The sequence below is a fragment of the Myxine glutinosa genome, chromosome 2 (assembly GCF_964187855.1).
Source record: "Myxine glutinosa chromosome 2, kmMyxGlut1.1, whole genome shotgun sequence".
NCBI classification, from domain to species: domain Eukaryota; kingdom Metazoa; phylum Chordata; class Myxini; order Myxiniformes; family Myxinidae; genus Myxine; species Myxine glutinosa.
In genome coordinates, this window is record NC_136262.1 from 122,468,024 (window position 1) to 122,540,112 (window position 72,089).

A 72,089-nucleotide genomic window follows, 5' to 3' on the forward strand; every position below is an offset into this window, starting at 1 on the left:
ATGTCACCTGTTGTGCTGGTCAAAAAGAAGGATGGGACCACGCGGTTCTGCGTGGACTATCGCCAGCTAAACAACGTGACACTCAAGGACTCATATCCCCTGCCAAGGATTGACGACACCCTCGATGCCGTTGCGGGCTCAAATTGGTTCTCAACTTTGGACCTCAAGAGTGGGTATTGGCAGGTGGAGATGGATAGGGCAGGGAAGGAGAAAACGGCATTTTCCACAGGTAAGGGACTGTATCAGTTTACTGTGATGCCGTTTGGTTTGTGTAACGCCCCCGCCACCTTTGAAAGATTGATGGAACATGTACTAGGCGGCATGCCATGGCAATCATGCCTGGTGTACCTGGATGACGTCCTAGTACATGCCAAAACGTTCCCCCAGGCCGTAGCTAATTTGGACCAGGTGTTTGGGTGCCTCAGACAGGCAGGGTTGAAGCTGAACCCGAGTAAGTGCACTTTGTTTGCAAGAGAGGTGGCCTATCTAGGTCACGTGATCGGCCGCGAGGGGGTAAAAACGGACCCAGACAAAATTAAAGCGGTAGAGGAGTGGCCCGCACCACGTACCATCAAGGAGGTGCGGGGATTTTTGGGACTCTGCTCCTACTACCGGCGCTTTGTGGCGAAATTTGCGGAGTTGGCCCGTCCCCTCCACCGGCTTACGGAGAAGAGGACGCGATTTAATTGGACACGGGAGTGCCACGAGGCCTTCCAAAAATTGAAGGGGTGTCTAACATCCGCACCCCTTCTAGCTTACCCCACTAGCAACGGGGCATTTACCCTGGACACGGATGCGAGCCAGGAAGGATTGGGCGCAGTTTTGTCTCAGACACAGGAGGGCGTGGAGAGAGTGATTGGTTACTATAGTCGGGCCTTAAGTAGGCCCGAGCGAACTTATTGCGTCACTCGCAAAGAGTTATTGGCTATGCTGGCTGCCATGAACCATTTCCACCCATACCTGTACGGGCGGAAATTTTTGGTTAGAACTGACCATTCCTCCTTGCAATGGCTCCTTCGGTTCAAGGAACCGGAGGGCCAAATTGCAAGGTGGTTGGAAAAGTTGCAGCAGTACGATTTTGATGTGGCCCATAGGGCCGGGAAGGCCCATGGTAATGCGGACGCACTCTCTCGGCGTCCTTGTCTGGGGGAAAACTGCAAATTTTGTGCGAGACACGAGGAGAGGGAGCAATTGGGCGATTCTGCCCCGATTCTCGTCGTCCGGGCAACCCGGGTGAGAGGGCCAATTTTGCCACTAACCGCGGACGAGGAATTTGGAGATTTGGCATGGAGCACGGCCCAGCAGGAGGATCCTGTCCTGGGGCCGGTGTTCAATTGGGTCAAATTGGGGCAAAGACCAAAGGGGGAAGAGGTCACCCCCCTCGGGGCGCAAACAAAGGCGTATTGGGCTCAGTGGCAGACCCTGGAGTTGAAAGGCAACATCTTATATCGCAAGTGGGTGGAGGTTCCCTCTGATAGAACTTCCTGGCTGGTGATAGTCCCAGACAAATTCAAGAACGTCATCTTACAACAGGTGCATGGTACCCGCTCCGGCGGCCATTTGGGCAGGACAAAGACAATATCTCGGGTCCGCCGGAGGTTCTATTGGGTGAATATGGGGCGCGACATACAGGACTGGTGTCGGAGATGCGACGCCTGTTCTGCCAAAAAGGGACCAGCACGGAGGATGAGGGCCCCCCTCCAATTACATCAGGTGGGGGCCCCCCTTGAGCGGGTGGCTATGGATATTCTAGGACCGCTGCCCCGCACCCGCCAAGGTAATAAGTATATCCTCGTTGTAATGGACTATTTCACCAAGTGGCCGGAGGCCTATGCCCTCCCCAACCAAGAAGCAGGGGTGGTAGCACAGGCCTTCGTAGAAGGATTTGTATGTCGGCACGGGATTCCACAGGAGCTGCACACCGATCAGGGTCGAAATTTTGAAAGTCAATTGCTAAAAGATGTGTGCAGACTCCTGTCAATTCGGAAAACCAGGACCACGCCCTTGCGGCCACAATCTGACGGGATGGTGGAAAGGTTAAATCGAACATTGATCCAACAACTGGCATTGTTCACCACCACCCGTCAGGATGACTGGGACGAACATCTCCCGTACCTGTTGATGGCCTACCGAACTAGCCAGCACGGGGCCACCGCATGCAGTCCAGCGTTGCTTATGTATGGGCGGGAGTTACGGGCTCCCGCCGACTTGCTATGCGGTCCCGTGCCAGACACCACGGATACACCGCCGAGGGAGGGTTACGCACGTCACCTGGAGGAAGGCATGGAGCGGGTCCATGCCTTCGCCCGCCGCCAGCTCCATCTGGCGGGGGCCAAGATGAAGCGTAGGTACGACGACCGGAGCCAGGGGAGTCAATACGCTCCGGGGATGAAGATTTGGTTCTTTAATCCCCGGAGGCGGAAGGGCAGGTGCCCAAAACTCAACTCCCCCTGGCAAGGCCCGGGAGTCGTCCTGTCGCACATCTGTGACGTGGTCATTAAAATCAAAATGGGGCCACGGGCCCCCCCTCGGATCGTCCATGCCGACCGGATAAGACCTTATGCCGGCGAGCAGGCGCCCTCATGGATCGCCTCGGCTCTAGATGCCGAGGCAGGACCCAGTACCTCTTGCGACGGGGGCTCGTAGCGTCAGAGGACTGGGGGGGGATGATAGGGGGGCAAAGGAGCACTAGATTATGGGGTGTATGGCAGTGAAAACTAGCCCGGGTGGGTTAGGATATCGTGTGTAGGGACCTAGAAGATGACATTAGGTAACGTTAAGATTAGTTAGTGACAAGGATACCTGTAGTGGGGACGCAGGTAGATTAGCGTGGATGATAATGACGTGGGAGCGCACTAGTTTAAAGGGACGACTGGGAAGCGCAAGTTTCAGAGGGGAGTAGTTAGCTTAGATGATGCCGTGTGAGGATTGAAAGTGTATTGTGAACAGGTGTGATTGAACAGGTGTGATTGCACAGATGTGCAACTGAACAGGTGGATGGAGCAGTGTATGAGTGAGTGAAGGTGATTGTGCATTGTGCTGACCCAATGGTCCAGGAAGAGGAGGAGGGTGCAGGTGGCACCAGGTGTGAGTGCACAGGTGTGCACCAACAGGTGTATGGAGAATGGTTGTGTGGAATAAATGGTATGGGATATATGGCGTATTGGGATGGATGGTCGTGGAGTGAGTATGGTGGAAACTATGGAGTGGAGTGGATGGTGCGAAGGTGTGAATGGGGGAAGGATGGACCCCCATCACGAATACCCGGGGCGGGTAGTGTAAGCGTTAGGTAGAGGGTATAGGTAAATTGTGGTTGGATATTGGCATCTGTGGTGCGAGTGGAAGAATGATGTTTGGATGGGTGCATTAGTGTTGTGGAAATGGCTGGGCGTGTAGCCTGTTAGTGTGTGTAGTTGGTTTGGGCACTCCACCACTGTGAGGATGTCGGCCAGGTGAGGCCGCAGGTGGGCTCTGGGAGCCGGTAGTAGTTGTTGTGGATGGGGCCCGAGGATCCGGAGGACGGACCCGGGTAGCCCAGTGCCAGAGGGCACCAGTGGGGTGACAGAGCCAGGAGGGGTCTTCCCCAGTTAGTTAGGTTAGGGTGAGGAGCTAGGTAAGCTCGGGTGGCAACTGCAGTGGTGGAGGTGTGCAGGTGGGTAGACCTGCTGGGAGAGCTACACGTCGCAGCCCAGAAATTGTGCGAGGGCACCGGGAGATGAATCGGGGGAGTGAGACCCCAAATTGAGAAGCACCACAGTTTGGTCAATGGGAATTGGTTTTTAGAACCCATAGTATAAGTTGGCCAATGGATTGGCGGGGAAAGACCCCGGGTAGTGTAAAGTGTGTTAATGTCATTTAGAAAGTAGTTAGGATGAAGTCTCCTCGCACCATCTGCATCGACTCACCTGAGGTGACAGGTACTCCACACCATGCCATGTTTTGATTATTTTTTATGATGCAAATGTTTGGATTGTGAGACGCATCATGACGTGGGTGTGACATTGTGCTTTGATGATTCCATCTCTTCCTCCTTATGAGGATTGATGACGAATTTGGTGATGGCAAATTTTGAAGTAGAGGGATTGTGGAGACGAATTTGGTATAGGAGAAATATGGGGAAGACGTGACAGTAGTGACGAATTTGTAAATGGGTAGATTTTGTAAATATGGGGTAAGGGCAAGGGTAGTGTAGGTGACAGGGGGGTGACGTACGGTAGGGACGAGCTTTCTCACTTCGCCCTCCGTACGCATTTCGCCTTGCATTGCCTTATTGATGTGTACCCTTGTGACCTTACCCCTCGCTCAATTGTCTCTTTTGTCTCCCACATGACCTGTGCGCCATTGGGTGCCGAGGGGAGCGTGCGTGAGTCCTCCATTGTGCGCCCGGAATTCGCAGAACCAGCTGTCTGCATCGATGCACCACATTATGGACCACATGTCTGTGGCCGAGCACCACTTATGGACCCCATGGGTTGGGACATGGCCCCTCTGCTGGAACCGGCCATGAGGGCCCGAAATCTTGCTGGCGGACCTTGGCCACAGGGCACCGATGCCACACAGGTGAAGCACACGTAGTCGGCCCTGTGGGCCATAAATAAAAGAAAATAAAAAGGACACATTGGGCACACTTTATTGCAAATAGGCCGCCAGTAAGAAAATGAAAGAATGACAACATCTGGAAGAACAAATAATAATAACCAGCAGAGGGAGCCGAAGAGCAAGAGATCACCTGCAGGGTTAGGGGTTGTTGATTTTATTTTTATTGAACATGCATTGAACACTGATGAACTATGGTGACTGCACCGATTGGTGCTTGAGGGTGCTTGTATTGGTGCGTTTTTGGGTGCTTTAATGGTGCGTCGATGCAGAGCAGACTGTCTCCCCCCCCAGAAAGAACAATCACAGGTCCTGGGTTAGTTTTGTAAATAAAAATAGCGTCAGTGTAAATAATGCTTCCCACCGTCAGTGTGTAGTTTGAAGACCATTCCGCAATTCGGTTAACTGTGGGCGTAAGTCTGTTAGGCAGGGTGCAATGGAGCAGCGGGACACATTTATTTATGTTTTAAAACTGTCGCACTCAGGGTCAGGTTAAAAGTAGAGGGAACTACACCTACGTGTCACACTAAATAAAAGTTGTAGGCCCGAGTCGTGCCTAAGAGGAGGAGGGTGCAGTGTTGCGGATATGAGGACTGTATTTTTTTGATTGTGTGCTTTATTCTTATTATTATTGTTTATTCTGCGCCCCCTGCCTCCGGAGCTGTGTAAAGGTAAAAGGGCATCCCATAATTAGTCCACAAGCATACACGTCAGCCAATAATAGAATACCCCTGTTCGATAGTTATATCTTATTCTGTGTTTTAGAGTAAGGCTGTGTCTCCCATTAATTGAAGTACTCCATTGCACCAGTGAAAGAGAATAGATCCCCTTTCATTCCCATCCCCAAAATCTCCATTTCCTTTCACATCCCCTTTCGTCATTGCCGAGCCTCGATTGCCAATTACCTCCCCTCCAAAACCACCATTGAACAAGTGCTCGGGTTGGGGAAGAGGGGCGTGCCCGCCTGTCGTCATCAAGGGCGGAGCCAGAGGGTCGCATGACCAACCAGGGCCGAGGTGAGCACACCGATGGGCGTGTCCTGAAGGCCGGCGGCTTGATCGCCGGAGGCGCTATAAAGGCGCGCGCGCAAGTGGCGTGAGAGAGTCAGTCAGTGGAGTCGGTGGTCAGTTGGTTGCGTTGGTTGCGGTGAGGAGTCGGTGGTGGTGGTCAGTTGGTTGTGTTGGTTGCGGTGAGGAGTCGGTGGTGGTGGTCAGTGGTTGCGTTGGTTGCGGTGAGGAGTCGGTGGTGAGGAGTGAGTGGACCAAGAAAGAGTTGAGGGTTTGGACCAGACGAGTCAGACAAGTCCTGGGAAAGCAGCGGAGGCCACAGCAGCAACAACACCCAACAGCCACTTGGGGACTGGACGGCGGTTTTGAGCAAGGCCGTGAAGGAACGGCGGCTGCTAAACGCGCCGATCGTGCTGCAGGACCCCCTTGGACCTTCCTCTCCCTCCAGCCATCCACCTCCTGCCTTTCCACCCTTCTTGTGTACATGAGTTTGTTTTGTTTGTTCTGTCCCTGGGTTAATTAAGTCTGTATAAGCTAGTATTTGCACTGTGTCACCTGCGTCTTATGTGTTGTAAATAAACGTGACTGCTTTCTTTTTGCTTGTGTGTACAATAAATCCAATTACTCTTCTGTCCGTCTTCTCGTCTTATTCCTTTTCCTCTTTGCATTTCGTCGTTTTAGTCTTTTCCCAGATTGGGCAGCTGCGGTGCGATACGGCCAAAGTTCTGGGTGAATCGGGTGAGTCGGGGATCCTGTACGGTCGCGGTTGGACCATCCGCTCGGCCCATCATAACATCTAAACCGCGATCAGTAACAATATATATATATATATATGTATATATATATATATATATATATATATATATATAGATATATATATATATATATATATATATATATATATATATATATATATATAAATATATACATACATATACAGTATATATTGTTACGGACACGACTTAGATGTTATGATGGGCCGAGCGGAATGGCCGCCGTGTTCGCACAAGTTACCCGATTATACTCGAACGTTGGCCGAGTCGCGCTACGCTAGATCAATGAAGGAAAGGACACAACGGCTAGGTTAAATGACACGACACCAGGGGTACAGTTCTCAAGGCCTCCGGAGGAGGTTATATTAGTTCGGAACGTTTAGATTACAGGGATGAGAGAGACAGCATAGAAAGATAGGCACTTAGACACACTTATTTTATTCCCGACAGACCACAGATAAACGGGACAAAACTGACTCACACGGGGATTGATGGCAAGGAGGGGCAGGTATTCGATGGCTCAAGGTGCACCTTGGCTCAGGGGCAAAATCGACCCGGTCCGGTCCAAAGATGCGGGGAGGTCGCTCAGCGCTCGGAGGTCGCGACTTGTCTTTCCAAGCTGGGGGCGCATCTGACGTCACGTCCGGTAAGTGGCTGCGTATATCCGGCGGGGAGTGACACGCCCTCGGCTCGTTAGCTCCGCCCCAGATGGAATCGGCCCGTTGCTTCTTATTGGGTGCGGGGGTTACCAGGCTCCGCCCTTGACGAGGAGCTGACAGCCAGCCCCTTCGTGGTAACCCCGTGGGCGCACATGGCAATGGCGGCTAACCAAGCCGGTGTGAGGACGCACACTCCCCGCACCGCGGCCGTGCCGCCCCCGCTGTGGTTGTAGTTGTTGTTGTTGTTATTGTTTCATGGGGAAGATGGGAGGAGGTATGGGCAGGTCCTAAACTCACTACTGGTGCCATACAATCACATTCTGGTGCAACGAAGAGTCAGAATTAATGGAAACGAGTCCTTAACTGACATAGACTAAGAATAACTAGCAAGATGTCCGAAAGTTGTCTACGTGAGATGCGGTGGACCTGGGCACGACATTTAATGGGGGAAGAAGGGGAAGGTCGGTTCTACAGAGTGTTGTTTACAGACAATGGGACTAGGGAATGGGGGATTGGGGATAGTTGGGGAGTATTGGGGAAATAGGGGAATATTTACAAGCGGATATGGATAGAGGCCAAATCCCATATCCGCAACATTGCACCCTTCTCTACCCTCGGGGCGTCCCGACCCGATAAATTTTTACCTACTTTAGTGTGGCACTCAGATGTAGTTCCCTCTACTATTAACTCTACCCTGAGTGCGACAGTTTTACAGATGTTCACAAATGAGTAAATATGTCCCGCTGCGACGTTGCACCCTTCTCCTCACAGAAACACACCCACAGGATAACCGAATCGCGGAAAGAATTCGCAAACTAAACATACAGCCGGTAGGGAGCATTATTTACACAAGACTACGCTGATATTTACACGACGATCCAGGACCTGTTTTTGGAGGAACACATGCAGATGTTATGCATAGAGAGAGCACGCATGCCAGCATCGATACACCAACCCACGAGTGCTCTGTGGCCTTACGGCCTTTAATAATGTGCAGAGCACCCCTTCCAAGCACCAAAAGCACCACCCCATCACACAGTCAGCACCATCCGGTGCACCAATAAAATGTTTAATGATCATGGTGTGGTGTCGCAGCCGGCCGATGTTCTGCCGCTGGTCTTGCCTTCGTGTGGTGCACTTGGCCTTCGTACTTCTTTCAAAAATAAAGAAAGGCGCCAACCGCGTCCATTTCTTTATTGTGGCCGTCAGGGGGCCAACTATAAGTGGTTCACCTGTATGGCATAGGTGCCACGTTGACCCATAGGTCCATCCACGGGTGGTGCTTGGCCGCAAAAGAACTGTGGTCCATTGTGGGTGGCCACCAAAATTGCGGTCCATATGGTGTATCGATCCAGGCAGCAAGCAGCGAAAGTGCAGGCCCACAACTGCGGAGCCAGCACCTCTCTCTCCTCTCTCTCTGCCCCAAAGCCAGATCCTCGGAGGTGGGAGACAAAAGAAGAAAACAAGTGAGTAAGGTGGCAAGGGCGCAAAAGTGCACGCAATACAAGGTGATGCACACTGGGGGCACATGGGAACCAGGTGAGACAGGTACGTTCCTACCGTACGCCCCCCCCCCCCCCACCAGGTAACCTACATGGCCCCTCCCTTACCCCTTACTGTATCCACAAAACACAACACTACCCATAAACATCTACTTTACAAATCAACAAACATCCCTACTGTCTTCCCCGTTCCTCCCATATACCAAATTCGTCTTCTCTCCCTCCTAACCAATCAAATTTGCCATTTTCAACTCTCATCAAAATTTGCCATCTCCAACTGAACATCAAAATTTGCCATTACCAATTCATCATCAGTCCCTCCTAAGGAGGGAGAGATGGAATCACCCCAATGTCTCATCCACGTCGTGATGCGTCTCACCAATCCACAGCAATCCTTACTTCCTGCAACACAAAACAAAGAAAACACAGGTGTGGAGTCATCATCATCACCACAGGTAAGTGGCTGCGTATGGTGCGACAGGTTCATCAATCCTAACTATTTCCTAAATGACTTTAACAACTTTACATTACCCGGGGTCTTTCTCCTGCCAAACCATTGGCCCTCTTACACTATGGGTTCTAAAAACCAATTCCCATTGACCAAACTGTGCTGCTTTTCAATTTGGGGTCTCACTCCCCCGATTCATCTCCCGGTGCCCTCGCACAATTTCTGGGCTGTGGCGTGTACCTCTCCCAGCGGGTCTACCCACCTGCACACCTCCACCACTGCAGTTGCCTCCGAGCTTACCTGCTCCTTACCCTAACCTAACTACCTGTAGAAGGCCCTCTGGTGCTCTCCCCACTCGGTGCCCTCTCTGGCACTGGGCTGCCCGATCCACACCCGGGATCCTCAGGCACCCACTGACACTAACGGCTCCCAGAGCCCACCTGCGGCCTCACCTGGCCGACATCCTCACAGTGGTGGAGTGCCCAACCAACTACACACACTAACAGGCTACACGCCCAGCCATTTCCACAACACTAATGCACCCATCCACAATACCATTCTGCAACCGCACCACAAATGCCAATATCCAACCACAATTTACCTATACCCTCTACCTAACACTTACACTACCCGCCCCGGGTATCCGTGATGGGGGTCCACTCTTCCCCCATTCACACCTTCGCACCATGCACACCACTCCGTACCACTTACTCCAACTCTCTCCACACACCTGTACTTGCACACCTGTGCTCTCATTCTTGGTGCCGCCTGCACCCTTCTCTCCCCAAGCGCATTCGCGCTGATCCACACACTCACTACTCATACACTGCTCCACACACCTGTCCAGTTCTCACACAGCATCATCTCATCTAACTACTCCCCTCTGAAACTTGCGCTTCCCAGTCGTCCCTTTAAACTATTGCGCTCCGACGTCATTATCATCCACACTAATCTACCTGCGTCCCCACTACAGGTATCAGTCACTATCTAAACCTTAACGTTACCTAATGTCATCTTCGCTAGATCCCTATCAATATCCTAACCCACCCGGGCTAGTTTTCACTGCCATACACCCCATAAGCTATTGCTCCTTTGCCCCCATTTGGCCCTCCAATCGCTCACCCTGAGCATCCATCCGGTTCCCCATTACCCCCATTTGGTTTCCCATTACCCCCATTTGGCCCTCCAATCGCTCACTATCAGCCCTCATTCCCACAATTTGGTTTCCCAACCGCTCACCCAATCGCTCAATTTGGCTCCCCATACTCATCTGTACAGCTGCCTGTAGCTGCGCAATGAGGGCCTGCATGTCAATCGGCTGCATGTTAAAGCCCGTTGATACAGCGGGCTCGGCTACCGCGCGCTCTTGCGAGGCGCCATTTTGCGCGCCCGCAACGTCGGGCGCAACGACGCTATTTTGTGCGTCTGCCACCCTCACTGCTTCGCTCTCCTCATGTCCCTCAACTTGGTCCTGGATCGACCCTGCCTCACTCTCCTCTACCGGACCCCAGCCGACTTGGTCTGCCATAGCGCGACTTTCAAAATTCGGGTTTTTATATTTTGTAAAACACAATCAAATTTCGCCGTTATAATTTCGAGCGCGTAAAACGCGCTCCGGATCGAATCTCACTCCTCGACACCAATTGTTACCCTAATGGTACAATTGTTGTTCCAAAATTTGGGCTAAATGAATTTAGTCCCAGGTCCGAATCCGACACTCCTGACACCAGTTGTTACGGACACGACTTAGATGTTATGATGGGCCGAGCGGAATGGCCGCCGTGTTCGCACAAGTTACCCGATTATACTCGAACGTTGGCCGAGTCGCGCTACGCTAGATCAATGAAGGAAAGGACACAACGGCTAGGTTAAATGACACGACACCAGGGGTACAGTTCTCAAGGCCTCCGGAGGAGGTTATATTAGTTCGGAACGTTTAGATTACAGGGATGAGAGAGACAGCATAGAAAGATAGGCACTTAGACACACTTATTTTATTCCCGACAGACCACAGATAAACGGGACAAAACTGACTCACATGGGGATTGATGGCAAGGAGGGGCAGGTATTCGATGGCTCAAGGTGCACCTTGGCTCAGGGGCAAAATCGACCCGGTCCGGTCCAAAGATGCGGGGAGGTCGCTCAGCGCTCGGAGATCGCGACTTGTCTTTCCAAGCTGGGGGCGCATCTGACGTCACGTCCGGTAAGTGGCTGCGTATATCCGGTGGGGAGTGACACGCCCTCGGCTCGTTAGCTCCGCCCCAGATGGAATCGGCCCGTTGCTTCTTATTGGGTGCGGGGGTTACCAGGCTCCGCCCTTGACGAGGAGCTGACAGCCAGCCCCTTCGTGGTAACCCCGTGGGCGCACATGGCAATGGCGGCTAACCAAGCCGGTGTGAGGACGCACACTCCCCGCACCGCGGCCGCGCCGCCCCCGCTGTGGTTGTAGTTGTTGTTGTTGTTATTGTTTCATGGGGAAGATGGGAGGAGGTATGGGGAGGTCCTAAACTCACTACTGGTGCCATACAATCACATTCTGGTGCAACGAAGAGTCAGAATTAATGGAAACGAGTCCTTAACTGACATAGACTAAGAATAACTAGCAAGATGTCCGAAAGTTGTCTACGTGAGATGCGGTGGACCTGGGCACGACATTTAATGGGGGAAGAAGGGGAAGGTCGGTTCTACAGAGTGTTGTTCACAGACAATGGGACTAGGGAATGGGGGATTGGGGATAGTTGGGGAGTATTGGGGAAATAGGGGAATATTTACAAGCGGATATGGATAGAGGCCAAATCCCATATCCGCAACATTGCACCCTTCTCTACCCTCGGGGCGTCCCGACCCGATAAATTTTTACCTACTTTAGTGTGGCACTCAGATGTAGTTCCCTCTACTATTAACTCTACCCTGAGTGCGACAGTTTTACAGATGTTCACAAATGAGTAAATATGTCCCGCTGCGACGTTGCACCCTTCTCCTCACAGAAACACACCCACAGGATAACCGAATCGCGGAAAGAATTCGCAAACTAAACATACAGCCGGTAGGGAGCATTATTTACACAAGACTACGCTGATATTTACACGACGATCCAGGACCTGTTTTTGGAGGAACACATGCAGATGTTATGCATAGAGAGAGCACGCATGCCAGCATCGATACACCAACCCACGAGTGCTCTGTGGCCTTACGGCCTTTAATAATGTGCAGAGCACCCCTTCCAAGCACCAAAAGCACCACCCCATCACACAGTCAGCACCATCCGGTGCACCAATAAAATGTTTAATGATCATGGTGTGGTGTCGCAGCCGGCCGATGTTCTGCCGCTGGTCTTGCCTTCGTGTGGTGCACTTGGCCTTCGTACTTCTTTCAAAAATAAAGAAAGGCGCCAACCGCGTCCATTTCTTTATTGTGGCCGTCAGGGGGCCAACTATAAGTGGTTCACCTGTATGGCATAGGTGCCACGTTGACCCATAGGTCCATCCACGGGTGGTGCTTGGCCGCAAAAGAACTGTGGTCCATTGTGGGTGGCCACCAAAATTGCGGTCCATATGGTGTATCGATCCAGGCAGCAAGCAGCGAAAGTGCAGGCCCACAACTGCGGAGCCAGCACCTCTCTCTCCTCTCTCTCTGCCCCAAAGCCAGATCCTCGGAGGTGGGAGACAAAAGAAGAAAACAAGTGAGTAAGGTGGCAAGGGCGCAAAAGTGCACGCAATACAAGGTGATGCACACTGGGGGCACATGGGAACCAGGTGAGACAGGTACGTTCCTACCGTACGCCCCCCCCCCCCACCAGGTAACCTACATGGCCCCTCCCTTACCCCTTACTGTATCCACAAAACACAACACTACCCATAAACATCTACTTTACAAATCAACAAACATCCCTACTGTCTTCCCCGTTCCTCCCATATACCAAATTCGTCTTCTCTCCCTCCTAACCAATCAAATTTGCCATTTTCAACTCTCATCAAAATTTGCCATCTCCAACTGAACATCAAAATTTGCCATTACCAATTCATCATCAGTCCCTCCTAAGGAGGGAGAGATGGAATCACCCCAATGTCTCATCCACGTCGTGATGCGTCTCACCAATCCACAGCAATCCTTACTTCCTGCAACACAAAACAAAGAAAACACAGGTGTGGAGTCATCATCATCACCACAGGTAAGTGGCTGCGTATGGTGCGACAGGTTCATCAATCCTAACTATTTCCTAAATGACTTTAACAACTTTACATTACCCGGGGTCTTTCTCCTGCCAAACCATTGGCCCTCTTACACTATGGGTTCTAAAAACCAATTCCCATTGACCAAACTGTGCTGCTTTTCAATTTGGGGTCTCACTCCCCCGATTCATCTCCCGGTGCCCTCGCACAATTTCTGGGCTGTGGCGTGTACCTCTCCCAGCGGGTCTACCCACCTGCACACCTCCACCACTGCAGTTGCCTCCGAGCTTACCTGCTCCTTACCCTAACCTAACTACCTGTAGAAGGCCCTCTGGTGCTCTCCCCACTCGGTGCCCTCTCTGGCACTGGGCTGCCCGATCCACACCCGGGATCCTCAGGCACCCACTGACACTAACGGCTCCCAGAGCCCACCTGCGGCCTCACCTGGCCGACATCCTCACAGTGGTGGAGTGCCCAACCAACTACACACACTAACAGGCTACACGCCCAGCCATTTCCACAACACTAATGCACCCATCCACAATACCATTCTGCAACCGCACCACAAATGCCAATATCCAACCACAATTTACCTATACCCTCTACCTAACACTTACACTACCCGCCCCGGGTATCCGTGATGGGGGTCCACTCTTCCCCCATTCACACCTTCGCACCATGCACACCACTCCGTACCACTTACTCCAACTCTCTCCACACACCTGTACTTGCACACCTGTGCTCTCATTCTTGGTGCCGCCTGCACCCTTCTCTCCCCAAGCGCATTCGCGCTGATCCACACACTCACTACTCATACACTGCTCCACACACCTGTCCAGTTCTCACACAGCATCATCTCATCTAACTACTCCCCTCTGAAACTTGCGCTTCCCAGTCGTCCCTTTAAACTATTGCGCTCCGACGTCATTATCATCCACACTAATCTACCTGCGTCCCCACTACAGGTATCAGTCACTATCTAAACCTTAACGTTACCTAATGTCATCTTCGCTAGATCCCTATCAATATCCTAACCCACCCGGGCTAGTTTTCACTGCCATACACCCCATAAGCTATTGCTCCTTTGCCCCCATTTGGCCCTCCAATCGCTCACCCTGAGCATCCATCCGGTTCCCCATTACCCCCATTTGGTTTCCCATTACCCCCATTTGGCCCTCCAATCGCTCACTATCAGCCCTCATTCCCACAATTTGGTTTCCCAACCGCTCACCCAATCGCTCAATTTGGCTCCCCATACTCATCTGTACAGCTGCCTGTAGCTGCGCAATGAGGGCCTGCATGTCAATCGGCTGCATGTTAAAGCCCGTTGATACAGCGGGCTCGGCTACCGCGCGCTCTTGCGAGGCGCCATTTTGCGCGCCCGCAACGTCGGGCGCAACGACGCTATTTTGTGCGTCTGCCACCCTCACTGCTTCGCTCTCCTCATGTCCCTCAACTTGGTCCTGGATCGACCCTGCCTCACTCTCCTCTACCGGACCCCAGCCGACTTGGTCTGCCATAGCGCGACTTTCAAAATTCGGGTTTTTATATTTTGTAAAACACAATCAAATTTCGCCGTTATAATTTCGAGCGCGTAAAACGCGCTCCGGATCGAATCTCACTCCTCGACACCAATTGTTACCCTAATGGTACAATTGTTGTTCCAAAATTTGGGCTAAATGAATTTAGTCCCAGGTCCGAATCCGACACTCCTGACACCAGTTGTTACGGACACGACTTAGATGTTATGATGGGCCGAGCGGAATGGCCGCCGTGTTCGCACAAGTTACCCGATTATACTCGAACGTTGGCCGAGTCGCGCTACGCTAGATCAATGAAGGAAAGGACACAACGGCTAGGTTAAATGACACGACACCAGGGGTACAGTTCTCAAGGCCTCCGGAGGAGGTTATATTAGTTCGGAACGTTTAGATTACAGGGATGAGAGAGACAGCATAGAAAGATAGGCACTTAGACACACTTATTTTATTCCCGACAGACCACAGATAAACGGGACAAAACTGACTCACATGGGGATTGATGGCAAGGAGGGGCAGGTATTCGATGGCTCAAGGTGCACCTTGGCTCAGGGGCAAAATCGACCCGGTCCGGTCCAAAGATGCGGGGAGGTCGCTCAGCGCTCGGAGATCGCGACTTGTCTTTCCAAGCTGGGGGCGCATCTGACGTCACGTCCGGTAAGTGGCTGCGTATATCCGGCGGGGAGTGACACGCCCTCGGCTCGTTAGCTCCGCCCCAGATGGAATCGGCCCGTTGCTTCTTATTGGGTGCGGGGGTTACCAGGCTCCGCCCTTGACGAGGAGCTGACAGCCAGCCCCTTCGTGGTAACCCCGTGGGCGCACATGGCAATGGCGGCTAACCAAGCCGGTGTGAGGACGCACACTCCCCGCACCGCGGCCGCGCCGCCCCCGCTGTGGTTGTAGTTGTTGTTGTTGTTATTGTTTCATGGGGAAGATGGGAGGAGGTATGGGGAGGTCCTAAACTCACTACTGGTGCCATACAATCACATTCTGGTGCAACGAAGAGTCAGAATTAATGGAAACGAGTCCTTAACTGACATAGACTAAGAATAACTAGCAAGATGTCCGAAAGTTGTCTACGTGAGATGCGGTGGACCTGGGCACGACATTTAATGGGGGAAGAAGGGGAAGGTCGGTTCTACAGAGTGTTGTTTACAGACAATGGGACTAGGGAATGGGGGATTGGGGATAGTTGGGGAGTATTGGGGAAATAGGGGAATATTTACAAGCGGATATGGATAGAGGCCAAATCCCATATCCGCAACAATATATATGTATATTGTGTGTGTGTATATATGTGTATATATGTGTATATATATACTGTATATGTGTATATATATATCTATATTATAATAGCCGTAGATGATTCTGTCTGTCTGTCTGTCTATCTGTTGGGTGTCTGTCCGGGGTGTGGCTTACTCGGTTTGCAGGGTAGCTCCACCCATAGCTCCACCCATTCTGGGAGTGGCTATAAACAAATATCCACCATTTTATTAACTCGCATAGCTTTGAGTCCTGTTTTGTAGGCCCGTGGTGTCTTGCTCTCCCCCAGTTTTATTTCAAATCAAATTCGATAAATCATTTCATTTTTCACAGTCGCTAACATAGTTTTAGACTCGGTTGAAAAAAAACGGGAAGAAAATCCGATGAAAGTTGCCGTTTATAGAACGAAATGAATTCTCAAAGGCCTGTAACTTCAAGGCCATTGAGTCTCTCTCACGCCTTTATCTCCAATCTAACTCACCATATGATTTCATTTTTATCGATGGTTTTACTTTTAGACTCGGTGTCAGCAATAATTGAGAACAATCCACACACGCGGGAAAATGCAGAGATATATTTTTTAAAATCGCGTCATGGTGTATCATACACCGCCCAACATGACACCGCCGGCAATGTGTCGATATATATTAAAAATTCGCTTTTGCTTTTCCGTTATGATATATTACTATTTCGTTTGATGATAGTCGTCACAAAAACGTCAACAATGATGCCGACATATATTTCTTCGTTTTTATTTCATTCAACATATTAGCCGGAAGTAAAATATGTTTCAGGAAATTACCGAGAGATATTTCTTCGTTTTTTTTATTAGTTATGTGCGCATACACTTTAAATAGGTTTATTTGAAATCTTTAATTTTCCACAAACATTCCACACACGCGGGAAAATGCAGAGATATATTTTTTAAAATCGCGTCATGGTGTATCATACACCGCCCAACATGACACCGACGGCAATGTGTCGATATCTATTTTAAATTCGATATATCATTTCATTTTTCACAGTCGCTAACATAGTTTTAGACTCGGTTGAAAAAAAACGAGAAGAAAATCCGATGAAAGTTGCCGTTTATAGAACGAAATGAATTCTCAAATGCCTGTAACTTCAAGGCCATTGAGTCTCTCTCACGCCTTTATCTCCAATCTAACTCACCATATGATTTCATTTTTATCGATGGTTTTAGAGTCGGTGTCAGCAATAATTGAGAACATTCCACACACGCGGGAAAATGCAGATATATTTTTTAAAATCGCGTCATGGTGTATCATACACCGCCTAACATGACACCGACGGCAACGTGTCGATACATATTAAAAATTCGATATATCATTTCATTTTTCACAGTCGCTAACATCGTTTTCGACTCGGTTGAAAAAAAACGGGAAGGAAATCCAATGAAAGTTGCCGTTTATAGAACGAAATGAATTCTCAAACGCCTGTAACTTCAACTTCAAGGCCATTGAGTCTCTCTCACGCCTTTATCTCCAATCTAACTCACCATATGATTTCATTTTTATCGATGGTTTTGGACTCGGTGTCAGCAATAATTGAGAACATTCCACACACGCGGGAAAATGCAGAGATATATTTTTAAAAATCGCGTCATGGTGTATCATACACCGCCCAACATGACACCGACGGCAACGTGTCGATATATATTTAAAATTCGCTTTTGCTTTTCCGTTAAGATATATTACTTTTTCGTTTGATGACAGTCGTCACAAAAACGTCAACAATGATGCCGACATATATTTCTTCGTTTTTATTTAATTCAACATTATTAGCCGGAAGTAAAATATGTTTCAGGAAATTACCGAGAGATATTTCTTCGTTTTTTAAAATTAGTTATGTGCGAATACACTTTAAATAGGTTTATTTGAAATCTTTAATTTTCCACAATATAATTTACTTGCCATTTATCATTTGATGATTACGAGACAAATTCCTCTTGAGGATCGTGACAATTCATGCGCTGCGTGGAAACTTCTATTTCCAAAATGAATGAGACGATCGATGAAGAACGCAGACTTGAACAGGATGCAGCAAGAAAACGAATGAGACGGGCGAACGAGTCCATCGACGAACGTCAATGCAAACTTGCGGGGTCACCCGTGGGAATCCCACGGGCATGGATGTGTGTGACATTTCGACATATTGAGTTAGATGCTGCACATTCATTTTTACAAAATGGTTACTGGCAAGTCATCAGATCCAGAAATGGTGTAAAAACCACCGTTTAGAGGCCATTTTTCCCCGCAAAGCGGGGGTTGGCCTTTTCGGGGACCGTGGTAGTTGTTGTTTTTTTGTCCCCTTTTTGAAGCAATGTTTTACGGCCGGATGCCCTTCCTGACGCCAACCCTTTTTGCCGCCTTCAACGACAAACAGGGAATTACCAGTGAACTGGTACTCAATTAGCCGACCTCGGAAGGATGACAGGCTGAGTCAACCCCCCTGGCATTAATTCGGCGATCGACCGAGATTCGAACCCAGGATCCTAAGCCGGCACCCTAGCCGCTAGCCCAACACCAGAAATGGTGTCATGAACACAATTTATTTACGCACAAGCACAAAAGCAAGACGGGCCGATTTCCGATTCCGACGGGCCGACGGGCGAGACGGGCCGATTTCCGATTCCGACGGGCCGATTTGGAGCAAGAAAAAGAACGAGACGGGAGAAAAAGGAGAGAAACGAGACGGGGAAAGCCGATTGGAGAGGCGAGTGAGGCGCGATTGGAGAGGAGTGTGAGGCGCGATTGGAGAGGAGTGTGAGGCACGATTGGAGAGGAGTGTGAGGCGTGATTGGAGAGGAGTGTGAGGCACGATTGGAGAGGAGTGATTGGAGGGGAGTGTGAGGCACGATTGGAGAGGAGTGTGAGGCGCGATTGGAGAGGAGTGTGAGGCGCGATTGGAGAGGAGTGTGAGGCGCGATTGGAGAGGCGTGTGAAGGATTGGAGAGGAGAGGAGTGTGAGGGATTGGAGAGGTGAGGGATTGGAAAGGAGAGGGATGTGAGGGTTTGGAGAGGAGAGGAGTGCTAGGTGGAGAGAGGAGAGTGTCAGGTGGAGACAGGAGAGTGTCAGGTGGAGACAGGAGAGTGTCAGGTGGAGAGGAGTGAGGGGTCACATATTATGTGAAATAACTAAATTCACACCATTTCTGGATCTGATGACTTGCCAGTAACCATTTTGTAAAAATGAATGTGCAGCATATAACTCAATATGTCGAAATGTCACACACATCCATGCCCGTGGGATTCCCACGGGTGACCCCGCTAGTATATATATATATATTGTTGCGGATATGGGATTTGGCCTCCATCCATATCCGCTTGTAAATATTCCCCTATTTCCCCAATACTCCCCAACTATCCCCAATCCCCCATTCCCTAGTCCCATTGTCTGTAAACAACACTTTGTAGAACCGACCTTCCCCTTTTTCCCCCATTAAATGTCGTGCCCAGGTTCACCGCATCTCACGTAGACAACTATAGGACATCTTGCTAGTTATTCTTAGTCTATGTCAGTTAAGGACTCGTTTCCATTAATTCTGACTCTTCGTTGCACCAGAATGTGATTGTATGGCACCGTTAGTAAGTTTAGGACCTCCCAATACCTCCCCGCATCTCTTCCTCATGGAACAACAACACCAACAACAACAACAGCGGGGGCGGCGCGGGGGCGGCGCGGGGAGTGTGCGTCCTCACTCCGGCTTGGTTAGCCGCCATTGACCATGTGCTCCGACGGGGTTACCATGCAGGGGCTCACTGTCAGCTCCTCGTCAAGGGCGGAGCCCGGTAACCCCCCGCACCCAATAAGAAGCGGCGGACCGATTCCATCTGGGGCGGAGCTAACGAGCTGAGGGCGTGTGACTCCCCGCTGGCATGCGCAGGAAGACGGAGGTGACGTCAGATGCGCCTGAGCTTGAAGAGAAACGGACGCCACCTCCAGCGCTGAGAAAATACCTCCCCGCCTCTCTGGACCGGACCGGGTCGATTCTGCCCCTGAGCCAAGGTGCACCTTGAGCCATCGACTGCCTGCCCTCCCTTGCCATCAATCCCTGTGTGAGTCAGTCTTGTCCCGTTTGTCTGTGGTCTGTCGGGAATTAAGATAAGACCGTGTATAAGTGCCCACCTTTCTGTGCTGTACCTCTTGTGCCGTGTAATCTAAACGTTCTGCAAACCCATATTATAACCTCCTCCGGAGGTCTTGAGAACTGTACCCCTGGTGTCGTGTCATTTAACCCAGCCGTTGTGTCCTTTCCTTCATTGATCTAGCGTAGCGCGATTCGGCCAACGTTCGAGTATAATCGGGTAACTTGTGCGAACACGGCGGCCATTCCGCTCGGCCCAGCATAACATCTTAATAAGTCATGTCCGTAACAATTGGTTGTCAGGAGTTGGATTCGGACCTGGGACTAAATTTGTTAGGCCCAAATTTTGGAACACCAATTGTACTATTAGAGTAACAATTGGTGTCAGGAAGTGGGATCGGTCCCGGAGCGCGTTTCACGCGCTCGAAATTATAACGGCGAAATTTAATTGTGTTTTACAAAAAAAAAAAAAAACCCGAATTTTGAAAGTCGCGCTATGGCAGACCAAGACGGCTGGGTTCCGGTAGAGGAGAGTGAGGCAGGGTCGATCCAGGACCAAATTGAGGGACATGAGGAGAGTGAAGCAGTGAGGGTAGCAGGGTCGCAAAATAGCGTCGTCGCGCACGAGGTTACGGGCGCGCAAAATGGCGCCTCGCACATGGCCACGGCGACCACGCCCGCGACCGTGGTAGCGCCGCTGGTGGATTCGAACCTTTTCCTCCTGCAAATGAGGGCCCTTATGGAACAAATTGGAGGTTTGAAAAACAGTATAGAGGCTCAGGGTGAGCGGTTGGGAAACCAAATTGTGGGAATGAGGGCTGATAGTGAGCGATTGGAGGGCCAAATGGGGGTAATGGGAAACCAAATGGGGGTAATGAGGGACGAAGCGAGGGGTACCGGTGAGGGGTTAGACAATAATTTTAAGGGATTAGACAAGAAATTTGGGAAATTAGACAATAGATTAGGGGAAATACAGGAGGGGTTAACGGGGGTAGAAAATAGAATGGCTGCCCAGGAGAATCAGATAGAGGGAGTGAAAAATGGGTTAGAGGGGTTAGAAAACAGGATGGAAGGCAAATTGAGGGACATGAGGGACCAAGCGGAAAGGGAAGTTAAACAAATGGGGCAGCAGATAGAGGGGGTCAGAATGGGGGTAGAAACCAAACTGGATGCTCACAGGGAGGAAATGGAGCAGATGAGGGTGGCATCTGGGCAGGAGATGCAAGTGATGGGAGAGGAGATCAGAAGAGGAGTGGGTGAGGAGGTCGGAGGAGTGCGCGAGGAGGTGAGGCACTGTAAGGAGCACATGGAGAAGGAGGTGAGAAAGGGGACTATAAAATTGCAAGGGGGCATAGAGGACCTGACGCAGGAGGTGGAACAGCTGACGGAGGGACAAAAAGGACTAACGGAGCAGGTTCAAAGGAACACTGCGGTATTAGGAGGGTTAAAAGCGACACAGAAAGAACTAAAAGACGACTTGATAGCGACGAAGAGGCAATGTCAGATGGTACGTGAGGGACTGACAACGAGGTTGGACGAGGTGACAGAGGTAATGGAGACGAAGGACCGGCAGGTGAGGACACACATGGAAACGGTCAAGGTAGCCTTGGAGGACGAGCTTGAGGAGATGTACCGGGGAATAAAAGAGGTGAAGCAGAAATTAGAAGAAGTGGAAGAAGGGGTGAGCGAAATTAAGAAGCGACGGAGAGAGAGGATAAGAAAGAGATAAAGGAGGAAGTAAAAGAATTGGTCCAAAGTCTGTGTTTGGATCGTGATGATGTGCTCATTAACCGGATGAGGGATTCGCAGGTGATGGAGGAGAAGCGAAGAGGAAGAGGACCCGGTGTAAGTGGTGACCAATATGGTCGTGCGTATGATGCGCCAGGTGATTTAATGAGCTTGGGGGTCGAGATGGACCCGGGTGTTCGTGAGAGGCCGTTGGTGAAGTGTGCGACAGGTCTGGTGTGCGAAAAAGGAGGTGTGCGAGAAAGTCCGACTCTGGGGTGTGTGAGGAAAAAGTGTGTGCCAAGGAGTGAGGGTGCTGGCGAGAGTGAGTCGGTCGTAGCGCGTGTGCGAGGGAGCACATGGAAGCGCGTAGTGAGGAGTGTTACGGAGGGTGTAAAGGGAGAATGCACGCCTGTGGTGAGTGTTACAGAGGATGTAACGGGAGAGTGTGCGCGAGAAAGGTGTGTAACGGACCGGTGCCTGAGGAAAGAGTGTGCTGTCGGGAGTAAGGGTGAGTGCGTTGTCAAGAGTGGTGGTGAGAGTAGTGAGAGTGACAAGGAGCGTGAGTTGGTTGTGACAGGTGAGCGAGGATGTACACCTGGAATGGAAGGATGCACACCTGGAATGGTAGAGCGTGAGTGGGAATGCACGCTGGAATTGGTAGTGAGGCACGTGGTTGGGTGTGCGAATGAGAGCACACCTGTGATTGTCACAGAGGAGGTGACCGAGGAAGGGGCGCGAAGAGGTGTGTTGGTGAGGTGTGCGACCAACGAATGTGTGCCAAAGTGTTCGGTGATCAGGTGTGTGACCAAGTCTGTGAGTGGAATGAGTGTACCTGGGTGTGTAAGGAAAGGTACGACGAGGAGCATGGAAACGGCTGGATGTATGAGCAAGAAAGGGGTAGCGTATGCATGTAAGCATCCAGGTGAAGCATCGACGGGAACCGGGTTAGAGGTTAGGTCGACTTTTAGCCGAAGCGGGCCCTCGGTGCGTGCCGGGCTTCGCGTGCCGCGAGAACCAGCGGGGATCCGAGCCACGGCGGGTTCGAAAGGACCGCCGTGCGCGATCCACGCTGGGCCTCGCGTGGAACGGCCGCGTCCGGGCTCCACTAGGCGGAGCGGGCAGCTCGATAGGAAGGGTCGTCATGGCGACCACTTTCTGTTGAGACGTGCCGGCAGGTCGAGATCGGGACATTGGATGGCTCCACGCCGAGGTGGTGCGTGGGATCTCGGGCCGGGTAAGCCCCCGTCCCTGCCCCGAATGCGGGACGTATCCAGCCGCTGGCACCAAACAACCCGCATTCATGGCTTGGCTGTACGAAGCCGGGCTTTGGACAGGAATTGGCGCACCGAGAGGCATTAGTGAGTAGACTGTGTGACGAGGATAGTGTTTTGGCCCCAAAATTAGAGAAAAACAAAATTTGATGATTGGCAAAGGATTGGCAGTAATGATTGGCAGATGATGGGTAGTGATTGGCAAATTTTTGATTTGTTGAAATTTGATGTGCAAAATTGGTAGTGGGAGATGCCCGATGTGGTGGGATGGCAACTCTGTCATCCCTCACAAACGTGGGGCAAATGCGCTATAGTTTATGGGGTGTATGGCAGTGAAAACTAGCCCGGGTGGGTTAGGTTATATTGTAGGGATCTAGCGAAGATGACATTAGGTGACGTTAAGGTTAGTCAGTGACAAGGATACCTGTAGTGGGGACGCAGGTAGATTAGTAGGGATGATAATGACGAGGGAGCGCAATAGTTTAAAGGGACGACTGGGAAGCGCAAGTTTCAGAGGGGAGTAGTTAGATGAGATGATGCTGTGTGAGAACTGGACAGGTGTGTGGAGCAGTGGATGAGTAGTGAGTGTTGTGGATCAGCGCGAATGCGCTTGGGGAGAGAAGGGTGCAGGCGGCACCAAGAGTGAGAGCACAGGTGTGCAAGTACAGGTGTGTGGAGAGAGTTGGAGTAAGTGGTACGGAGTGGTGTGCATGGTGCGAAGGTGTGAATGGGGGAAGAGTGGACCCCCATCACGGATACCCGGGGCGGGTAGTGTAAGTGTTAGGTAGAGGGTATAGGTAAATTGTGGTTGGATATTGGCGTTTGTGGTGCGGTAGCAGAATGGTATTGTGGGTGGGTGCATTAGTGTTGTGGAAATGGCTGGGCGTGTAGCCTGTTAGTGTGTGTAGTTGGTTGGGCACTCCACCACTGTGAGGATGTCGGCCAGGTGAGGCTGCAGGTGGGCTCTGGGAGCCGTTAGTGTCAGTGGGGCCCGAGGATCCGGAGGACGGACCCGGGTAGCCCAGTGCCAGAGAGGGCACCAAGTGGGGAGAGCGCCAGAGGGCCTTCCCCAGGTAGTTAGGTTAGGGTGAGGAGCAGGTAAGCTCGGGTGGCAACTACAGTGGTGGAGGTGTGCAGGTGGGTAGACCTGCTGGGAGAGCTACACGTCACAGCCCAGAAATTGTGCGAGGGCACCGGGAGATGAATCGGGGGAGTGAGACCCCAAATTGAAAAGCACCACAGTTTGGTCAATGGGAATTGGTTTTTAGAACCCATAGTGTAAGTGGGCCAATGGTTTGGCAGGAGAAAGACCCCGGGTAATGTAAAGTTGTTAAAGTCATTTAGGAAATAGTTAGGATTGATGAACCTGTCGCACCATACGCAGCCACTTACCTGAGGTGATGATGATGACTCCACACCTGTGTTCTTTTGTTCTGTGTTGCAGGAAATGAGAAATTGCTGTTGGATTTGTGAGACGCATCACGACGTGGATAAGACATTGGGGTGATTCCATCTCTCCCTCCCTAGGAGGGACTGATGATGAATTGGTGATGGCAAATTTTGATGTTGAATTGGAGATGGCAAATTTTGATGAGAGTTGGAAATGGCAAATTTGATTGGTTAGGAGGGAGAGAAGACGAATTTGGTTTATGGGAGGAACGGGGAAGACAGTAGGGACGTTTGTTGATTTGTAAAGTAGATGTTTATGGGTAGTGTTGTGTTTTGTGGATACAGTAAGGGGTAAGGGAGGGGCAATGTAGGTTACCTGGTGGGGGGGGGGGGGCGGGGGGCGTACGGTAGGAACGTACCTGTCTCACCTGGTTCCCATGTGCCCCCAGTGTGCATTACCTTATATTGCGTGCACTTTTGCGCCCTTACCACCTTACTCACTTGTCTTCTTCTTTTGTCTCCCACCTCCGAGGATCTGGCTTTGGGGCAGAGAGAGAGGAGAGAGAGGTGCTGGCTCCGCAGTTGTGGGCCTGTACTTTCGCTGCTTGCTGCCTGGATCGATACACCATATGGACCGCAATTTTTGTGGCCGCCCACCATGGACCGCAGTTCTCTTGCGGGCAAGCACCACCCGTTGATGGACCTATGGGTCAACGTGGCACCTATGCCATACAGGTGAACCACTTTTAGTTGGCCCCCTGATGGCCACAATACAGAAATGGACGCGGTTGGCGCCTTTCTTTATTTTCTAAGGAAGCTGGAAGGCCAAGCACTTCAGGAAGGCAAGACCAGCGGCAGAACATCGGCCGGCTGCGACACCACCGGTGACATTGAACACTTTATTGGTGCACCGGATGGTGCTGACTGTATGAATAAGGGTGGTGCTTTTGGTGCTTGGATGGGGTGCTCTGCACATTATTAAAGGCCGTAAGGCCACAGAACACTCGTGGGTTGGTGTATCGATGATGGCATGCGTGCTCTCTCTATGCATAACATCTGCATGTGTTCCCCAAAGAACAGGTCCTGGATCGTAGTGTAAATATCAGTGTAGTCTTGTATAAATGATGCTCCCTACCGGCTGTATGTTTAGTTTGAGGATTCTTTCCGCGATTCGGTTATCCTGTGGGTGTGTTTCTGTGAGGAGAAGGGTGCAACGTCGCAGGGGGACATATTTACTCATTTGTGAACATCTGTAAAACTGTCGCACTCAGGGTTGAGTTAATAGTAGAGGGAACTACATCTGAGTGCCACACTAACGTAGGTAAAAATTTATCGGGTCGGGACGCCCCGAGGTAGAGAAGGGTGCAATGTTGCGGATATGGGATTTGGCCTCCATCCATATCCGCTTGTAAATATTCCCCTATTTCCCCAATACTCCCCAACTATCCCCAATCCCCCATTCCCTAGTCCCATTGTCTGTAAACAACACTTTGTAGAACCGACCTTCCCCTTTTTCCCTCATTAAATGTCGTGCCCAGGTTCACCGCATCTCACGTAGACAACTATAGGACATCTTGCTAGTTATTCTTAGTCTATGTCAGTTAAGGACTCGTTTCCATTAATTCTGACTCTTCGTTGCACCAGAATGTGATTGTATGGCACCGTTAGTAAGTTTAGGACCTCCCAATACCTCCCCGCATCTCTTCCTCATGGAACAACAACACCAACAACAACAACAGCGGGGGCGGCGCGGCGGCGGCGCGGGGAGTGTGCATCCTCACTCCGGCTTGGTTAGCCGCCATTGACCATGTGCTCCGACGGGGTTACCACGCAGGGGCTCACTGTCAGCTCCTCGTCAAGGGCGGAGCCCGGTAACCCCCCGCACCCAATAAGAAGCGGCGGACCGATTCCATCTGGGGCGGAGCTAACGAGCCGAGGGCGTGTGACTCCCCGCTGGCATGCGCAGGAAGACGGAGGTGACGTCAGATGCGCCTGAGCTTGAAGAGAAACGGACGCCACCTCCAGCGCTGAGAAAATACCTCCCCGCCTCTCTGGACCGGACCGGGTCGATTCTGCCCCTGAGCCATGGTGCACCTTGAGCCATCGACTGCCTGCCCTCCCTTGCCATCAATCCCTGTGTGAGTCAGTCTTGTCCCGTTTGTCTGTGGTCTGTCGGGATTAAGATAAGACCGTGTATAAGTGCCCACCTTTCTGTGCTGTACCTCTTGTTTCGTGTAATCTAAACGTTCTGCAAACCCATATTATAACCTCCTCCGGAGGTCTTGAGAACTGTACCCCTGGTGTCGTGTCATTTAACCCAGCCGTTGTGTCCTTTCCTTCATTGATCTAGCGTAGCGCGATTCGGCCAACGTTGAGTATAATCGGGTAACTTGTGCGAACACGGCGGCCATTCCGCTCGGCCCAGCATAACATCTTAATAAGTCGTGTCCGTAACAATTGTTGTGTCCGTAACAATTGTGTCCGTAACAAACGTGTATACATACATATACAGTATATATATATATATATATATATATATATATATATATATATATATATATATATATATATATATATATATATGTGTGTGTATATATGTGTATATATATGTGTATATATATGTGTATATATGTGTATATATATATATATATATATATATATATATATATATATATATATATATATATATGCGTGTGTATATATATATATATGCGTGTATATGTATATATGTGTGTGTGCGAGTGTATGTGTATATATATATGTGTGTGTGTGGGTGCGAGTGTATATATATATATATATAGATGTGTGTGGGTGTATCTTGAAATTTATTCACTTATCTATAAACGATCGGGGAGATCCCGAAATCAATGTGCAAATGGCAACATTTGTCCAAACCAATGGCAACACTTCCATCCACGTCCTCGTGCACAATTAATAATAATGATAATAAAGGAGTCTTATATAGCCCCATCAAGCAGAGTAAACGACCCTCATGGCGCTTTACATTATCATGCGAACGCACACACACCGCACACACACACACAGACACACCTTCACTCTTGCCCTATTCTTCTCCCTCCCCATTCAAAACCCACAGATGTGTACTCCACCTCCTCCTCCCATCCCTCCCCCGCACATGTACACAGACATGCTCTCGATCTCTGTCCCACCTCAAACCAAAGGGAAAACAGGACTTAGACTTTGAAAGACTTGTGAAACAGATAGGTTTTGAGGGAGGTTTTAAAGGCAGGAAGAAAGTCCACCAACAGAGACAATTCCACCAACTTCCGTCCTCACACAAATACACACAAACCCCCAAGGGAATGAGGCCGTCTCGTCTCGTCTCGGCGAAAGACGCGATCGAAGGTGAAACTGAGATAAATAGCAAGGTATTAAGTGGAGTAACCGAGGTAAATTATTTGTTTTGTTTTGTTACTCGTGACGTCACCATAGGTGTGGTCTCCGCTTCCTCTTCTCCTCGTAGTCCGTCACGGCGACCTCGTCCCTTCCCGCTCTATCTCCTCATATATACCGGTTGCTTTGTCCGTCCATCCGTATCGCTCGTCCCCTCAACGACGTGTCCTTGGCGCGTCGAGCGTCCGCCATCGCTTTGTCCTCTTCCCCGGACATTTCGCTCTTTCACGTCCGAACAGAACGCGCTGTTCATTTATTTACCTTATCCTCAACGTCTTTCTCACCTCGTTGATTTAGTCATCGCTCGTAAATGATCTGTTACCGGGTGATGTGTCGCGGCTAATCGGCATCTTCTTCTTCCTGTATCCGCACGGCCTATCGGGAATCTTCTTCTGCCTGTTTCCGCATCCTCTCACGATCACCACCCGATCCCCTTTCTCCGTCACACCTCTTCCCACCTCCTCCTCACCCCTCCCCTCATCTATCCCCTCCAATCCCCACCTCCTCAGTCTTGTCACCTCACGATCCATCCCGCACCTCTTCACCGTCATCCACATCACCTCATTCTCCCTCAGCCCCACCACCACCATCATGCCTCTGGGTTTCGGACGAAGTAAAGACCGCGCCACTCGCTCGCCCTTCCCTGCTCCAGGTGCCCTTCACCGTTCTCCCCTTTCACCTCCGTCTCCTCCCTCGTCTCCGGCTTCAGGCTCCCGCTCCCTCGTCAAGCACGAAGCTTCGACCACCAATCCTTTGGAGACCCTCGAGGGTCGCGGGGTTCACGCCCCCCCGGCATCTCTGCGGCCACGACTCGCGTTCCACGCACAACTCGCGCACGGTTCAAGTACGGGACGCGTCGAGGGATTTGGCAACGTACGGGAGCTGTACGGACGTCTGGCGGAGCAGTTTGACATCGATTCTGGGGAGGTACGGAAAATCCTGGGGTCCTGGGGCGCGAATGGGGGATAAATCTCTGCAGGTGGTGATGGACATCTTCAGGGAAAGGGGACAACTCTCTACAGGTGGTGATGGACATCTTCAGGGAAAGGGGACAACTCTCTGCAGGTGGTGATGGACATCTTCAGGGAAAGGGGACAACTCTCTGCAGGTGGTGACTGACATCTTCAGGGAAAGGGGACAACTCTCTACAGGTGGTGATGGATATCTTCAGGGAAAGGGGACAACTCTCTGCAGGTGGTGATGGACATCTTCAGGGAAAGGGGACAACTCTCTGCAGGTGGTGACTGACATCTTCAGGGAAAGGGGACAACTCTCTTCAGGTGATGATGGACATCTTCAGGGAAAGTGACAACTCTCTACAGGTGGTGACTGACATCTTCAGGGAAAGGGACAACTCTCTACAGGTGGTGACTGACATCCTCAGGGAAAGGGGACAACTCTCCACTGGTGGTGACTGACATCTTCAGGGAAAGGGGAAAACTCTCTACAGGTGGTGACTGACATCTTCAGGGAAAGGTGACAACTCTCCACAGGTGGTGACTGACATCTTCAGGGAATGGGGGACAGCTCTCTACAGGTGGTGACGGACATCTTCAGGGAAAGGGGATAACACTCTACAGGTAGTGACGGACATCTTCAGGGAAAGGGGGACAACTCTCTACAGGTAGTGACGAACATCGTCAGGGAAAGGGGACAACTCTCTACAGGTGGTGACGGACATCTTCAGGGAAAGGGGACAACTCTCTACAGGTAGTGATGGACATCTTCAGGGAAAGGGAACAACTCTCCACAGGTGGTGACGGACATCTTCAGGGAAAGGGGACAACTCTGCAGGTGGTGACAGACATCTTCAGGGAAAGGGGACAACTCTCTACAGGTGGTGACGGACATCTTCAGGGCAAGGGGGATAACACTTTACAGGTGGTGACGGACATCTTCATGGAAAGGGGATAACACTCTTCAGGTAGTGACGGACGTCTTCAGGGAATGGGGGACAACTCTCTACAGATGGTGACGGACATCTTCAGGGAAAGGGGACAACGCTCTACAGGTGGTGACTGACATCTTCAGGGAAAGGGGACAACTCTCCACCGGTGGTGACTGACATCTTCAGGGAAAGGGGACAACACTCTACGGGTGACTGACATCTTCAGGGAAAGGGGACAACTCTCTACAGGTGGTGATGGACATCTTCACGCAAAGGGGATAACTCTCTACAGTTGCTGATGGACACCTTAAAGGAAAGGGGACAACTCTCTACAGTTGGTGACTGACATCTTCAGGAAAAGGGGACAACTCTCTACAGGTGGTGAGGGTCATCTTCAGGGAAAGGGGACAACTCCCTACAGGTGGTGATGGACATCTTCAGGGAAAGGGGACAACTTTCTACAGGTGGTGATGGACATCTTCAGGGAAAGGGGATAACTCTCTTCAGGTGGTGACGGACATCTTCAGTGAAAGGGGATAACTCGCTACAGGTGGTGGTGGACATCTTCAGGGAAAGGGGCACAACTCTCCACAGGTGGTGACGGACATCTTCAGGGAAAGGGGCACAACTCTCCACAGGTGGTGACGGACATCTTCAGGGAAAGGGGCACAACTCTCCACAGGTGGTGACGGACATCTTCAGGGAAAGGGGCACAACTCTCCACAGGTGGTGACGGACATCTTCAGGGAAAGGGGCACAACTCTCCACAGGTGGTGACGGACATCTTCAGGGAAAGGGGCACAACTCTCCACAGGTGGTGACGGACATCTTCAGGGAAAGGGGCACAACTCTCCACAGGTGGTGACGGACATCTTCAGGGAAAGGGTCACAACTCTCCACAGGTGGTGACGGACTTCTTCAGGGAAAGGGGACACCTTTTAATTTTTTTTTTGACACATTTTTTTTGACCTCCGCTTCCGGTCCCTTGAGCAAGGTTGCGACTTCGACCTCTGCCCGGCATCACAGTTTAAGTATTTTCCAATTTGTGTCTTTGTCAAATTTCTGCTCGTTATTTTAATGTGTTCAGTGCATTCAGAAAGTATTCAGACCCCTTCACTATTTTCACCTTTTGTTATGTTGCAGCCTTTTGCTGAAATCGTTTAAATTCATTTTTTCCCTCATCAATCTACACTCAATACCCCATAATGACAAAGAGAAAACAGGATTTTCGAAAGTTTTTCAAATTTATTAAAAAGAAAAACTGAAATATCAGATTGACATAAGTATTCATACCCTTTGCTATGACACTTGAAATTTAGCTCAGGTGCCTCCCATATCTCTTGATCATCTTTGAGATTTTTCTACACCTTGATTGGAGTCCTCCTGTGGTAAATTCAATTGATTGGACATGATTTAGAAAGGCACACACCTGTCTATATAAGGTCTCAAAGCTGACAATGCATATCAGAGCAAAAACCAAGCCATGAGGTCGAAGGAACTGCCTGCAGAGCTCAGAGACAGGATTGTGTCGAGGCACAAATCTGGGGAAGCCTACAAAAAAATCTGCTGCATTGAAGGTTCCCAAGAGCACAGCGGTCTCCATCTATCTATAATTCCAGTAATCTCTGTCTGTACGTTTGTTTGTCTGTGACCGCTGTTTCTCGACAACCACGGGTCCGATATACTTTTAACTTGCCAGGTATATTGCTGGGGACCCGAGGATGTGCCTTTTCAAGGTTTCATAGATTACTTACCGAGCTATGTCCAAAAAACGATTCAACCAATCAGAGAGCAGCGAACGATCGCGTGTGCCGAACGTGGCGGGCACACTCTGCCTCGGATGGCACATTTGAGAGCGTATTCATTTATTTCACGTTTGCAAACTATGTTGGCGTTAAACTATGTTTTACAACTAATAAAAACGAATTTGCGATTCATTCGCTTTCCTGCGCGTTTGTGCACGCGATGGCGATTTCTTTACCAAACTCCGGAAGCCGTTCGCTTTGGACCAAACCATTGCATGTAAATAGAGGGGGGGGATTGTCACCACTCGCAAGCCGTTCGCTTTGGACCAAACCATTTCATGTAAATAGAGGGGGGGGGGGATATAATTTTAGATATAGATATAGTACGGGCATGCCCTAGTAATTCTTAAATGGAAGAAGTTTGGAACAATCAGGACTCTTCATAGACCTGGCCGCCCGGCCAAACCGAGCAATCGGGGGAGAAAGGCCTTGGTAAGAGAGGTGACCAAGAACCTGATGGTCACTCTGGCTGAGTTCCAGAGATCCTGTGTGGAGATGGGAGAAACTACCAGAAGGACAACCATCACTGCAGCACTCCACCGATCTGGGCTTTATGGCAGAGTGGCCAGACGGAATCCAAACAGTTCAATCTTGGTTTCATCAGACCACACAATCTTGTTTCTCACAGTCTGAGAGTCCTTTCGGTGCTTTTTTGCAAACTCCAAGTGGGCTTTCATGTGTCTTTCACTGAGGAGAGTCTTCCGTCTGGCCACTCTGCCATAAATCGCAGATCGGTGGAGTACCTCTGGCTACGGCTTCCTCTCCTCTCCGCTTCGCTCCCACCTTTTGTTCATATGCGTTCTGTACCGTCCTCCAAACAGTGATGACTCCATTTACATCTCGCTGTCTGATAACATGGACCAACTTCTATCTACTCATCCCAACTCTCTCTTCCTCATATTTTTTGCGATTTCAATTGTCATCATGCCAGTTGGCTGGGTGTGGGTACCTCTCTCACCAGCCATGGCTCCTCAGCAAAGGACTTCTGCGACTCACTGCGACTGACACAATCTGTCAATTTCCCGACCCGGGTCTCAGTCAATGGAGCATCTTCTCTTCTGGACTTGGTTATGACAAATTTCCCTGCAAATGTCTGCTGCTGTTCTTCTGCTCCAATCGGTTCTTCTGATCATGTGCTTGTTAAAGTGGACATCTCTCTGGCCATTCTCAGAGAGCCTCCTCAGCGTCGACGAGTCTGGCATTTCACTCAGGCCGACTGGCATGGTCTGCAAGCAGCCATCAATCATCTGGACTGGTCTCCCATCTCTACCGCCTCTGACATCAATTCTTCCTGGGAATTCTTCGTTCGCTATCGAGGGGTATCTGGTCCTCCCCACCCCCCATTTTGAAGCACCTGTGGTAGTGTGGTGCATCTTTGTACACGTCGTGATTGGTTTGAGCTTGTACGCAATTGATTATTGTGCAGTGTAGTGCTTGCGAGTAAATAGCCGTGCAACACCTTTCTATGACAGGCGTGAGCCCAAGGCATTGGAATAGGAATTGTACACAAAGGAACAGTTGAAATTCTTGTTGTTGACCATCTATTTGTGTATTACGGATGTATATTTCTGTCTATGTTATTTTTCTCTGTCTCCCATAGATCTTGTTCTGTACTTTGAATACGCACCATCCAGACATGTCTCGCTTGCTGGGTGGACAGATTGGGCTGGAAGATTTTATCTTTGCACATGTTAAAGGTCACACGAAGGTGGTCTTGATCTCCAAAAGTGAGGATGCACTCGGACTGACTATCACGGACAATGGTGCAGGATTTGCTTTCATAAAGGTTTGTCTGCTCTGTAAGATGTCAGTTTCCTTTGCATTGTCTCTTCACCTTTTACCTCCATGTCTCCTTGTACACACATGTTACATGTTTAATAGTTTTGTACACACATGTGAACAGACGTTTTTGCTGACAGACTCACACGCACTAACAGAAAGGTGCTCACACACACACAAACACATATTTAGCATTGTTTTCTTTTTGGTCATTGTGCTCGAACAGACAACACCTGTCCAAACCCGAAGACAGGCTCTCAATGCCCTCAGGTTCTTGTTGTATTGTTGTGCTCATTATATGATTTAGTGTCAGGTGCAGGGAAATTCTTGTGCTCAAAAAGAATAATTGCCTTTTGCATCTTTTCTGTGCATTACTTAATGTCGAGGCATTTTCCCAAAGCATGGTGTCTGCGTGTGCATGTGGGCCTACGTGTCATAATGATTAATTAAACTTATAGATGGAGTGCATTCTGTGTTTGGGTTGGGCATTGTGCCCAACTCGAGATCAATTCGATGATTATTGATTGTGTTGTTGGTACAAGGCAGGAATAACGTCTTTATATCTGTGATTGGGGCGCTGTCTACTGTATCACCATGGCTTGCAAAAGCAACCATTAGAGTGCACTCCCATTAATTCAAAAAAGGGTGTTTACATCTACCCAAACGTCCAGTTTTCATTCATACACTCCCTTGGTGTTCCCTTAGTAGGCATGCAAAGTTTGAGGCTGCTCGGTTTCATGGTTTTGGGGTTATGGAGGAGATGCACACATACACACACACTGACACACACACACTGACACACACACACTGACACACACACACTGACACACACACACTGACACACACACACTGACACACACACATACTGACACACACACACACACACTGACACACACACACGCACACACATACTGACACAAACACACACACACATACTGACATACACACACATACTGACATACACACACATACTGACACACACACACACACACTGACACACACACACACACACACTGGCACACACACACTGACACACACACATACTGACACACGCACACACATACTGACACAAACACACACACACATACTGACACACACACACATACTGACACACACACACATACTGACACACACACACACTGACACACACACACCTACACACACACACACACTGACACACACACACCTACACACACACACCTACACACACACACACACTGACACACACACACACACACACACTGACACACACACACACACACACACACACACTGACACACACACACTGACACACACACACTGACACACACACACACACACACACACACACACACACACACACTGACACACACACACTGACACACACACACTGACACACACACACACACACACACACACACACTGACACACACACACACACACTGACACAGACACACACACACACACATACTGACACACACACACACTGACACACACACTGACACACACACACACACACACACACACACACTGACACACCCACACACACACAAACACACCCTTTTATCTATCTATAATTCCAGTAATCTCTGTACGTTTGTACGTCTGTACGTCTGTACGTTTGTCTGTGACCGCTGTTTCTCGACAACTACCGGTCCGATATACTTGAAACTTGCCAGGTATATTGCTGGGGACCCGAGGATGTGCCTTTTCAAGGTTTGAAATTAATCGGACAAGTACTTACCGAGCTATGGCGATTTAGCCGTTCGCCGTTCACTTTGCCGTTGCGAATGGACCAAACCATTCATGTAAATAGAGGGGGGGGGGGGGGGGGTTCTGTGGTCGTTCGCTTTGGCTTTGCGAATGGACCAAACCATTCATGTAAATAGAGGGGGGGGGGGGTTCTGTGGTCGTTCGCTTTGGCTTTGCGAATGGACCAAACCATTCATGTAAATAGAGGGGGGGGTTCTGTGGTCGTTGCGAATGGACCAAACCATTCACATCGAATCATCGAATCACATCGAATGGACCAAACCGTTCGCTTTGGACCAAACCATTGCATGTAAATAGAGGGGGGGGTTCTGTGGTCGTTGCGAATGGACCAAACCATTGTTTTTTTTTTGCAGTTTTTTTTTTTTTGCAGTTTTTTTTTTTTTTGCAAGGAACGGGCACCCACGTACGGGCACGTCCTAGCTTATATATAGTACGGGCATGCCCTAGTTATTATGAAAGTGGCCAACATTTCTTAATCCTTCTTTTTGAATGCACTTTTGACTGCTTTCTTTTTAGCTCACCTGGAACATCGTTCCGGGGAGCTTATGTGATGGTGCATCCTCAGTCCGTCAGTCCGTCAACACTTGCAATTTCTTCTCAAAAACCGCTGATGGGATTGTGACCAATGTTGGCACAAATGATACTTAGTATGTTGTGACTAAAGTTTGTCCACGGCATTAAAAAAAAAACTGGGGTCTATGGGGAAGGGGGGGAAGAGGGAGGGGCAGGGGGAGGGTTCTGTTTTTGTCGTTTTTTGTGTGTGCATGTCCCCCAGAATCTTTTTTTTTTAAAATATTAATGTGATTTTCTTTTTGCAATATAGTAAATCCCAGTGAGTCGGGCAACACCGAGACCAAATCTGGCACAGGTTATTTATTGCAGTTTTTAAAATGAAGAGAGGGCACACCCTCTTTATTCCTCTTTATTCTATGGTGATGTCATTTTCAGCGCATTAAGGAAGGATCCGTGGTCGATAGGAGCCGCCAGGTTCTTGTCGGCGACCACATAGAAGAGATCAACGGAGAAACCGTGGTTGGCTGTCGGCATTACGAAGTAGCTCGAAAGCTCAAGGAGTTACCAAGAGGGGCAACATTTAGTCTAAGGCTTGTCGAACCGAAGAAGGCTTTTGGTGAGTGTGTTGTGAGGACAAAAACACCTCCATTGTAATCTTCACCCTCAGACTCTCTTTAAAAATGCCTGATGTCATTGCTTGTTAACTTGCTTGTGTTCAACATACCTTATGTGTGCAATTTGGAGACTCCAGGTTTTTGGAAATTGTATGCTGAAGACATTGATAACGAGAAATTCTGTTGAGCTGTGCCCTTGATGGGTATACCCCTTTATTGGGCGAATTTGAATCGGGCCCCACCAGATCCTAACAAAAGTCACATCGCCGATGTCTGCATGCGGATGAGGGCATTCCACCACTTTTCCAAATGCTAAATAGGTTTCCTATTAAAACCTATTAAAACTCCTCGAGTTTTTCTTATTATTCTTACCCCTTCCCTTCCCCTTTCCCAGATCCACAAACTTTTAAATCGATGTTCTCTGCAACCGTTGGTCCGATTGGCACGAAATTTTCAACATGTGATTGGCTAGACCTGTAGAATTTTTTTTACTGCTAAGTATGATGGCATAGGTCACGTGGTATGGGTGCCATCTTGGAAAAAACCTTCAACTTTGCCCCTCCATATCTCCGAAACGGCTCAATGGAAAAAATTGAGTTATGGCACATTCTAAAGAACTCTGCATTGGGACCAAAAAACATGTTTATTTGGGATATTAAAAGAGCCAACATTATGAGGTAAGAATTTGACAAATATAACCCTTGATGCCACAAATATATTTTTCGTCCATGACCTAAGTGGGAAAAAAATTTCAGAATCCAAAAAAATTCGACGTCATAGGTCAACATGGTTCGACCACCTTATTGTTTTTCGTGAAAAAACACTAAAAAAACCTTTTCTCCAAAACGGCTTAACAGATCGAGCCCAAACTTTGCATGCACGATCGCATACACAGGACGAACAAAAATGTTCAGTGACCATGATGTCATGGGTCACATGGTTTGAGAGTTATGACGTTTTGAAGCATAAACTTAAAAACCTATCTCCTCCCTCATTTTTGAAGATATTGAGTGGAAACTTTACACATATGTTCCCCATGTTGGGAAGTTCAAATGGTCTTTCACAATTTGCGTCAAGTCACATGGTTTGGCAGCAATAAATAATTGAACGAAAATCTTTAAAACCTTCTATCTCTTGAACCGCTGCATTGATTGACCTGAAACTTCAATGTAATGTCGCTGACATCAAGGGGAATAAGAGTTCAAAATGTCAACATGATTGGTTGTACGGTCTGGGAGCCAGAAGTTATTTTTGGAAGAAGAATAAACCACATTTTGTTTTCTCAGGCCATGTGAATGATTGTGCCACTGCCATTTTTCGGATTTATTTCCTTTAAAAACCATTTCCTCTGCAGTCGTTGGACCTATTGACAGGAAAATTTCACCAGTGCCTCGGCCTGTATAATCTTTTAATCGTAATTATGACGTCATAGGTCAGGTGGTTCGGCCGCCATATTGTTTTAAGAGAAGATCCTTAAAAACCACTAAAAACCCTTTTTCTCCGAAACGGCTGAACATATCGAGGCCAAACTTTACATGCATGATGGCATACCCATGACGAACAAAAAGTTTGGGGTGCTGTTGTCATCGGTCACATGGTTTGGGATCTATAATTTTTTGAAGCATAAACCTTTAAAACCTACCTCCTCCCTCGCATTTGATCATATTGAATGGAAACTTCACACGTACACTACCGGTCAGAAGTTTTAGAACACCTCAATTTTTCCAGTTTTTATTGAAATTTACACAGTTTAATGTCTCAATGTACTCTGAAATTAAGCATAGAACAAATAAACAATTGGAGATAAAAAAAAAGAAATCATAGAATCATTTTGTTTAACAAAATTTAATTTAAATTTTTGACTCAGCAAAGTAGCCACCTTTTGCAGATATAACCGCCGAACACACTCGTGGCATTCTTTCTACAATGGAAATCAAATATTGTTAGGGAAGTTCTTCCCAACACTGTTGCAGAAGTTCCCACAAATGTGTTGCACTTGTAGGTTGTTTTGCTTTCACTAATCTGTCCAGTTCATCCCAAACCAGCTCAATGGGGTTTAAGTCTGGAGACTGTGCTGGCCAATCCATGATTTGAAGCCTACCATCTTGTTCTTTTCCTCAAAGGTAGTTTTGACAGCCTGGAGGTGTGCTTAGGGTCATTATCTTGCTGTAGGATGAACCCCTGACCAACCAGGCGTATAAATAATAATATATATTTTATTTATACCAGAGGTATACCAGAGGGTATTGCATGGCGCTGCAAAATGCTGTGGTAGCCCTTTTGGTTCATGGTGCCAGTCACTCTGTGCTAGTCGCCAACTCTGGATCCAACAAAAGAGCCCCAGACCATCACGCTTCCTCCTCCATGTTTGACAGTTGGTGTCACACACTGAGGAACCATCCTTTCGCCTACTCGACGGCATACAAAAACCCTACGTGATGAACCAAAGATTTCAAATTTTGATTCATCGGTCCATAAGACCTTCTTCCAGTCTTCAGTCGTCCACTGGCGGTGCTTCATGGCCCAGGCAAGACTCTTTTTCTTATTTTGCCATCTTAGCAATGACTTTCTTACTGCCACTCGACCTGTCAAACCTGCAGCTCGAAGTCTTCTCTTCACAGTTGAAACTGAGAGTTGCTTATTTCGACCAGTGTTAAGCTGTGCTTGAAGCTGTTGTCCTGTGAGCCGCCTATCACGCAAGCTGTTGACTCTCAGAAACTTGTCTTCTGATTCTGTTGTGGCTTTGGGTCTGCCAGACCTCTTCCTATCAGAGTTTCCTTCAGTTGTCCAAATAATGCTTCAGAGGGTGTAATCACAGTCTGTTCCAATACTGCTTTTATACAGACAGGGGGTTTGTAATCAAGTAATCAGCAGAGGTTGGGACACCTGTAGGAATTGTTTGCATCAACTTTCAAAGCTTAATTTACTTACATTGCTGCAGAACAGCTGTAAGTTGTTAACCCATTACTTGTTCCCTGAAGAAGGCCTTTTTTTACAATATAACTACAATTTACATTATTTTCCCGTTTTTGCTAACCTAAACTTTTTTTTAACCTCGAGCAGTTTTACTGCTTACCTTTGTACCATTTCAGGTTATTCACTGGACTTGAATTGCTTAAATTTCAATAAAAACTGGAAAAATTGAGGCGTTCAAAAACTTTTGACCGGTAGTGTATGTTCCCCATGTCTGAGTGCTAAAATGAGCTTTTGGAATTTGCGATGGGTCATATGGTTTGGCAGCGATAGATGATTGAATGGGAATCTTAAAAACCTTGTATTTATTGAACCTCTTTATTGATCGACGTCATGAAACTATAAAGTGATGTAGCAGGGGTCAAGTGGAATAAGTATTTAAAATTTCAACATGATTGGTTGTTCGGTTTGGCAGCCAAAAATAATTGATTTTTTTAATTTATCTTGAACCGCTTTATTGATCAAGGTGAAACTTTAACCGAATGTAGATGTTGTCAATTGGAATAAGTGTTTCAAATTTCAACATGACTGGTTGTACGTTTGGGAAGGGAGAAGTTATTATTGTGTGAAGAAGAAGAAACTATTTATCTTCTCCAGCTTTGTGACTTTTTGGTGTAGGTTTAATTATGATGAAAGTGGGGTTGTAGGAAAGTAACGTTGTATCAAAGCGGGAATTCGGAGGAAACCGGTTGAATCGGATTGCGAACTTGAAAATCACAACAAACCCAATTTGTTATCAATGTTCGTCTTTCATTAATCATCCACTTTCTAAACTCCCCTCTTGCCCCTCCCCTCCAAATCCCCCCCCTTGCACCTACACTCCTAAACTCCCCCCTTGCCCCTCCACTCCTAAACTCCCCCTTGCCCCTCCACTCCTGAACTCCCCCCTTGCCCTTCCCCTCCTAAACTCCCCCCTTGCCCCTCCCCTCCAAATCCTCCCCCTTGCCCCTCCACTCCTGAACTCCCCCCTTGCCCTTCCCCTCCTAAACTCCCCCCTTGCCCCTCCCCTCCAAATCCCCCCCCTTGCCCCTACACTCCTAAACTCCCCCCTTGCCCCTCCACTCCTAAACTCCCCCCTTGCCCCTCCCCGACTAAACTCCCCCCTTGCCCCTCCCCTCCTAAACTCCCCCCTCACTCCTCCCCTTCAAAACTCCCCCCCCAACCCCTCCCATTCAAATCTCCCCCCATACCATTCCTCTCCAATTCTCCCTCCTCCCCCCTCCTCCTCAAAGCTGCCTCCTCCCCACTTCGTCTCCCTTCTATCTCATACCTCCACCCCCCCCAACCTTCTACTTTCCTCTGCCCCCCCCTCAAACAACCCCTCACTGTGCCTCATCCCTTCACCATCAAACCTTTCATTCTCCTCATCCTTCCCTTTCTTGGAACTCTTCTGTAATCTCTGACACACTAACAACTGCTCTCCCTACCTCCCCCTCTCATCCTTCATCTTACACTACTCCTCCCCTCCCCTGTCCTGTACCCGATGCTCCCCTCTCTCTTCATTAACGGTATGGACCTCAAACATCCGGGGCCTTCGCTCAAACCTGACTGATCTCTCCATACAGGTTGCTTCTGACAATCCAGACTTGATCTGCTTAACAGAGCCTTTCCTCCTTCAAGATGTCTCTGATTCCTTAATATCTCTTCCTGGTTACTCCCTCCTCCGGTATGATAGACCTGAGCCTCGTCCTGGTGGTGGGGTGGCTATCTTTATCAAAAACTCTCTTCCTCACTCTCCTTGCACTGCCCTCTCTCCTCCTCACCCCCAGGAGTACCTCTGGCTACGGCTTCCTCTCCGCTCCCACCTTTTGTTCATATGTGTTCTGTACCGTCCCCCAAACAGTGATGACTCCATTTACATTTCACTGTCTGACAACATGTACCAACTTCTATCCACTCATCCCAACTCTCTCTTCCTCATATGTGGCGACTTCAACTGTCATCATGCCACCTGGTTGGGTGTGGGTTCCTCTCTCACCAGTCATGGCACCTCAGCAAAGGACTTCTGTGACTCACTGGGATTGACACAATCTGGCAATTTCCCGACCCGGATCTCAGCCAATGGAGTATCTTCTCTTCTAGACTTGGTTATGACAAACTTCCCTGCTAATGTCTGCTGCTCTTCTTCTGCTCCAATCGGTTCTTCTGATCATGTGCTTGTCAAAGTGGACATCTCTCTGGCCATTCTCAGAGAGCCTCCTCAGCGTGGACGAGTCTGGCATTTCACTCAGGCTGACTGGGACGGTCTTCAAGCAGCCATCAATCGTCTGGATTGGTCTCCCATCTCCACTGCCTCTGACATCAATTCTTCCTGGGAATTCTTCCAAAGCAAACTACTCTCTCTCATGCAGAGATTTATCCCATCTCGTCTTCAGTTGTCTTACCCTTCCTCCCGTCCATGGTACACTGAATCTTGTGGTGAGGCAGTTGCCCTGAAACAACTTGCCTTTGCCTCTTGGAAGGCTAATCCAACTGAAGGCAATCTCAGTTCCTTCCACCAAGCTCGGAACAAGTGTGTGTCTACCCTCAGGAGTGCCAGGAAGCACTATCTATCCTCACTCAAGAATGAACTCTCAAACCTGTCTCCTTCCTCCAAATCCTGGTGGCGTCTGGTCAAATCCGTTTCTGGTGTTTGTTCCCCCTCCATCCCCTCCCTTACCTCAAATGGCCACACAGTTGACATCGCACGTGACAAAGCCGAATGCCTCAACTCTGTGTTTGCCTCAAAATCTTTAGTCCCAAACCCATCTCTCTCTGTTCCCACCTTTCCCAGTCGAACCCAACTGCTCCTGGACTCTGTGTCCTTCTCTCCTGACAAGGTGGAGGAGTTTTTGTCTCACCTCGACTCTGATTCTGCAACTGGACCAGACGGCATCAGCCCACGGGTCCTAAAATCCTGCTCTGCCGCTCTATCTCACCCTCTCTCTGTTCTTTTCACCCTATCTTTTGCTCAAGGTCATCTGCCAGCATCCTGGAAATCAGCAAACATTACCGCTTTACACAAAAAAGGTGCAAAAACAGATCCTTGCAACTACAGACCAATCAGCCTGCTCCCAATTATCAGCAAAGTCATGGAATCCATCATTGCTTCGGATATGAAATCTTTCCTCTTCTCCAATGGCTTGATCTCTGATCATCAATTTGGTTTCAGACCAGGTCACTCTACTCTGGACATGCTGCTTCTGCTGTCTCAACAATGGATGGAGGTCCTCAATGCCAAACAGGAAATCAGAGCTGTCTCCCTTGACATATCACGTGCCTTCGATACGGTCTGGCACCCAGCTCTGCTCACCAAACTCTCCTCCTATGGTATCCATGGAAATCTCCATGCATGGCTTGCGGACTTCCTCTCTGGTCGTAGTCAACGTGTGGCCCTGAATGGATTTCTCTCATCTCCCCTTCCTGTTCAGGCTGGAGTTCCCCAAGGCAGTGTGCTGGGCCCTGTGCTTTTTCTGGTCTTTATCAATGATCTCTCCGACTCTCTGGAAAATCCTCTCTATCTCTTTGCTGATGACTCCACTCTCTGCCACTCCATTCTTCTTCCCTCAGATCGGCAGTCTGCAGCCTCCTCTCTCTCTGAGGACCTGGACAAAATCACAGACTGGTCAAACAAGTGGAACATGTCTTTCAATCCTGACAAATCTCACACTCTTACTATTTCTCTCCGAAAAGATCGACTGGACAACCCTCCCATCTACTTTCTCAACAATCCTCTCCAAGAAGTTCTGTCGCTCAAGCTTTTGGGTCTCACTATCTGCCATGATCTTTCTTGGGAAAACCACATTTCCAAGCTGGCCTCCAAAGCCAGTCGCCGACTGGGCATCCTCCGTCGTGCGAAGTCCTTCCGAGGCACACCTGAGCTCCTCACCACATACAAGGCTTTCATCCGCAGCTCGATGGAATACTGTTCTCCCCTATGGGGCGGTGCTCCTGCCTCACACCTAGCTCGGCTTCACGCTGTTGAAACCAAAGCTTTCAGAATCATTGGAATCTCCCGCGATGAAGCTATCTCTGAGGGTCTTTCTCTCACTCACCGCAGGCAGGTAGGTGGTCTTTCTGTCTTCTACCGACTCCTCTCCGGCCTTGCTCCCCCAGCTCTCTCTGTGCTCTGTCCCCCAAATATTCCTACAGGTCGCACAAGATCTGCCAGCAACCCTCTGATGGTTAAACTGCCGAAATCTCGGCTCTCTGCTCACCTTCACTCTTTCATTCCTCTTTTCTCCCGCCTCTGGAACAAACTCCCACACTCCCTTCAATCCCACTCCTCCCTCCAGGTCTTTAAAACAGCTGTTCACCACCATCTCTTATCTTCCCCCATCCAAAACCTTGATCTTTTCTACCCCCACTAATTCGCCCCAGATCCACCTTGTTTGAAATTCCAACTTCTTTCCTGGAAGTCCTGGCAGTGTCCATATGTTTTATAACTCTCCCACCCCCCCTTCCCATGCCTCCCCCCCCAAAGCCCTCTCCCTCCCACAGATCTCTCGATGTCTCCATGTCTCTCGGTCCCTGCTCTCAAATGTTGTGTTTGTGTCCTTCCCCCTCTCTCCCCATCTTGTCTACCGCTCCCGATGTTATTTGTTTTATGTGTCGGTTTGTCTTTCTGTGTGATTAATGTTCGCTGTTTCACGAGCCGCGATCTTGTATACAAAAAAAAAAAAAAATCACTGCCAGCAGTTATAAAGTGGCAGTTCTCGTTATGTTTGTGCTGGCACATCAATAAAGTACATGATATTTATCGATGTGCCAAAAGCTGCAGGAATGCAGGTGCAAATGGGTAGGCCACTGGTACAGATCTGTAGTGTAGGATCAGAGACTCGGCGTGGGTGCCCATGGGACCAAAATTCCCACAACTTCATTTCTTGCCTTTGTGAACTGTAGATGGTCGAACTGAGTTGCGAGAGTTTATTTTGAAGAACGTTTACTCTTTTGTGATCTGTAAATAAGCACCACTTTAATGTATTGATGAAAATGAGGAGGAACTGGACAAAAGGAAAGGGAGGGAAATGAGCAGGGGAGGGGAGGGGGGGGGGGGGGGGTTGAGGGAAGGGGAGAAGGTGGAGTTGAGGGGAGTCGAGTCTGAGGGGAAGAAATGCGAGCCAATGGGGGTGGGGAGGGGGGCAGCCAGTGGGGGAGGGAGCAGCATGTTCATGTGCGCAGGATGGTTTTCGCAGGCTATGGCAGCACGTCCAGCAAAGGCAGCACTGCTGATTGATGACCAGAACCTCCCAAACTGGTCAAGATTAGTTTTGGCTCTGCCAGGTGGGCAGCAATTCAGTAGCGAGGTCCGGCTCGCTAGTTTGAATGTGGGATTAATGGAGGGGAGATGAGGCAAGATGGTGGAGATGCAGAGAAGGAGGTTGGAAGTGTTCTGTGTGTGCAGGGGACAAGGCAATCAGGTTAGTAGGAGGGTACAAGCTGTTGCAATCAGGACCGGATGGAAGGATGAATGATATGGGAATTCACATGGTGCAGAATGGTGAAGAGTAAAAAAAAAAAAGGCTTAGGCACCATCGATTTTTTGTTGTTGTTTTTTTTTTTTTTTAAATTATCATTATTATTATTTATTATTATTATTATTATATACTGTACATACATACATACACATATATATATATATATATGTATATATACACACACACACACCCACACACCTTGCGTGTGTGCATGTCATTTCCTTTTATTAATTTTTTTGTTTCCCTGATCCTTCTTGATTTTTCAGTTTGTCTTCCTCCTCCCCTTCCCATAGAACAAATATCACAGAGAGAAAAGGGTGGGATGAGAGGTGGATCTGGAGGATTGGAGGGGAGAAGTGAAGGACGAGGCACATTAAGACTGCGATCGACAGGCCCGCCTACCTTGGAGGATGCGGCAAGTGGATTATTATGATCAGTGTTCTTGTTGAAATGGGTTTTGTTTTTTTCAGAGATTTGTGGGAGCCAGTTTAGCATAAAGAAATGTAAAATAAATAGGGATGACATGACGAAGGGGGTAATATTGGAGCGTGTGACACAGGAGAAGGATCTTTGGGTGGTAATAGATATGGGAGGAAAGCAGACTGGCCGTGCCAGGCAACCATAGATAAAGCACACAGGGTTTCTGGTTGTCTTCGTCGGAGGATAAATTATAAATCAAGAGGTCTTTTTTATACTGTTCAGGAATTTAGCGAGGGCCTCATCGAGAATGTTGTATTCAGTTTTGATCACATGTGAGAAAGGACAAACCTGCCATAGAGAGGGTTCAGTGTCGTGAGTAGATTTATTCTGGGCCTAGCGAGACCAAGTTATCAGGTGCGGCTGAAGGAGACTGGACTTTTATACATTAGAAGAAAGAAGCTGGTTATATTATGAGGGGATATGACAGAGACGTTTAAGATAATGAAGTGCAAAGACAAAATAAGTAAGATACAGAGGAGTTCTTTAGCACAATAGACATTGATAGGATCAGGGAACCTCCCAGTATTGGCTGGAGTACAGTCCTACAGAGAAGTTGGGGGCTGGAAACATGCTAAGCTCATGCCTAATAGGCAGAGCCTATGCTACTGTTTAACCAGAAGAGCCTTTTTTAATTCGATATTATAATAAGCTCAGGGTCGAGGGGGGTCGATCCTTTCGGAGCTAAAGGCGTTTTCCCTGACAGCACCCACCCCCAGCTAACCTCCCAGTCGGACATGGGCCGTCATCCCATAGTGCAAACCATTCTTTGATTTTCTCATCGCCATCATCCTCTGCGTCCACATCGCTAATAACACAAACTTTGCTTCTCTGGGTCTTCACTCCCCGTTTGTGTACTGAGCAACAGTGTACAATGTTACAGTGAACTTTGGTTCTCTGTGGGGAGGGTGTCTGATCGTCTCTTCCATATAATAATACTCTGAGGCTTTTCTGTTGTGGTTTTTTTTTTTTACAACGGGCTTCTGTTAGGGTAAATATATACAGACTTGGCATTTAATATGGAATAAAATTTTTCCTTGACTTGGGTTTACTTTCTTAACTCAGTATATCAATCTAGTGAGTTTCTTTCACACTTTGGTGATTTATTTGTTAAAAGAACCATGTCACTGATTGTCTGTCGCAGCAAGAAGTCAACAACAGGATTATATCACAGGTGGCGTGGCAAAATGTATGGACAGGGGCATTTGATGATTGGCTTCACAGTCGGGTATACAAGGGTTGTTGCGTTCTGTATCGGTGGAAAACAACTGCTGCACGTCTCCAAAAGTTATTGCCGCTTCCTCTGGAGATGGTCCGTCAACTCGACAATGCTGTTTGTCATTTAGTGGTGGATTTACGAAATTACGGCATGGAACAGCGTGCTATTGCTCGGCAGTATGGCATCACTCAAGGTCAGGTGTCAAAGATCCTGAAACGAAATGCTCAGAGGGGTGTCCCTACTCCAATACCGAAGCCAGGACGTCCCCGCAGAACCACAAGGAGAGATGATCGCCAGCTGCACCAGTTAGTCCGCAATGGCCGTACCAAGTCAGCTAATCGGCTTAGGGCTGAGTGGCAGCAACTGACAAATGTGCCTGTATCCAGAAGGCTAGTCAACCAACGACTGGTTCAAGTAGGCTATCTTGCCAGGCGTCCCCTGAGAAAGCCACGCCTGACCAGACAACACCGCCAGCGCCGATTGCAGTGGGCCAGAGAGCACCGTCAATGGCAGCCAGGACACTGGAATCACATGATCTTCAGTGAAGAGTCTATATTTCTGGTCTATCGTCAAGATGGCCGCGTCCGAGTGCGCAGACAAGTGCATGAAGCCTACAACAAAGATTGTATAGTGCCAAGAGTCCAAGCTGGAGGTAGTGGGGTGACAGTTTGGGCTGCTTTTCATGCAGGGGGCAAAACTGACCTGGTTGTTCTGAATGGAAACCTGAACCAGTTCAAGTACAGGGCCATTTTGGAAACATTGCTTCCATTTGCTCGTGCAGCCTTTCGAGGAAACTTTGTCTTCCAAGATGACAATGCACAGCCTCATCGTGCTCGCATGATCCAACACTTTCTTGCTGACCGTGGTGTAGAGCATATGGAGTGGCCTGCCATGTCCCCGGATATGAATCCGATAGAGAATTTGTGGGCAGAATTAACGCGTCAAATCGACCACTTGGACCAGCAGCCGACCTCCGTGCATGAATTGCAGCAGGCTATTGTCACTGCATGGCAAGCGATTACTGTCCAAACCTTGGTAAATCTCGTGAACAGCATGCCTCAACGTGTATGTGCTCTCCTGAATGCTCGTGGGGGTTACACGAAGTACTGAACTGTAATTTTACTGTCCGTAATCCCAGTCGTAATTTAACTTTTGTTTTTGTTAAAAAAAATTGTTGGCTAATGTGCAAAATAAAGAGATACTTCTGGAAAACGTACAGAAGTTTAACACAGTACTGTCCATGAATTGAGTTCGATATCAGTTTACATCACTTTCAAGGATCAATTTATTTGTTTTGAAATGTCAAATGTGGTTTTTGTTTCTTTTAAAGGTCACATTAACAAAATCTAGAATAATTTCAACATAATTCCAATGAACTTTTGGTTCTAAGACATCTTGAAAAGTAAGTTCACCCCCACAAAAAAAATATTCCATATTAAATGCCCTTTTCCCTCTCCCCTCGTTCATTTCATTCATTTCCCTCTCTTGCCTCCAGGTGGCACTTCAGAGGGTGTAAGCCGTTGGAAAGGGGAGAGCGCCCCAGGCCCACGGCATACCCGATCCCTACTTGGCATGGCCCAAATTGCTTCGGACCGCCCCAACTCTCGCGATGTGTACGCGAGGATCTTAGGCATACTTGAAATCAAAGTCCAAAGGCCACTACGCAAGCAATCACATGGAACACTTTGACAGCGCAAGCAAATCGCAGTAAAACCAGTGACGACAAACGTGATAAGCCAACGAACTTTGACCCATAAGAGACTTTGATTTTACCTCAGAATTATTTTTTATTTTTTTTAATTTCTCGAAAACACGATGTTGCGCTTCGCACACCAATTATTTTTTAAGCAATTTAGTTTGAAGATTTAGGTTAAAAAAAAAAAAAAAAGAAAAAAAAAAGAAGAACTCCTCAGCACAGACATACAGGAGGGATAGGTGCAGGCTGGAAGTTTGGGATGATTACACATCACCACCACGAAAATAAAAACCTCACCACCACGTAATTCAAAACACCTCTACCACAAAATTTAAAACACCTCACACCTCACCACCACAAAAATAAAAACACCTCACCACCACGTAATTCAAAACGCCTCACCACCACAAAATTTAAAACACCTCACACCTCACCACCACCTAAATCAAAACACCTCACCACCACGTAAATCAAAACACCTCACCACCACAAAATTTAAAACTCCTCACCACCACAAAATTCAAAACCCCTCACCACCACAAAATTCAAAACCCCTCACCACCACATAATTCAAAACATTCGCCTCAGGTCGGAGAACGGGATGACATGTTTATCATTGCTCCCGACCGCATATATTGATGACTCCGAGTTGTGCTTCGTTTAAGAGGGAGTTAATGTTTCTGCATGGCAGACTGTGCTTATCGCTCCTGTTACTGTGCAGCAAGGGCTGTATGGGACTCTGTGCCGGCGCTCTCACCACTCACAGTTTGGAGTCGCAAATTTACTTCTTCTTTTTTTTTTTCTGACACTGACATTTCATCAAGCTGCAGATGAAAACCTTGTTAGTGGATTGGGGTTCCAGTGTGCTGAGGAAGGACTTTGTGCAATGGAGGATGCCAATTTGGCTGGTGGCTGGCTTTGGTGGACAACTTTGACATGTGGATTTCCCAACAAAGATCGTGGCAATGAGACCCAAGAGTTTGAGTGACTGGACTTCTTTGAGAGGGTTGTTGAGAAAGTACGTAAGAAGATTTGCCAGACAGTCCTTTCGGGGGAGAGAGAGAGTTACATTTGTCAGGGTTACAAGACATTCCAAGTGTTTGAACAGTTTGGATATTGTCCAGGTCTGAAGAGATGGAAGAGGCTGCTGTCTGTCTGTTTGAAGGATGTCACGGTAGAGGGTGATGTCAGCAAAGAAATGAAGGAGATTTTCCAGGGAGTCTGAGAGATCATTGATGAAGATTAAAATAGGACTGGGCCAGAACCCTGCCTTGGGGCACTGCAGCATCGACAGTGAGAGGAAATGAGAGGATTATATTGAGATTCACACGTTGGCTACAAGAGTGGAGGAAGTCAGTAAGCCACGTGTGGATTTGGCCTTGGATTCCATAGGCAGAGGGTTTGGAGATCAAGGCAGGATGCCAGACTGTATCGAAAGCTGGAGATATGTCCAGAGAGACGGCCTGATCTCACAACTGACATAAGTGCGACGTTCAATAAACTAACAATACAATTTGTGGTCAAGCATGAGCACAACAAACCAGAAAAGGTATCTCTCACTCACCTTGCAATAACTTCCTAAAGCAGGTGTGAATAGAAGATGTCACGCACCAAACTGAAACGGCAACAAATAAAGATTGTTTAAAAAAAGAAGAAAAAAAAAAGATGAAATATAAATATAAACTGTAATGAAATATCAACAAATATATACCAACAACTGGGAGAATGATAAAAGAGCAGGAAGATGTAAAAAAAAACATTTGGACAGATTTGGGATAGACAACGAAGGATCACTGGAATGGCTAAAAGGTGGCAGGACTGGGTCAATCGGGCAGGCGTAGGTTTTGCAAGGTGGAAACAAAGCAGCGCCACCTATTGTGATGTAAAAAAAACATTTGGACAGATTTGGGATAGACAAAGAAGGATCACTGGAATGGCTAAAAGGTGGCAGGACTGGGTCAATTGGGCAGACGTAGGTTTTTCAAGGTGGAAACAAAACAGCATCCACCTATTGCGATGTAATAAAAACTCGTGTCTGAACAACTGTACACATCGTGTCTCTCAATGAAGAGTTGTCAGGTTATCACCAGCACGCTGGCCAAATTGCAACCTCTGTCCAGACAAGCCACCGGGCTAACGCAGTTTCCATCTAGGGGTTGGTCTCATCAAGGGACCGGTTACCTACCAAAACATGGTATGTTTTATACGACTGTGTCGCAGTCATCCTTCAATGGACTCGACCAGTCTGAACAGCCCAGAGATGCATGTGCACCGTTACCTCCTCTTGCTCTAACTTCACAACTGTTTCATGATACTGTAGTGATTGTGTACGCTCATTGTCTGCATATGTTTCTGTCATGAGAAAAGTTGCTTTATTTTGGTATTCAAGGAACGTTCACTTTTTCTCCATTTGCAGCCGTCTGATTTTGAGGTGCGAGCTGCAAGGAAAGTGGACGACCTGCTGGAGTCGTACATGGGAATACGAGACATGGAATTGGGTATCGACGTACAAATCATGCACACTCGGTCCTGAATAACTAACGGTCCAAATGGAAAAAGGATCGTATGCTGTCCCTCACCATGTGTGTCAATTCATGGCAAATTTACCATATTTACCACATGATGAGTTGGTATTTGCACATTGTATGATGAGTTGCCATTTGCACATTGTATGATGAGTTGCCATTTGCACATTGTATGATGAGTTGCCATTTGCACATTGTATGATGAGTTGCCATTTGCACATTGTATGATGAGTTGCCAGTTGCACATTGTATGATGAGTTGCCATTTGCACATTGTATGATGAGTTGCCATTTGCATATCGGATGATGAGTTGGCATTTGCACATTGTATGATTTGGCATTTGCACATTGTACGATTTGGCATTTGCACATTGTATGATTTGGCATTTGCACATTGCATGATTTGGCATTTGCACATTGTATGATTTGGCATTTGTACATTGCATGATTTGGCATTTGCACATTGTATGATTTGACATTTGCACATTGTATGATTTGGCATTTGCACATTGTATGATTTGGCATTTTCACATTGTATGATTTGGCATTTGTACATTGTATGATTTGGCATTTGCACAATGTATGATTTGGCATTTGCACATTGTATGATTTGGCATTTGCACATTGTATGATTTGGCATTTGCATATTGTATGATTTGGCATTTGCACATTGTATGATTTGGCATTTGCACATTATACGATTAGCATGTGCACGTTGTATGATTTGGCATTTGCACCTTGTATGATTTGGCATTTGCACATTGTATGATTTGGCATTTGCACATTGTATGATTGGCATTTGCACATTGTATGATTTGGCATTTGCACATTGTATGATTTGGCATTTTCACATTGTATGATTTGGCATTTGCACATTGTATGATTTGGCATTTGCACATTGTACGATTAGCATGTGCACGTTGTATGATTTGGCATTTGCACCTTGTATGATTTGGCATTTGCACATTGTATGATTTGGCATTTGCACATTGTATGATTGGCATTTGTACGTTGTATGATTGGCGTTTGCACGTTGTATGATTGGCATTTGTACCTTGTATGATTGGCATTTGTACCTTGTATGATTGGCATTTGCACATTGTATGATTTGGCATTTGCACATTGTATGATTTGGCATTTGCGCGTTGTCTGATTTGGCATTTGCACATTGCATGATTTGGCATTTGCACATTGTATGATTGGCATTTGCACATTGTATGATTGGCATTTGCACGTCGTATGATTGGCATTTGCACGTTGTATGATTGGCATTTGCACATCGTATTATAAGTTGGTATTTGCACCGGGGATCTTCACAGACATTAGTCGAGCTATCGGACCCGGAGTATTTGAATGAGATGATCCTTCGTGGCAACAAAGGCATCAAGTTTAGTCAAAGCTTTGCTTATTGTTCTCCAAGATAAAAAAGAAAGTTTCTCCATTGTTATCCAGGTTTAATATCGATCAAAATAAAAAAAATCTTGTTAACGAGTTAACTTGATGTGATCGATCTGAGGTCGACGGAAGCTTCACTGCCTTTCCCCCTTTCTCTTTCCTCCCTCACTCAAGCTGCCATGATGGTGGAGTTGGGCAGAGAGTCGAGCCCTGACTCCTTTGCTGCCGCCATTGATTCTTCTTTGGGTGATTTCTGCTTCCCCGACGAGGTCGTTTTTGATGTTTGGGGAGCCATCGATGATGCAAAGAAAGGAAGAATTTGATGTTTCCATTCTTTCCTTCAATCGCCAAGATTGCTCTTCCTCTGGACAAATTAAATGAAGATATTTCTTCCTTCCTCCTGTACTTGCTCTTCTTTTTTCAATCTTCTCACAGAGGGAAACTGCTTCTGTAATTCCTGTTTCATCCTCAACTTTCCCCTTTTAAATATCCTTTACCTTTTTCTGCCCTTTAATACCGATTTTCTCCTTGACAATCATTTGATCTCCTTCATCTATCTCCTCGTTTGGTGTCTATTTTCAAGTCGTATTAAACACTAAAGGAAACTACTTGTTTGTCTCTGCATAAAGAAAGTGTTCCACTTTTACAAGTTTCTTGTTCCTGATGTCCTTTTCAATTCACTTTACATCAAGGGTGATTCAGCTTTTATTGAGTGTATCCAGGTAGGTGTCCCATCGCTAATTGGACAATAACGTTGATTAAACAAAAGATTGAATCTTATTTTGAAGATGGTTAAATATTTGTACGAATTTCATACGTTCATTGAAGCCTCTTGAAGAGCTTTACATAGATCATGTGAAGGACAAAGACATTAGACGGTGAAGAGTTTGCGGACAAAAGTTTGTTACATTTGTGGCGTGAGTCTGCAGTGGAGATTGGCATTGGCGAGGGTGTGGCGAGTGCAGAAGAGCGACGAGTGCGGGCTGTGGCGAGACAGCAGCGAGTGTGGCGGCGATTGTGGGCAGAGTGGAATCAGAGGATGGGGCTTGCTTTGAGTGGAATCAGAGGATGAGGCTTGCTTTGAGTGGAATCGGAGGATGGGGCTTGCTTTGAGTGGAATCGGAGGATGGGGCTTGCTTTGAGTGGAATCGGAGGATGGGGCTTGCTTTGAGTGGAATCGGAGGATGGAGCTTGCTTTGAGTGGAATCGGAGGATGGGGCTTGCTTTGAGTGGAATCGGAGGATGGGGCTTGCTTTGAGTGGAATCGGAGGATGGGGCTTGCTTTGAGTGGAATCGGAGGATGGGGCTTGCTTTGACTGGAATCAGAGGATGGGGCTTGCTTTGAGTGGAATCGGAGGATGGGGCTTGCTTTGAGTGGAATCGGAGGATGGGGCTTGCTTTGAGTGGAATCAGCGGATGGAGCTTGCTTTGAGTGGAATCGAAGGATGGGGCTTGCTTTGAGTGGAATCGGAGGATGGGGCTTGCTTTGAGTGGAATCGGAGGATGGGGCTTGCTTTGAGTGGAATCAGAGGATGGAGCTTGCTTTGAGTGGAATCGGAGGATGGGGCTTGCTTTGAGTGGAATCGGAGGATGGGGCTTGCTTTGAGTGGAATCAGAGGATGGAGCTTGCTTTGAGTGGAATCGGAGGATGGGGCTTGCTTTGAGTGGAATCAGCGGATGGAGCTTGCTTTGAGTGGAATCGAAGGATGGGGCTTGCTTTGAGTGGAATCGGAGGATGGGGCTTGCTTTGAGTGGAATCAGAGGATGGGGCTTGCTTTGAGTGGAATCGGAGGATGGGGCTTGCTTTGAGTGGAATCGGAGGATGGGGCTTGCTTTGAGTGGAATCGGAGGATGGGGCTTGCTTTGACTGGAATCAGAGGATGGGGCTTGCTTTGAGTGGAATCGGAGGATGGGGCTTGCTTTGAGTGGAATCGGAGGATGGGGCTTGCTTTGAGTGGAATCGGAGGATGGGGCTTGCTTTGAGTGGAATCGGAGGATGGGGCTTGCTTTGAGTGGAATCAGAGGATGGAGCTTGCTTTGAGTGGAATCGAAGGATGGGGCTTGCTTTGAGTGGAATCGGAGGATGGGGCTTGCTTTGACTGGAATCAGAGGATGGGGCTTGCTTTGAGTGGAATCGAAGGATGGGGCTTGCTTTGAGTGGAATCGGAGGATGGGGCTTGCTTTGACTGGAATCAGAGGATGGGGCTTGCTTTGAGTGGAATCGGAGGATGGGGCTTGCTTTGAGTTGAATCAGAGGATGGAGCTTGCTTTGAGTGGAATCGGAGGATGGGGCTTGCTTTGAGTGGAATCGGAGGATGGGGCTTGCTTTGAGTGGAATCAGAGGATGGAGCTTGCTTTGAGTGGAATCGAAGGATGGGGCTTGCTTTGAGTGGAATCGGAGGATGGGGCTTGCTTTGACTGGAATCAGAGGATGGAGCTTGCTTTGAGTGGAATCAGAGGATGGAGCTTGCTTTGAGTTGAATCAGAGGATGGAGCTTGCTTTGAGTGGAATCGGAGGATGGGGCTTGCTTTGAGTTGAATCAGAGGATGGGGCTTGCTTTGAGTGGAATCAGAGGATGGGGCTTGCTTTGAGTGGAATCAGAGGATGGGGCTTGCTTTGAGTGGAATCAGAGGATGGGGCTTGCTTTGAGTGGAATCAGAGGATGGGGCTTGCTTTGAGTGGAATCAGAGGATGGGGCTTGCTTTGAGTGGAATCAGAGGATGGAGCTTGCTTTGAGTGGAATCAGAGGATGGAGCTTGCTTTGAGTGGAATCAGAGGATGAGGCTTGCTTTGAGTGGAATCAGAGGATGGGGCTTGCTTTGAGTGGAATCAGAGGATGGGGCTTGCTTTGAGTGGAATCAGAGGATGGGGCTTGCTTTGAGTGGAATCAGAGGATGGAGCTTGCTTTGAGTGGAATCAGAGGATGAGGCTTGCTTTGAGTGGAATCGAAGGATGGAGCTTGCTTTGAGTGGAATCAGAGGATGAGGCTTGCTTTGAGTGGAATCGAAGGATGGGGCTTGCTTTGAGTGGAATCGGAGGATGGAGCTTGCTTTGAGTGGAATCAGAGGATGAGGCTTGCTTTGAGTGGAATCGAAGGATGGGGCTTGCTTTGAGTTGAATCAGAGGATGGAGCTTGCTTTGAGTGGAATCAGAGGATGAGGCTTGCTTTGAGTGGAATCGAAGGATGGGGCTTGCTTTGAGTGGAATCGGAGGATGGGGCTTGCTTTGAGTGGAATCGGAGGATGGGGCTTGCTTTGAGTTGAATCGGAGGATGGGGCTTGCTTTGAGTGGAATCGGAGGATGGGGCTTGCTTTGACTGGAATCAGAGGATGGGGCTTGCTTTGAGTTGAATCAGAGGATGGGGCTTGCTTTGAGTTGAATCAGAGGATGAGGCTTTGAGTGGAATCAGTCCCTCGGGAAAGCAAGAAAAATCCCCTCTTTTGAACATCAAGGTTAATTGAACATGAAGCCGAGGAGAAATATTCAGCGTTTCCAGGAAACTCCATATAGGCTATGAGCCAGACCCCCCAAATTGACCGGTCGGTACCATACAGATGGAGTAAGGCTCATTGTGATTTTTAGCAAGATATATGTCCCTAGATATGAAAAAAAAGTGATAGCAGTGTATAACTCTCGGCCATCTCTGTGTTATCACCCGAAATATTATTATACGCCCGCTTCGCTTCGCCAAAAAATGTGATATTTGCTAAAATTGGAATAAATATGTTTTTAAGGACCACAGAGTGCCGAGATCGAGATCGAGATCGTATTTGTTCGAGAGATCATGACAAACCTAGAGTGTGGAGCAAGTTTGCATGCATTGTGAAATATAATGTAGCTGATGTTACAAACCTACTTTAGGATACTAGCTAATACCAAAAATTACACTGAGATACCAAAAGTAGTAGACCAATAAACTTAAAATGTTCAAAAGCTATGTTTCGTTCCAAAATATCAAAATTAGGGGGTATGGTTGAACATATTTTGAACTTTGCCAAAATATGTGCCCCAAACAACCACCATATTACAAAGTAATGATATATTCCAATGCAGTGGTTCCTTGCGAAGATTTTGAGGGGTCAAATGTTACTCTGGGAGTTTTCATTTTTGAAATATTGACAAAAATGTACAATGTGAATTCTGAACTCGAAGCGATTTCGACCACTTTTTCACTAAATTTAACATATTTTTTGTCATTATATCAATATTTTGATAAATAACCCCCACAAATGTTCTATATTTCTATTACTATATTAGTTGGCATCCAGTATGCAAATTATTGGCACTCTGTGGTCCTTAAAAACATATTTATTCCAATTTTAGCAAATATCACATTTTTTGGCGAAGCGGGCGTATAATAATATTTCGGGTGATAACACAGAGATGGCCGAGAGTTATACACTGCTATCACTTTTTTTCATATCTAGGGACATATATCTTGCTAAAAATCACAATGAGCCTTACTCCATCTGTATGGTACCGACCAACCCCCTTGGCTCATAGCCTAATATGGGTGAAACCCAGACAATTCAATTTGCTTTATTGTCCTACCACATGATTGGCAAATCGGTGCAAAACATTAGCTCCTCTATTATTCTCCACTCCGCTTGACCTACCTTGATAAGCAATTTCAATGAGTCCTGTATTAAAGCAGCAAAACACATGATTTTCCAACACACCAAATGTTCCTAAAACGTTGCGTTTGAATATCATATATCTATATACACATATATATTAATAATTGTCTTAATTGAATTTTGAAAACTCTGCTGCAGACAGGTGGCTCATTGCAGTTTGCATCATTTATTTCCAGGAAATTGTTATTGTATTTGGAATTGGAGAACTCGCTAATTTCTACATTCTTTTCCCAATAACCTTTCTTGATTTTTATTATTATTTAACCTTTCTTGATTTTTATTGTTATTTAACCTTTCTAGGTTTTTATTATTATTTACCCTTTCTTGATTTTTATTATTATCTAACCTTTCTAGGTTTTTATTATTATTTAACCTTTCTCGGTTTTTATTATTACTAGGGCATTGCCCGTACTATATCTATATCTAAAATTATATCCCCCCCCCTCTATTTACATGAAATGGTTTGGTCCAAAGCGAACGGCTTCCGGAGTTTGGTAAAGAAATCGCCATCGCGTGCACAAACGCGCAGGAAAGCGAATGAATCGCAAATTCGTTTTTATTAGTTTTAAAACATAGTTTAACGCCAACATAGCGCCAACATAGTTTGCAAACGTGAAATAAATGAATACGCTCTCAAATGTGCCATCCGAGGCAGAGTGTGTCCGCCACGTTCGGCACACGCGATAGTTCGCTGCTCTCTGATTGGTTGAATCGTTTTTTGGACATAGCTCGGTAAGTAATTGTCCGATTAATATGAAACCTTGAAAAGGCACATCCTCGGGTCCCCAGCAATATACCTGGCAAGTTAAAAGTATATCGGACCCGTGGTTGTCGAGAAACAGCGGTCACAGACAAACGTACAAACGTACAAACAGAGATTACTGGAATTATAGATAGATTTAACCTTTCTAGGTTTTTATTATTATTTAACCTTTCTTGGTTTTTATTATTATTTAACCTTTCTAGGTTTTTATTATTATTTAACCTTTCTCGGTTTTTATTATTAATTAACCTTTCTAGGTTTTTATTATTATTTAACCTTTCTAGGTTTTTATTATTATTTAACCTTTCTAGGTTTTTATTATTATTTAACCTTTCTAGGTTTTTATTATTATTTAACCTTTCTAGGTTTTTATTATTATTTCACCTTTCTCGATTTTTATTATTATTTAACCTTTCTCGATTTTTATTATTATTTAACCTTTCTCGATTTTTATTATTATTTAACCTTTCTCGATTTTTATTATTATTTAACCTTTCTCGATTTTTATTATTATTTAACCTTTCTTGGTTTTTATTGTTATTTAACCTTTCTAGGTCTTTATTATTATTTAACCTTTCTTGGTTTTTATTATTATTTAACCTTTCTAGGTTTTTATTATTATTTAACCTTTCTCGGTTTTTATTATTATTTAACCTTTCTTGGTTTTTATTATTATTTAACCTTTCTCGGTTTTTATTATTATTTAACCTTTCTTGGTTTTTATTATTATTTAACCTTACTAGGTTTTTATTATTCTTTAACCTTTCTTGGTTTTTATTATTATTTAACCTTACTAGGTTTTTATTATTCTTTAACCTTTCTGTGTTTATCTTATTATTTAACCTTTCTAGGTTTTTATTATTATTTAACCTTTCTCGGTTTTTATTATTATTTAACCTTTCTAGGTTTTTATTATTACTTAACCTTTCTAGGTTTTTATTATTATTTAACCTTTCTAGGTTTTTATTATTATTTAACCTTTCTCGGTTTTTATTATTATTTAACCTTTCTCGGTTATTATTATTATTTAACCTTTCTCGGTTTTTATTATTATTTAACCTTTCTCGGTTTTTATTATTATTTAACCTTTCTCGGTTTTTATTATTATTTAAACTTTCTCGGTTTTTATTATTATTTCACCTTTCTTGGTTTTTATTATTATTTAACCTTTCTAGGTTTTTATTATTATTTAACCTTTCTAGGTTTTTATTATTATTTAACCTTTCTCGGTTTTTATTATTATTTAACCTTTCTCGGTTTTTATTATTATTTAACCTTTCTCGGTTTTTATTATTATTTAACCTTTCTTGGTTTTTATTATTATTTAACCTTTCTAGCTTTTTATTATTATTTAACCTTTCTTGGTTTTTATTGTTATTTAACCTTTCTAGGTTTTTATTATTCTATAACCTTTCTGGGTTTTTATTATTATTTAACCTTTCTAGGTTTTTATTATTATTTAACCTTTCTCGGTTTTTATTATTATTTAACCTTTCTAGGTTTTTATTATTATTTAACCTTTCTCGATTTTTATTATTATTTAACCTTTCTCGGTTTTTATTATTATTTAACCTTTCTTGGTTTTTATTATTATTTAACCTTTCTAGGTTTTTATTATTATTTAACCTTTCTTGGTTTTTATTATTATTTAACCTTTCTAGCTTTTTATTATTATTTAACCTTTCTTGGTTTTTATTGTTATTTAACCTTTCTAGGTTTTTATTATTCTTTAACCTTTCTGGGTTTTTATTATTATTTAACCTTTCTAGGTTTTTATTATTATTTAACCTTTCTAGGTTTTTATTATTATTTAACCTTTCTCGGTTTTTATTATTATTTAACCTTTCTAGGTTTTTATGATTATTTAACCTTTCGAGGTTTTTATTATTATTTAACCTTTCTCGGTTTTTATTATTATTTAACCTTTCTCGGTTTTTATTACTATTTAACCTTTCTTGGTTTTTATTATTATTTAACCTTTCTAGGTTTTTATTATTATTTAACCTTTCTCGGTTTTTATTATTATTTAACCTTTCTCGGTTTTTATTATTATTTAACCTTTCTCGGTTTTTATTATTATTTAACCTTTCCAGGTTTTTATTATTATTTAACCTTTCTCGGTTTTTATTATTATTTAACCTTTCTCGGTTTTTATTACTATTTAACCGTTCTAGGTTTTTATGATTATTTAACCTTTCTAGGTTTTTATTATTATTTAACCTTTCTCAGTTTTTATTATTATTTAACCTTTCTCGGTTTTTATTACGATTTAACCTTTCTTGGTTTTTATTATTATTTAACCTTTCTAGGTTTTTATTATTATTTAACCTTTCTCGGTTTTTATTATTATTTAACCTTTCTCGGTTTTTATTATTATTTAACCTTTCTCGGTTTTTATTATTATTTAACCTTTCCAGGTTTTTATTATTATTTTACCTTTCTCGGTTTTTATTATTATTTAACCTTTCTCGGTTTTTATTATTATTTAACCTTTCTTGGTTTTTATTATTATTTAACCTTTCTAGGTTTTTATTATTATTTAACCTTTCTTGGTTTTGATTATTATTTAACCTTTCTCGGTTTTTATTATTCTTTAACCTTTCTGTGTTTTTATTATTATTTAACCTTTCTCGGTTTTTATTATTATTTAACCTTTCCAGGTTTTTATTATTATTTAACCTTTCTCGGTTTTTATTATTATTTCACCTTTCTCGGTTTTTATTATTATTTAACCTTTATAGTTTTTTATTATTATTTAACCTTTCTCGGTTTTTATTATTTTTTAACCTTTCTCGGTTTTTATTATTATTTAACCTTTCCAGGTTTTTATTATTATTTAACCTTTCCAGGTTTTTATTATTATTTAACCTTTCCAGGTTTTTTATTATTATTTAACCTTTCTCGGTTTTTATTATTATTTAACCTTTCTAGGTTTTTATTATTATTAAACCTCTCGGTTTTTATTATTATTTAACCTTTCTTGGTTTTTATTATTATTTAACCTTTCTCGGTTTTTATTATTATTTAAACTTTCTAGGTTTTTATTATTATTTAACCTTTCTCGGTTTTTATGATTATTTAACCTTTCTAGGTTTTTATTATTATTTAACCTTTCTCGGTTTTTATTATTATTTGACCTTTCCAGGTTTTTATTACTATTTAACCTTTCTCGGTTTTTATTATTATTTAAACTTTCTAGCTTTTTATTATTATTTAACCTTTCTAGGTTTTTATTATTATTTAACCTTTCTCGGTTTTTATTATTATTATAATTTATTTTTTTTGGGATACAGAATTGAGGCTCGTGAAAGAGCTAACATTTATCACACAAAAAATCTAACAGACAAACAAAATATATAAAAAGAGGGAGCAGGAGACAAGATGGGGAGAGAAGGGGAAGCACACAAACACAACATTTGAGAGCAGGGACATTGGGAGATGTGTGGGAGGGAGAGGGCTTGGGGGGAGGAGGCGTGTGAAGGGGGTTGGAGGTGGGGGGGGGGGGGGGGGAGAAGTATAAAACACAAGGACACCAAGGATTTCCAGGAAAGAAGTTGGTATTTCAAAAAAGTGGATTTGGGGTGAAATTAGCGGGGGTAGAAAAGATCAAGGTTTTGGATGGGGGAAGATAAGAGATGGTGGTGAACAGCTGTTTTGAAAACCTGGAGGGTGGAGTGGGATTGAAGAGAGTGAGGGAGTTTGTTCCAGAGGCGGGAGAAAAGAGGAGTGAAGGTGAGCAGAGAGTCTTGATTTTGGCAGTTTAACTATAAGAGGGTTGCAGGCAGATCTTGTGCATCCTGCAGGAAAATCTGGGGGACAGAGCACAGACAGAGCTCGGGGACCAAGGCCGGAGAGGAATCGGTAGAAGACGGAAAGACCACCAACCTGCCTGCGGTGAGTGAGTGAAAGGCCCTTGGAGTTAGCTTCATCGCGGGAGATTCCAATGATTCTGAACGCTTTGGTTTCAACATCATGAAGACAAGCTAGGTGTGGGGCAGGAGCACCAGCCCAGAGGGGAGAGCAGTATTCCATTGAGCTGCGGATGAAAGCCTTGTATGTGGTGAGGAGCTCAGGTGTGCCAAGGAAGGACTTCACACGACGGAGGATGCCCAGTCGGCGACTGGCTTTGGAGGCCAGATTTGAAATGTGGTTTTCCCAGGAAAGATCATGGCAGATAGTGAGACCCAAAAGCTTGAGTGACAGAACTTCCTGGAGAGGGTTATTCAGAAAGTGGATGGGAGGGTTGTCCAGTCGGTCTTTTCGGAGAGACATCGTAAGAGTGTGAGATTTGTCAGGATTGAAAGACATGTTCCACTTGTTTGCCCAGTCTGTGATTTTGTCCAGGTCTGCAGAGAGTGAGGAGGCTGCAGACTGCCGATCTGAGGGATGAGGAATGGAGCGATAGAGAGTAGAGTCATCAGCAAAGAGATAGAGAGGATATTCAAGAGAGTCAGAGAGATCATTGCTGAAGACCAGAAAAAGCACAGGGCCCAGAACACTGCCTTGGGGAACTCCAGCCTGAACAGGAAGAGGAGATGAGAGAAACTCATTCAGGGCCACACGTTGACTACGACTAGAGAGGAAGTCCGCCAGCCATGCGTGGAGATTTCCATGGATACCAACAGAGGAGAGTTTGGTGAGCAGAGCGGGGTGCCAGACCGTATCGAAGGCACGTGATATGTCAAGGGAGACAGCTCTAATTTCCTGTTTGGCATTGAGGACCTCCATCCATTGCTGAGAAAGCAGTAGCAGCATGTCCAGAGTAGAGTGACCAGGTCTGAAACCAAATTGATGATCAGAGATCAAGCCATTGGAGAAGAGGAAAGATTTCATATCTGAAGCAATGATGGATTCCATGACTTTACTGATAATTGAGAGAAGGCTGATTGGTCTGTAGTTGCTGGGATCTGTTTGACCTTTTTTGTGCAAAGCGGTGATGTTGGCAGATTTCCAAGCAGATGGCAGATGACCTTGAGCAAAAGAGAGTGTGAAGAGAACAGAGAGAGGGAGTGAAAGGGTGGAAGAACATGATTTTAGGACCCGTGGGCTGATGCCGTCAGGTCCAGTTGCAGAATCAGAGTCGAGGGTTGAGAGAAACTTTTCCACCTTGTCAGGAGGAAAGGACACAGAGTCCAGGAGCAGCTGGGTACGACTGGGTACGGTGGGTACAGAGAGGGATGGGTTTGGGACACAAGATTTAGAGGCAAACACAGAGTTGAGGCATTCAGCCTTTTCACGCGCGGAGTCAGCCGTGTGGCCGTTTGAGGTGAGGGAGGGGATGGAGGGGGGAACAAACACCAGAAACAGATTTGACCAGACGCCACAAGGATTTGGAAGAGGGAGACAGATAAGAGAGTTCTGTCCTGAGAACGGAGAGATATTGTTTCCTGGCTCTCCTGAGGGTGGACACACACTTGTTTCGGGCTTTGTGAAAGGAAATGAGATTTCCTTCCATTGGATTTGCTTTCCAGGAGACGAAAGCAAGTTGTTTCTGGGCAATAGCCTCACCACAAGATTCCGTGTACCATGGACGGGAGGAAGGGTATGACAACAGAAGACGAGATGGGATAAATCTGTGCATGAGAGAGAGCAATTTACTTTGGAAGAATTCCCAGGATGAGTTGATGTCAGAGGCGGTAGAGATGGGAGACCAGTCCAGATGATTGATGGCTGCTTGAAGACCATGCCAGTTGGCATGGGACCCTGGGCCGACCGAGGCAATGCCCGCGCCATGACCGGCGCCACCACCGGCCGAGTCCGCGCCACTGACGGCAGCGGCCGCCGCGGCGCCCCGTTGACCGAACCCGACGCGACCGCCGAGCCTCCACCAGAGCGGACCATGTGCTATTACCACGCCAGGTTCGGGCAGAAGGCCAGAACGTGCCGCCCACCGTGCACTTTCGCCAGGTCGGGAAACGACCAGGCCGGCGCTCGCTGCCTGCCATGAGCGTCAGCCATTCAGGCAGCCTTCTGTTTATCATGGACACGGAGTCTGGGCGGCGTTTTTTGTGTGACACCGGCGCTCAGCTGAGCGTGATACCCGCCTCGGTGCAGGACAAACAGGCCGCGCTGTGCGGCCACGCCTTGGTCGCCGCAAACGGCTCCTCCATCCGCACCTTCGGTTTTCGCAGCATCGCAAATCTGCTTCGGGGGCCAGCGCTCCAGGTGGGACTTCATCACGGCGAACGTGCCCATGGCCTTGCTGTGTGCAGATTTTCTTTGCGCGCATGGGCTTTTGGTCGACGTCAAACGGCGTCGGCTCATCAATGTGGAGACCTTCAGCTCGCTCGCTTGCTCATTGAGCGGTTCTGCACCAACCAAGCTAGCCTGCGCGCTCCCGGCCGTGGACGATTTCACCCGCCGACTCGCCGAGTTTCCTGCCCTCACGCAGCCGACGTTTTCGGCCGTCGCCGTCAAGCACGGCATCGAACACCACATCCCGACCACAGGTCCACCGGTCTATGCCAGGGCTCGCCGCCTCGACCCGGCCAAACTCGCTGTGCGAAGGCGGATTTCGACGTGCTGGAGCGATTGGGCATTGTGCGGCGCTCAAATAGCACGTGGGCCTCGCCCCTGCACATCGTGCCCAAACCGGGTGGCGGATGGCGACCATGCGGCGATTACCGCCGCCTCAATGATGCCACCACCCCCGACCGGTACCCGATACCACACATACAGGACTTTTCTGCCCGTTTGGCGGGGCAGGTGATCTTTTCCAAGGTCGACCTCATTCGGGGCTACCACCAGGCACCCGTCCGGCCGGCCGACGTGCCGAAGACGGCGGTAATTACACCTTTTGGCCTCTTCGAGTTCCTTCGCATGCCGTTCAGCCTTAAGAACGCGGCCCAGGCCTTCCAGCGGCTGATGCACAGCGTGCTGCGCGACCTCACCTTCCTTTTCGTCTACTTGGACGACATTCTCGTCGCCAGCACTTCCCGGGCGGAGCACCTCATCCACCTGCGCACGCTTTTTGAGCGCCTCGGCCAGCACGGCCTCATCATCAACCCGGCGAAATGCCAGTTTGGCGTAACGGCCGTCGACTTCCTGGGGCACCGCATCACGAAGCGCGGGGCCATCCCGCTGCCTACCAAGGTGGAGGCAGTCACAAGTTTCCCGCGGCCCCACTCCATCAAGGCCCTACAGGAATTTTTGGGGATGGTATTGTCGCGTAACCGTGATTAACACCACAGTTACGGATGACCGATTTGCGAGACTTTAACTCCCGAGGCGAACACTCAATGGCGGACTCAAGTTCAACACCAACGCGCGGAATGGCGGGGCGCAGCGAAGGCTCCGCAACCTTATCTATTAAAATCAAACACCCAGGAAAACTGCGTTCAGATATTATGTACAAAAAGTAATATAAGGGTTTATTAGGAAAAGTAAAGCCAGTGAAAAAGCCCGCCGGTAAATCTAATAATTCTAATAAACCTAAATCGGGACGTCCCCACACGACTGACAGCAAACACAAACGAGGGAGATTAATCACGAAAATAACACGTCCCGTCGTTCAAAATATACGCGGAGATCGGGCTTATCTGTCTTTGTCGTCTTGTATTGTTGGTGTCCAGCACCGCTCCTTCCGGCCCGATCGCACACCACGAGGCCCCTCGCTCCAAGCACCACGCGTCCGACGCAGGCCAGCGGCTCCACTTGACCAGGGACAGGAAGGACTCCTTTCAACTCCACTCGACTCGACGACGCGGGAGTGCTGGCAGCCAAGTGCCAACGAACTGCTCAGTGCCAACTGGGTGTGCTCTCGTGTGTCTCCTGCGACTCCCTACAACCCGAACTGCACTCGAACTGCGACTGGAATGGCGTGTCCTCTCCAACTCTCCACCACCGCTCAACTCTCTGGTGCCTGCCTGCGTCTGCCAGTGCCTGCCACGAACTCAACTCAACTCTACTCGTACTGGCGAACTAGCTCCGTGTGACTTGGGACTCAACTCTGAAATGGCGTCCGACCGTCGCCTATATTGGTGGCCGATCACGTCACATTGCGCACTCCTCAGCCAATCAAAGCCTCCCGCGACTCCTGACATCTCCCCCGTTACGCGACCCTGCGGTCCTGGCATAACACGTGCCGGCCAGGTTTGTAGGCCTTTGGAGGTGTACACGGTGGCGGCCAATTGTGGTGGTGTTTTTGACCTGGTTTCCTGTCAATTTAATACGAAGTCCTTGTCAGGGAAAGGGGATTATTTAATGTTGCGCTAAGGACCTAACTAATGTTTATGTGGTTTGCAGTGCCATAATGGACAAAGGTTTGACTACTAGGTGAGACTCACAGGGGCGTTACCTTTAATCCCTCACTATTTAACACTCGAATCTCCAGGTAGATCCACACTCATACATCTTACCCCGACAACCGCCTGAACATCAATAACTTATTACATGTAGAGTCCCTGTCACGACAGCCGAATACCTACCTATTCAGATCTACCTAGCTCTAGATGTTGCATTACCAAATTCATAACACAGCCCCCCCCCTGGAACCGTAGCTCCTGCAAGGTTCACCGCAGGGCTACCATTCCAGCCTTAACACTTACTGTCACACACTTAATTAACCTACGAAATAAATCAGGAAGGGCTGTGGGAAGTGAGTCGGACTACCTACCTACACTTCCTTAACATGCTGAACCCCTTAACCATCATGCAAGTATGTACATCTTCTTCGTTGTTCCTGTGGAGGGGGGAAACAACAACACACAACACTAACTTAACCACAAAACTTAACCATCTTTCCAAAACTCAAAACTCTAACCTTTGTACATACCCCGGTCTACAGACCGCGTCCCCCGGTGGATGCCACAAGACTCAACCTTACCTGCGGGCCATCCCCAATGCATCCCCCTAAATTTCCACGGGCCCCGTCCAGATGTTACAGGTGAGTGACACGGCTCGGTGGATTTCGCCCACATTCATGCAACACAGACCCCTTAACCACTCATTCTCATTCCATAGGTCATCAAGGCATTGCAAAAATCGATAAGGTTCTTCTTCAATACACCCCCCTGCAGGACCATGGCATTGATGTCATTCACGTGTGTGTGCATTCCTCAACTAGGCAGCGGGGAGGTACCGCACAAAAGATGGTGGGGGCGCATCAGGCTGTGGTGCCCGCAGTCCCAAAAACAAGTCAACCGACTTACAAATCCATTGCCCCCCCCCCCCCCTTTACCTCTTGGCCCCGTGACAGCCCAACAGCCCCTTTCCGCCGTTACCTCGCCGGTGAGGGTCTCCACACACACCAGGCTCCTTTGCCTCCTGCTTTCACGCAGCAACACGGGTCACCGGGGGACTTCCTCACCCCGCGGCGCCCAACCAGACCCTCCACCGACGAGCTCCAATTTCCAGTTACCACCGGCTGCCAGGGGTAATTGCCGCAGAGGGGGGCCCGCAGGCATCGCTCCTCAGAGCTTGCTCTGTACCTGCGGACACACACACCTTCCCCACCCACAAGACCCCAAAACACACTTCCTCCCCCACTGCCATTCAATTCTCCACACAACTCAGCACAATTCAGTACAATTCCATAGATGGTGTAAAAGGTGTTACAAGGCTTGCCATGGCCTGCTACATGTGAAATTCCCCCAGTTCACATTTAAACCATCACATCTTCCCAAAAGCACATTTCCAAAAGCACAATTATCTCCCCTCATTATCTCCAATAATCATCACACACTCTCCAGGTTCCACTCTCACGACCACATCAAAACACGTAACCACAATACAAAAACATACGCCACCCACAAGACACTGTGGCTCCCATTCCATCCCCTCACCGGCCATGTCATCACTCGCTCTCACTTCCCAACTCCAAATTACATGTCCCCAATTTCCCAAAGCAAATCCTGAAGCCTGGGACAGTACTCCTCAAAACACTCACCTCAAGTGCAGGTAGTTGCAGGTTGGTCAGGTTCAAGAGCGTCATCCACCCTTCACAATCCCAAAATTTCACATTGGGCCTACCAAATACTTCCAAATTTCTCTTTTGTCCCCACTACACTGGCAGGTATGTGGATCCGCATCCAACGGTGATCATCACTACACAACTACCTGTGGCCACGACAGCTCTGCACCTCTACCGTGCAAGGGTCACCGGGACAAGGTGAGCAGTCAAAACGCCAACATGGCCCATGAGTGTCCATAAGGGTGCGACCCACCATCCATCCTTCAGCCCCCCTGCGAGGAACACAGCTGCAGCAGCCCCAGCTGGCCAATGTGGTGAGCACTTGCTGCCACAACACACACTACCGCACACACAACCTCGGCCCTGGGGGGCACGGTCGCAGTGCGTGGCATCCCTACAGCCACGTCCCCTGCACCTCCCCATCATCCCCCAGTCCGACTACAGAACTGCAGCCCCCCAGTGCTCACCCACACTGGACCACACCAAGGTCCAGTCAACAGCCATGCTCCACCAGGAGACCCACCCAGAAGACATGGTCCACACACCTCGGACACGCACAGCACCACGTTGACCCTCAGGCTACACAACTACATCCCCATCATCCCGCGTCCCAAATATCAGCACAGTTGCCCCCGCAACCAGTTGAAAGCTGTGTCTTGCTACCCTATTAATTTCATCACAGCCTCCAACACTTTGGTCTACACACCTGGATCAATAATGGCGTCACTATACAGTGTCCACCATGGCATTTCACAATCCACCCTTAAATTTGCATCTAACCCACAGATTACCCATGCCAACCATTTGTCACATTTCACTCACCTCACCAAAGAAGGATGCTTTGCCATACACATGCCAGCCGAGCATGGCCCATATGCTCGGCGCGTTACACATCTCCCGATTCACATCCCCATGGCTCTCTTCCCAACCCGAGAGTCCATAAATCATAACGGAGCATCTGTGGAAGGTCACTCACACCATCACGTTCCACAGATGCCCCAATGGTTGTCCGGCAGGCTATCTCCATCCCTGTCCATTCGGTTTGACCCGCGTCCATCGACCAACACGGCATGGCAGGTCATCACATGCCAGTTGTCCCAAAGTCTCAGGGAGAGGGTGTCAGGTCGCATGCCCGGGTGATCACTACATCAGGCCCAAGCTGGCCATCTGCGGTGCCACCACCAAAGCGCGACCCACAACACCTCCCCCCAGTGGTCCTCAATATTTGCCATCCCAGGCTTGAGAAACCACCTCGGACCTCCCTGGAGGTCTTAACCCCCACCAGGGTCCGGTGACCCTGCCGGCCCGAGCCACCAGCTCGGACGGCGCCCCGACGGACAAGGGACGCCACACTCCACCAGACCCCCCGTGGGACCCAGGTCGTACCTCGACACCCAAGGCTGGACCCCACGTCCAAATCTCGCCATCACAGCCCCCCAGCTGGCCGGCATACCCAAATTTTGAAAGGGGCAACTTTTGCCCGAGGCCATCACCCATGACCTCTCCATGTCCAAATCCCGCAGCCCGGGGACCAATCCCCACCATGGCTGCTCCAAATCAATTTCCCATTGTAATTTTATTTTACAAATTTTCATTCCCACTGCCATTCCGCAGCTGCAGGGAACAACCTCTACCACCGGTTGTTCTGCCCCTCCCTGCAGTTGATCCAAATTCCCTACAGGGACCAAATCTCCAGAAGCTCTATCTCCCGATCCTCCAAGATCCAAATCCAGCCCGGAGCCAACACACTCCCCCAACTGGTTGTCCAATTTTGGAGCCTCTGTTTCCAAATAGCAGTGTACAGTGAGCGTCCCCTCGGTCATTCCAACCACCTCCTTGGACCAACTCACCTCTTCCCCCAGACTCCTTTGGGCCTGAACAAGCTCTACCTCCATGGGACTGTCACAGGTCTCCAGCCGCTGGATCAAATCATCCTCATCATCATCATTAGAAATCATTCCTGGCCCCGCCAGGCTTTGATCAATATCCCCAATAAATACCCGGTCCGGCTCTATCGCATGGACCCCCAAAAACTCTACCCCCTCTTGCTCCGCACCACCGCCCTGGTGCTGCACAATTCCAAATTCATCCCCCGGTTGGGGTGTTGTGACATCCACACGGTCCCGATAAACAACCAGGCCAGAATGTGGGAAACATTCCCCATTACAACTCTCACATTCCAAATTTCCTTCCCCGCTCACCTGTGGACACTCCACGTTTACCTGCAGGCCTTCCCCATCTACCTGTACACATTCCCCATCCACCTGTGGACATTCCCCGTCCACCTCTGCACCTGCAGTCTCCCCATTTACTTCAATTGCCATTCCCTGTGCAATTCCCAATTTTGCCATTCCCGGTGCAATTCCCTGCTCGTGAGCAACATGCACATCTGCATGGGCCGTACTCTCTCCTGTTCCCAATCTAGCTTCCCCCCGTTCCGATTCAATTTTTGCCACCTTTGGCTTCTCCTGTGCCCCCAGTTTTTCACTCCGAGCCCTCGCTTCGTCCCTCCTTGCCCCCAATTTTTCACTCCGAGCCCTCGCTTCGTCCCTCATTACCTCCATTTGGTTCTCCAATCGCTCACTCTGAGCCCTCATGTCTCCCCGAATTTCTGCAAGGTTTCGCTCACCCTCGGCCCTCTGAGCATTTATTAAATTTACTATGGTCTGGAGATCTATCGGGGCCGTCCCAGCGGCGGGGAAAGTTCCAACGCTATCCTCCTTATCCCCCATTTCCGGCTCACTCCCGACGCTGACGGAGGCCTCGCTGCGTACTTCCATCTCGTCAATTTCCGACATCCGCTTTCCGGAAGATTGTTTCCCGCGCGCGTATTTATTTTAATAATTCCAGTAACACAATTTAAATTTGACGAAGACGCGATATCGCGCTTCGTATGCCCAATTGATTATTAAATTTCTCCGCCTCGCCTATACAATTTTGCGTTCGAACGTCGGGCGCAATGTACGCCCGACCGTGTCGATGTCGCCCCGCGGACAAAAAAATTTGTCCGACCGTGTCGATGTCTCGCCGCGGACAAAAAAATTTGTCCGACGGGTTCAAATCCTACACTCCTGACACCACTTGTCGCGTAACCGTGATTAACACCACAGTTACGGATGACCGATTTGCGAGACTTTAACTCCCGAGGCGAACACTCAATGGCGGACTCAAGTTCAACACCAACGCGCGGAATGGCGGGGCGCAGCGAAGGCTCCGCAACCTTATCTATTAAAATCAAACACCCAGGAAAACTGCGTTCAGATATTATGTACAAAAAGTAATATAAGGGTTTATTAGGAAAAGTAAAGCCAGTGAAAAAGCCCGCCGGTAAATCTAATAATTCTAATAAACCTAAATCGGGACGTCCCCACACGACTGACAGCAAACACAAACGAGGGAGATTAATCACGAAAATAACACGTCCCGTCGTTCAAAATATACGCGGAGATCGGGCTTATCTGTCTTTGTCGTCTTGTATTGTTGGTGTCCAGCACCGCTCCTTCCGGCCCGATCGCACACCACGAGGCCCCTCGCTCCAAGCACCACGCGTCCGACGCAGGCCAGCGGCTCCACTTGACCAGGGACAGGAAGGACTCCTTTCAACTCCACTCGACTCGACGACGCGGGAGTGCTGGCAGCCAAGTGCCAACGAACTGCTCAGTGCCAACTGGGTGTGCTCTCGTGTGTCTCCTGCGACTCCCTACAACCCGAACTGCACTCGAACTGCGACTGGAATGGCGTGTCCTCTCCAACTCTCCACCACCGCTCAACTCTCTGGTGCCTGCCTGCGTCTGCCAGTGCCTGCCACGAACTCAACTCAACTCTACTCGTACTGGCGAACTAGCTCCGTGTGACTTGGGACTCAACTCTGAAATGGCGTCCGACCGTCGCCTATATTGGTGGCCGATCACGTCACATTGCGCACTCCTCAGCCAATCAAAGCCTCCCGCGACTCCTGACATCTCCCCCGTTACGCGACCCTGCGGTCCTGGCATAACACGTGCCGGCCAGGTTTGTAGGCCTTTGGAGGTGTACACGGTGGCGGCCAATTGTGGTGGTGTTTTTGACCTGGTTTCCTGTCAATTTAATACGAAGTCCTTGTCAGGGAAAGGGGATTATTTAATGTTGCGCTAAGGACCTAACTAATGTTTATGTGGTTTGCAGTGCCATAATGGACAAAGGTTTGACTACTAGGTGAGACTCACAGGGGCGTTACCTTTAATCCCTCACTATTTAACACTCGAATCTCCAGGTAGATCCACACTCATACATCTTACCCCGACAACCGCCTGAACATCAATAACTTATTACATGTAGAGTCCCTGTCACGACAGCCGAATACCTACCTATTCAGATCTACCTAGCTCTAGATGTTGCATTACCAAATTCATAACAGTATATTTCTACCACCGGTTCGTGCCTCGCGCCGCCCAACTCATGCGCCCCCTGTATGAAGCCCTCCGGGGCAAGCCGGCCAAGCACGACGTCGCCTGGACCACAGAGATGGACGAGGCGTTCACGGGCGCTAAGCTGGCCCTCGCCAACGCGACCATGCTGGCGCACTCGGCGCTCGACGCACCCATCGCCCTCACCACGGACGCTTCCGACTACGCGGTGGGCGCCGTGCATGAACAGTGGGTGAACGGGGCTTGGCAACCACTGGCCTTCTTCAGCCGGCAGCTTCGCCCTAACAAGCGCAAGTATAGCGGTTTCGACCGCGAGCTCCTCGGCCTTTACCTGGCCATTCGCCACTTCCGCCATCTTTTGGAGGGCCGCCCGTTCACGGCGTTTGTGGACCACAAACCTCTGGTCTTCGCCA

The 72,089-nt window shown here is 47.7% G+C and overlaps 1 protein-coding gene across 1 annotated transcript; it reads left to right on the plus strand.

Moving 5' to 3' along the window:
• The first annotated feature begins 27,897 nt into the window (after positions 1-27,897).
• On the plus strand, positions 27,898-52,567 carry GIPC1 (GIPC PDZ domain containing family member 1). The gene is made up of 6 exons (XM_068098322.2): positions 27,898-28,795; positions 33,162-33,347; positions 36,041-36,221; positions 44,942-45,063; positions 50,457-50,538; positions 52,134-52,567. The coding sequence occupies exons 1-6, from the start codon at positions 28,460-28,462 to the stop codon at positions 52,280-52,282; spliced, it is 1,056 nt and encodes a 351-aa protein (XP_067954423.2). The 5' UTR covers positions 27,898-28,459; the 3' UTR covers positions 52,283-52,567.
• Positions 52,568-72,089: the final 19,522 nt, after the last annotated feature.

What these genes read in the sequence shown, in the direction of transcription:
- GIPC1 (XM_068098322.2), top strand. Translation starts at nt 28,460, where the DNA reads ATGCCTCTGGGTTTCGGACGAAGTAAAGACCGCGCCACTCGCTCGCCC. An exon ending in CGAACCGAAGAAGGCTTTTG is followed by an intron (nt 36,222 to 44,941) that starts GTGAGTGTGTTG and finishes CCCTTCCCATAG; the next exon opens with AACAAATATCACAGAGAGAA. An exon ending in CGCCTACCTTGGAGGATGCG is followed by an intron (nt 45,064 to 50,456) that starts GCAAGTGGATTA and finishes CTCCATTTGCAG; the next exon opens with CCGTCTGATTTTGAGGTGCG.